Source organism: Tamandua tetradactyla, chromosome 5 (assembly GCF_023851605.1).
Source record: "Tamandua tetradactyla isolate mTamTet1 chromosome 5, mTamTet1.pri, whole genome shotgun sequence".
NCBI classification, from domain to species: Eukaryota; Metazoa; Chordata; class Mammalia; order Pilosa; family Myrmecophagidae; genus Tamandua; species Tamandua tetradactyla.
Window position 1 is genome coordinate 177,165,400 of NC_135331.1, and position 72,089 is coordinate 177,237,488.

The window sequence follows — 72,089 nt, forward strand, 5'->3', positions numbered from 1 at the left end:
TAAGTAGGAATTTTTTATGAGATTACTTCTGATAAGGTGTGGCTCAGGGTGGGTCTTAATCCTCTGGCTGGAGTCCTTTACAAGAGAATGTAATTCAGAAAAAGAGAAACTGAGCTATGAAAGCAAAAAGTACAAAGCAATGAAACCAAGAAGAGAAGAGAGAGACAAACAGACACTACCATTCTGCTTTGAAAAGTAGCAGAAGAACCAAGGATCATCAGCAGATGGTCTATAGAAATAAAAGCATTGCCTTGATGATGCCTTGATTTGGACATTCTAACAACCTCAAATTGTAAGCTAAAAAATTCCCTTTGTTTCATAGTGTGCCAGCTTGAACCTCTTGTATACCCCAGAAAAACCCATTTCTTTAATCTTCATTCAATATTGCTGACTGAGATCTATTTTATTGTTTCCATGGAGATGTGTTCCACCCAATTGAGGATGGTATCTTTTGATTAGATGGTTTCCATGGAGATGTCTCCAACCACTCAAGATGGGATTGCCAACTGGAGCCCTTGTAGAAGGAGCCATGTTGGAAAAAGCTTTGAAGCCCATATTGCCCAGAGAGCCCACACAGCCAGAGATCTTTGGAGATGAGAAGAGCACCTTGGGGATCCTTATGAAATGAGAAGTCGGGAGAGAAATCAGACATTGCCGTGTGCCTTTATGGCTGAACTGAGGTGTTCTGGACCAACTGGCCTTTCTTGAATCAATGTAGCTCTTCCTGGATGCCTAAGTTTAGATATTTTCATGGCCTTAGAACTATAAAATTGCAAGTTAATAAGTTCCCGCTTTTAAAAATGGTTCCATTTCTGGTATATTTTATTCTGACAGCTTAAACAAACTAAAACACATGGTATATGCATTAAGCAGCCTAGCAAACTAAAACAGGGATTATATTGGAACCCTGTATTTTCCGCACGATTTTACTGTAAAGGTACAATTTCTCTAACAACAAAATGAATTTGTTATCCATCCATTACAAGACATTGATGAATCAAAATTTAATATTTCTAAATGAACGTAGCTTCTCTGAATGTATTATACACATATATGTAGTTAAATAAATAGATGGAAGTTGAAGGAAACTAGTTTTCTCTCTGTTGCAGTTGGAGAATACAGGGGGCCTTAAAAAAAACACCTAATATAATGCACTTGTTTTTCAAATAAAGGGACTGAGTCATAGAGAATTTAATTAATTTGCTCAAGATTATACTGGCTCTTTTCTTGTTGAGTTGTATGATTTTTTGTATATACTGAAAATCAAACCTTTGTCCAATAAGTGATTTCCAAATATTTCCCTCCATTGAGTTGGCTGCCTCTTCACCTTTTTGCCAAAGTCTTTTGAGGTGAAGAAGCATTTGATTTTGAGGAGTTCCCATCTACCTATATTTTCTTTTGTTGCATGTGCTTTTTGTGTAAAGTTTGGGAAGCTACCTCCTATTACTAGGTCTTGAAGATGTTTCCCTACATTTTCTTCTAGAAGCCATGTGGTGCTAATTCTTATATTTAGGTGTTTGGTCCACTTTGAGTTAATTTTTGTGTAGGGTGTAAGATAGGGGTCTTCTTTCATTCTTTTGGCTATTGTTATCTAGTTCTTCCATGCCCAATTATTAAAAAGCCTATTTTGTCCCAGTTCAGAGGATTTGGGGGCCTTATCAAAAAACAGTTGACCATAGATTTGGTTGTCAATTTCTGCACTCTCAGGCCAATTACATTGGTCAATGCTTCTGTCTTTGTGCCAGTACCATGATGTTTTGAACCCTGTGGCTTTATAACAGCTTTCAAAGTCAAGGAGTATTAATTCTCCCAATTTGTTCTTCTTTTATGGGATGCTTGTAGCTATTCAGAATCTCTTTCCCTTCCAGATGAATTTTCCAAATCTTCAAAGTAGGTTGTTGGAATTTTGATTGGTACTATATTGAATCTGTAGATCAGTTTGGGGAGAGTTGACATCTTAACTATATTTAGCCTATCTATCCATGGGCAGTGAATATCTTTTCACATATTTAGATTTCCTTTGATTTCTTTTAGCAATGTTATGTAGTTTTCCATGTACAAGTCATTTACATCACTAGTTAAGTTCATTCCTAAGTACTTGACTCTTAGTTGCTTTTTTTAATAGAATTTTTTCCTTAACTGACTCCTGTGTCATTGGTCATTGCCTGTGTATAGAAATGTTACTGATTTTTGCTTATTAATTTTATATCCTGCTGAATTTGTTTATTAACTCAAGTAACTTTACTGTAGATTTCTCAAGATCTTCCAAGTATTGTATGTCATCAACAAATAATGAGCTATTTACTTCTAACTTTCCAATTTGGATGCCTTTTATTTCCTTTACCTGCCTGGTTGCTGTAGCTAAAACTTCTAGCATCATGTTGAATAATAGTGGTGACAGTGGGCATTCTTGTCTTGTTCCTGATCTTAGAGGGAATGCTTTCAGTGTTTCTCCATTGAGTACAATGCTGGATATCACTTTTTCATATATTCCCCTTATCATATTGAGGTAGTTACTTTTGATTCCTATCATTTCGAGTGCTTTATCAGAAAAGGATGCTGAATTTTGCTGAATGCTTTTTTAGCATCAATCGAGATGATCATGTGATTTTTTCCCTTTTGATTTGTTAATGTGCTGTATTACACAAATTGATTTTCTTGTTTTGAACAATTCTCATATTCCTGGTATAAACCCCATTTGGTCATGGTGTATAATTCTTTTAAGGTGCTGTAGGATACGATTTGCTAATATTGTATTGAGGGTTTTTGCATCTGTGTTCCTTAGGGATATTGGCCTTTATTTTTCCTTTCATATAGCATCTTTACCCAGTTTTGGAATTAAAATGAAATTAGCTTCATAAAACAAGTTAGGTAGAATTCATTTTTCTTCAATTTTTTAGAAATGTTTGAACAGGATTCTTTTAGTTCTTTTTGGAGTGTTTGATAAAATTCCCCAGTGAAGCCATCTGGCCCTGGGTTGTACTTTTTTTTGTTTTTGGTGCATGGTAGAGGAATCAAACATGGGTCTCCCACATGGAAGGCAAGCATTCTACCTGTGAGCCATCTGTGCAGTGCCCTGGGCTTTTCTTTGTAGGACGATTTTTGATGACTGATTGAATCTCATTACTTGTGATTGGTTTGTTGAGATCTTCTATTTCTTCTTGAGTCAGTGTAGCTTGTTTGTATTTCTCCAGAAATTTGTCCATTTCACCTAAGTTGTCTGGTTTGTTGGTGTATAGTTGTTCATAGTATTCTCTTATGATTTCTTCTGTTTCTTCAGTGTTTGTGGTAATGAACCCCTTCTCATTTCTGATTTTGTTTATTTGCATATTTTCTATTTTTTCCTTTGTCATTCTTGCTAGTTGTCCCATCAATTTTACTGGTTTTCTGAAAAAACCAACATTTAGTTTTATCAATTCTTTATATTGTTCTTTTGTTCCCCCATTCATTTATCTCTGCTTTAATCTTTGGTATTTCTCTTCTATTTGTTTGGGGGTACTTTGCTGTTCTTTCTCAAGTTCCTCCAGGTGTGTTGTTAAGTGCTCAATTTTTGCTTTTACTGGTTTTTTAATATAGGCATTTAGCACATTAAATTTCCTCTCAGCACAGATTTTGCCACTTTCCATAAATTCTGATAAGTTTCTCATTTTCAGATGAGAAATCAGATGGCACCTGATTTCTCTAGCAATTTCTTCTTTGCTCCACTTGTTGTTTAGGATTGTGTTATTTAATCTCCATATATTTGTGAATGTTCTCATTCTTTGGTGGCTATTGAGATCCAGCTTCATCCCGTTGTGATCAGTGAAAGTGTTTTGAATACTTTCAGTGTTTTTAAATTTGTGAAGACCTGTTTTGTGCCCCAGCATATCATCTATCCTAGATAATGTTCCATGAACACTAGAGAGGAAAGTATATGCTCGTGCTTCAGGGTGCAATGAATATATATATATCTGCTAGGTATGATTCATTTTTCAAGTTTTTTAACTTCTCTATTTCTTGTTGATTTTCTGTCCAATTGTTCTATCTGTAGAGATTAAACATTTATCACTCCCTTCAGTTTTGCCAATGCCTGTCTCATATACTCTGGAGCTCCTTGATTGGGAGCATAAACATTGATGATGATTGCTATATCTTCTTTGTGTTGACTCTTTAATTATTATATAGTGTCCTTCTTTATCTTTTATGATGTCTTTTCATGTAAAGTCTATTTTGTCTGCTATTGTATAGCTACTCCTGCTTTCTTTTGATTACAACTTGCATAGAAAATTTTTTTCCATCCTTTCAAATTCAGTCTATTTTTATCCTTGTGTTGAAAATGAGTCTCTTGTAAGCAGCATATGGCTGGATTATGTTTCCTAAATCATTCTGCCAATTTGTGTCTTTAATTGGTAAGTTTAGTTTGTTAACACTCAATGTTATTACTGAAAATGTGGTTCTTTAATCCATCATCTTATCTTTTTTTATTTTATTTGTCCAGATCTATCTATTCTTTTCCCTCTTATTCTTTGTATTCTTTAAATTACATTTAGTGGTACTCTTCAATTCTGTGCCCTCCTCAAGACCTCCCTCTCCTGTCTTATTTTTTTAGCCAGCACAATTCCTTTTAGTATTTCTTATAGGGCTGGCCTTTTGTTGACAAATGCTTTCAGGACTTGTTTTCTCTGAAAACTTTAATCTTTCCCTCAGTTTTGAAGGACAGTTTATCTGGGCACAGAATTCTTGGCTGGAAGTCTTTCTCTTTCAGGATCTTGAATATATCATACACTGCCTTCTTACCTCCAAGGTGCTAGTTTAGCATTCTGAAGTCAGTCTTACTTGGTTTCCCTTGAATGTAGGGTATTGTCTCTTGCTGCCTTCAGGATTTTCTGCTTCTCTTCAGCATTTGACAGACTGATTAGTGTGTTTCTTGGGAAAGGTCTATTTAGATTTATTCTGTTTGGAATTCATTGGGCTTCTTTGATTTGTATATTTATGTTTGTTATGAGGTTTGGGAAGTTTTCTCCCATTATATCCTCAACTGCACTTCCTAGTTTTTACTCCTCTCTTCTCCTTCTGAGACACCAACAATTTTTATATTTGTGTGCTTTGTTTTATCTCTCATTTGCCTTAGATCCGGTTCAAATTTTTTTTTGACATTGGCTGTTTTGAATCTTCAAAGTCAGTTTTCCTGTCCTCTATATCACTTATACTTTTCTGTCTCTCCAAATTTGATGTGTGTTTCTCTAGTATGTTTTTTATTTGGCCGACAGAGTCTTTAATATCTGTGATTTCTGCTATTTTTCTTTTTACTCTTTCAAATTCCTCTTTGTGCTCTTCTACTGTCTTCATGATCTCCTTTATGTCATCTGCTATCCTGTAGGAGATAGGATTAACATAAGACCTCTGGAACTACTTGGGAGTAGATGGCATTAGGGTGGTGACAGCAGTAAGCTACTTTATGTTATCTGATTTATGTAGGACAGTTTAGGAGGAAGAGAATGTTTGTTTACCCCAAATGGTTATTTTAAGTATGAAGGAAGAACACTGAAAGACAAGAACTCTGTTCCCTCAGGAAATGCATGCATGCCTATTGTCATCCTGTGGTATATAACCAGGATCTGGTTAAGAATAAAATTGTCTGAAGTCTGTCTGAAGTAAACTCAAGCTTCAGACCCCCTGAGCCCGTCTGTGTCTTTCTTTCTCTCCTTCCTTTCTTTCTTTCTCATCATTCCTTAATATCCTTCAAGCTCCATTCAAACAGGAAGCAACATCTGATGCCCAACGTGGGGCTCGAAGAAGAAGACTCCAAATCAATATTAAGGAACCAGGGAAAAGTCTCATTAGAGGCACGTGTGTCCAGCCGATAGAAGAGGACTCGAGTCATATTGGTAGAGTAAGCATTTTCCTTGGATCATCAGGGTAACGGGTAATCATAATAGGTGGCTGGAGAAGTATGGAGTATGTATGTATGTATGTTTGTATGTTTATGTGTTGAAAACATCATCAGGGTGTCATTACTAAAATAAGGTTTTAATAAAGTTTGAGTTATTTTGTATTTTAAAGGAAAAAAGACTTTGTGGATAAAGCAGAGAAGAGTCTAAAGCAGACTCCCCATAGTGAGATGGGAGGCATTGAGGGAAAAGGAGTGAAGAAAGTTCTGAATTGAAAACAGTTTTCCATGACAATACAGTGAGGCCACATGGGGCAATAACAGAAGGGAGTTTAGGAAAAATAAAGAAACTGTGTTCTTGTTGTTAGAAGAAAATAGTAAAGGGAAATAGTTAATAGCATAAAGATGACACAGCCAGGAAATAATAGCCAGGGACAAGGTAACTCTAGTTGGGAAAAAGAGGTTAAAAAAGCTTCTTCAAGAAAGAAGCTATTTCTTAAAAAAAAATTTAAAAAAATAAAAAATCTTAAAAATAGAAATACAGAAGTGTAAATCTGAGGCAAGGGAAAAGGACAGCAAATAAATAACTTAAGATGAGATGCATAATTATAAAAATTTTACATCAATATGAGCTGCCTTTATATAAAAATTCATATACAACTGAGTCAGAAAATATTCAATAGGAACAATGCCATGCCAAGCAAAAGTCAGTACTAATTAATGGTTCCTGTAGAATTATAATAGATCGGTCCTCTAAGGGGTATGCAATTCAGGATTGTAGTTCTGACTCAAAGTGTTCTCTTAAGTTACCTTGGCTTAATCTAAATAATTATTCTACTGAAATTATACTTGTGCTACAAATAATATCTGTGACAAAGAATGGGAATAGTAACCCCATCTCCTTTTGTTAACTTAGATTCTCAACAAGCAGCAATTTGGAAACTGGCCATGAGTTTAGCTCCTATTCATATTTTAAAAAGAAATATATTTTAAGAACTTCAAAACTAAAAATTCTTGTTAAAAACTATATATTGATAGTTAATGCATATTTGAAACATTAAAGTATTTTAAGTATTTAACATTCTAACAAATTTAATTTTGATGGTAATTATATGTGGTAAAATATTTGTTCAAAGTAATGATTTAAGTATGAAAAATATGAAAGATGTATTTTTATTAATAGGAAAACAGAATAGTTTTATCCTAAAATGAATAACTGTTACTAAATGACAAGCTTAAACTAATATAATAAGTGCTGAGGGTTTGTAAAAATAGAAATTATGGTTAAAATCAAGAAAGATTTAATGAGTCTAAAATGACAATGTTTTCTTGGACTCTTAGCCTGTTCTAATGAAAAGATATAAAAAAATTTTTTTTCTAAATAATTAGTTAAAAAGCAGAGTCTGTGTTTTATCAAAATAACTTATGTTAACTTTTATCCTGTTGTTATCTGTATAAAAAATACTGATTTTCTCCTGGGTATCATTGTACTGGCAAAAACTGCTTCTTTTCTTGCCCTAAACCAGGTGGCTTAATCTATTAATCGAAATACTATTACTATAAATGAATCTATTACTGGATAAATCATATTCAAATCATATAAATACCTATATTTCTTTAAGCCAAAATATCTTAAGGCTTTGTCCAGTCTTTATATAAACTACATATGTATAAACTAAATTTATCCTAAAATAACCATGGCTTATTTTGGGAACAGATCACATTTGAGGGCTGAATGCAAGGAAAAAATATACTTGTGGAGTCTTTTTTTCACCTGATGTTGCCATTACATGCAACTGATGTTGCTATCACATGACCTTGGTAAGGAATAATTAAAATGTACATTCTAGCTGGGAGTACTGGCTATCCCCCCAGAAGGAGGTGTACTTTAATAAAGATATCTAGGTCTCAGGAAGCTCCTCTTGGTCCCTAGCCAGTTCCCAGAGGACCCAACTGGGCCCAGTCATGTAAGCAAATCGAAATTTGGCCACTGTTGTGAGAAAATACCATAAAAACTGCATGCAATAAATTTAAAATTAGCAAAAACACACAACCAATTATAAAGAATCCACATTCCTGCATTCCTTTTAAATCAATCCAATGAATTCAATTTGAAAAATCTGGTCATTTACTATGGGTACACGTCACTATTGGTACTCTGCATTCATTTTTGCTACCTGCCACTTTAGGGATTCCTAATTATATATTACAAAACTTGTTTGATATTTTACAAGGAGATTCTGATTTAGTAAGCAAAAGGCAGTTAACAGCTGCAGCTGAATGAGAGTTACAATTAGTTGAACAATGCATTAAAAAAGGACAGCTTGTTCAAATAGATCTAAAAAAGCCTGTTGATTTTATTATTTTCTTTACCTTGCAATCTCCCACAGGCCTATTTTAGCAAGATGGTGTTTTTAAATGGATTTCTTTTACCAAACAATTTGCAAAAATGTTTAAATACATATTTGCAAAAGATTATTTCTTTAATAGCCAAAGGTCACCAAAGATATTATCAATTAAGAGGTCATGATCCTAATCGCATAGTGTGTGATCTCACAAAGGAAGAGGTTCAAAGTCTATATATTTTCAATACCTCTTGGCAAATAGCATTAAGTGACTTTAAAGGACAAATGAATAATCATTTGCTATGTCAAAACTTTTACAATTTTTAAAAATGAACGCAATGGATTTTGCCTAAAATAGTTCCAGCTTCCCTGCTAGCTATTACTGTCTTTACTGATGATGATATTAATGGGAAGGCTGCATATGTCACCCCAGTGGAAAACAAGTTGGAAAATGCCTTATACCTCAACCCAGTATACTGAATTAGCAGCTGTAATTCAAGTATTGCAAAGTTTTCCACAATCTCTTAATATTGTTTCTGATTTTGAATATGTTTGCCAAACAGTTACTCACATTGAGACAGCTTCTTTGTTTGAAAAAGATGAACTCTCCTGAATGTTTTTACATTTACAAACATTAGTCAGAAGTCAAAGTAATCCTCTTTTTATCGTGGATATAAAGAGCTCATACCAATCTTCCAGGTCCTCTGTCGTTACAAAATCAGCAAGCAGATAGTCTTGTTAATTTAATTCAAGATCCCACAACACTTCACAAATTGATATCGATAGCAAAGGGCTGGGAAAGAAAGTTCCATCTTTATCTAAACAGCAAGCTCAGGACATTGTTAGGACTTGTCCAACCTGTGGACCCTTGAATGCACTCCCATTTGCATCAGGGGTTAATCCTCCAGGTCAAAAAGCAAATGAATTATGGCAAATGGATGTTACTCACATTTCACATTTTGGTAAAATGCAATATGTACATGTTATCATAGACACTTGTTCTCATTTCATCTGGGCTACTGCACAATCTGGAGAGCATTTCTGCCATGTTAAATCACATTTACTTAATGCTTTTGCTGTTATAGAGTGCCCCCAATCTATTAAATGGACAATGGTCTTGCTTATACAGGAAAACAATTTCATAAATTTTGTACTACTTTTAATATTACTCATATAACAGGAATTCCACATAATCCCTCAAGGCAAGGAATTATTACGTGAGCAAACCAGACGCTAAAGTCTATGCTCTTGAAACAAAAAGGGGGAGATGATGATCAGGATGATGTTATGAAAATATGTACACCAAAAGATCAATTAATGAAACCACTGTTTACTTGAAATTTTTTAAACATTTATGATAATTCATCACAGACTCCTGCAGAACACTATTTGAGTAATTTGGGAAAGAAAAATGATACAACCCAAACAGAACTGCAGCTGTAGCCAATCTATTGGAAAGATGTTAAAGATGATTTATGGAAACCAGGAATGGTAAAGGTGTGGGGTAGGGGATTTTCTCTTGTCATTGCAGATGACGGAACCTTGGTTTGGATTCCCTCGAAGAGAATAAAACCCAGACATGTCAACCCGGACAAAAATAACTAAATGGGTAATGTATATCATAGGACATATAATTTTAATTGATGAAGGACAGGGACATATTTATACTTATTGGGTTTATCTGTGAGCCCTAACATGGGCCAATCCAACTTTACCAAAATAATCTGAATACAAGTTTAGGATTCCCAGGTCCAGTAAGAAGAAAACTGGTCTCAAATTTAATTCTTCCATTTTTAGAAAGACCTGTATGCATAACTCTATGGATACAAAGGATACTTGCCTGATAGATGGGAAAGAAAGTTGGAATGGATGGCAGTCATGTCATATGGATCGAGCAGTTATCATAATTAATGATTCCTATGGAATTGTAAGATTCCCCTGTGGAGTTGAAGATAACTGAGACTATATGGATAGGTAAGTTAAACCAGAGTTATTACATAGAGGATGATTTGTGCCAAAATTTGGGATGATAAATACATTAGTCAGAGAAATTTATGGGAAATTTTTCTTAGGACTGGGACCAATCTTTACAGCATATTCTAGTAACTATAACTTCTCTCTAAATAGCCACCATAAACACTATACACATTCAGGAAATCAAACTTTTAATTATAAGAATTATTCTCTATTCACTTGTCTCCAAGCATTTATATTGCAGAAAAATGAGATGATTTTAGCAGCAAGGAGAAGAAGAGGTATTTGGCTGCTGATGCAGATGTCAAGATCCTGGCAATCCTCTCCAGAAACACAAGTCCTGATCCATTTGGCAAAAGAATATCTAAAAAGGACTAAGAGACTAATTGGACTCATTATTGCAGCTGCCATTGGAATCATTGGAAGCATCACAGTGGCTGCAGTTGCTGGAACTGCATTGCAACAAACTATACAGATGCAGCATTGTTGGAAAAACACCAGTGAACTGTGGCATAGACAATCTCATTGATGAGCAAATTAATAATAGACTAAATGATATAGAAATGATATTGGTTCATATTGGAGATCAAGTGTATAATTTAAATTTTTTACAAAGTTTAAAGTGTAAAAGGAATGAGAGCAATTTTTGTATTACCCTCTTTTAACATATGGCCTGTCTGAAATTGAATGGGAAAAGGGAAAAGGCATCTTTTAAGGCTTTCAGATCTAAGTCCTGATATCTTAGAATTACAAAAAAGGGGTATTAGAATTATTTCAGAATAATTTACATGTAGCCTAGGGAGGTGATATTACACAATCACTTACCCAAGAGCTAAATAATCTTAGGTTTGGGGCTGTTTATACTTCGCTTCCTCCACAGCTATGTTTAACAACAGATAATCAAAGTCAGAGAGCTTGACTGGCAACCAATGATGGGTTAGACCCTTCAGAGCCTAAGGGCAACCTAGGACAGGCGCAGTCACCTCTGCTTATAACCACCCTAACAATGTGATTCTTGTGAAAACTCTTGGCTCCCTCCTGAATCAAAGTCAGAGAACTTGACTGGCAGCCAATGATGGGTAAGACCCTTAAGAGCCTAAGGGCAACCTAAGACAGGTGCGGTCACCTCGACTTATAAAAAAAAAAGGGGGAAATGTAGGAGATAGGATTAACATAAGACCTCTGGAACTACTTGGGAGTAGATGGCATTAGGGTGGTGGCGGCAGTAAGCTGCTTTATGTTATCTGATTTATGTAGGACAGTTTAGGAGAAAGAGAATGTTTGTTGACCCCAAATGGTTATTTTAAGTATGAAGGAAGAACACTGAAAGATAAGAACTTTGTTCCCTCAGGAAATACATGCATGCTTATTGTCATCCTGTGGTATATAACCAGGATCTGGTTAAGAATAAAATTGTCTGAAGTCTGAAGTAAACTCAAGCTTCAGACCCCCTGAGCCCATCTGCATCTTTCTTTCTCTCCTTCTTCCTTTCTTTCTCATCATTCCTTAATATCCTTCGAGCTCCGTTCAAACAGGAAGCAACACTATCCCACGTTATTTTATTAAGTAGAGTTGTATGAACATCTTTGATAAGTTGTTCCAAAGTCTGTGTCTTCTCTGGTGTTTTAATTTGGTCATTAGGCAGGGCTATAACTGTCTGCATTGTGATATGCTTAATGATCATCTGCTATGTTTGAGGCATGTAAACATTTTGTTTGATTTACTTTGGGAGTTGATTTATTTCTGTAATCTAAGGCCATGTGTTTGTGGGGTGGCTGTACAGTAGGGAGCAGGGTACAATGTAGGGCACTCAGTGCAGTAATTTGTTTCAGGGCAGGTATAGGCACAGGTTGGATGTTATGTTGATGCTTGTGAACATGGGTGCCCAGAGGCCAGGGAGGATGTAGCTGTACAAAGCAAGTGCTTGCAGCTATTAATAGGAATTTTTAAGCATGAGAATCAATTTAAATGGCTAAAGAATTTAAAAAGTCAATACTTAATCTTAGAAATATTTCATCAAACCCAATTTTAGATAGTTAAAAATATTGTATATAAAATAAGAAAAAAGCTAAAGAAAATATTGCATAATATTTTATTTCAAAATACTTTAAGACTCCAAAGAAGTTAGTAAAATAATACAGAAAATCCTGATGTATTCTTTATCACTTGAACCACTGCTGATATCTTATATAGCCATAGCACATAATCAAAAGGAAGAATTTGACATTGACACAGTCTTATTAACTCAAACTCAAATAGCCTTTTGGGTTTCACCAGTTTCTACACAGACTCTTTTTTAGGAGTGTGATGGAGTTGGCTATAATTCTATGAAACTTTATCACACGTAGATTCATGCAATCGTCAGCATTATTAGGATACATTCTGTCCCATTACTACAAAGAAACATACTCATGTAACCCATGAATAGTTATATCCCTCTACTCACTTCACACCTGAAAATCACCAATCTATTCTCTATCACTATAATTTTGTCACTTTGAGCATATCTTATAAATGAAATCATAAAGTACATAACCTTTGAGTTTCACTTTCTTTTTCACTCAGTTTCACACTATTAATATCTATCCAAGTTGTGCATCTTTCATTCTTCTTTACTACTGAGTAGAATTCCACTGCATAGGGTATCCTACAATTTGTTTATCCATTCATCTTTTGGAGGACATTTGGCATACTTCTAGTTTTGGGTCATTAAAAATATTGCTAGTAACATTCATTGCTGTTTTGAATATGAATATAAGTTTTATTTTCTAACATAAATATCTTAAAGTGGTATTGCTAGGTTACATGATAAGTGTATATTTAACTTTATGAGAAACTGTTAAACTGTCTTCAAAAGTGGTGGTAATATTTTGTATTTCACCAGCAATATTTGAGAGATCAAGTTGCTCAGCATCCTTGTCAGCACAATGTATTGTCAGTATTTTTTCTTAAGCTGGGATATTCTAATAAGTGTATAGTGACATCACATAGTACCTTCAACTTGTATTTTCATGATGGTTAATAATGGTACACTTATTATTATTTTCCAGCACATCTTCCTCTTTGATTAAATATTTGTTTAAGCCTTTTGTCCATTTTCCAGGTGGACAGTTTCTTTTCTTACTGTTGAGATTAAAGTGTTCATTATATCCTGGATACAGTCCTTTACGGAAGATGTGATGTACACATATTTGACCAAGGCTGTGGATTTTCCTTTTATCCTCTTAATGAGATCTTTTGCACTCCCAATGTTTTTTTTTAGTTTGATGAAGTCCAATTTATATTTCTCTTTTCTAGATCAGGCTTTCAGTATTATGACTAAGAACTTGCTGCCTGTACCAAGTTCATGAAGATTTTCTCCTATTTCTTCTGTAACTTTTACAGATTTACACTTTATATTTTTATCTCCAATGCACTTTGAGTGAATTTTACAAGGTGTGAGATTTAGGTCAAATTTCAATATTTTTTTCTAAAATGTCACGTGCAACATTTGTTCAAAAATTCATGCCTTTTCCATGGAATTGTTTTTACATATTTGACCAAATTCAGCTTTCTGTACTTGTGTGGCTCTCCATACAGGATCTCTCTTCTATTCTATTGACCTAGTTATCATTCGACTGTTTTCAATTTGTTTGTTGTTATGAATGGTGTTCTCCTGTTGTGTTTATGAATATGACTTTACTAAACTTTTCTTTTTACTTTCTTCCATTGCTTTTATGCTTCAAAAATGTTTCCCCATTCTAAAATTATAAACAGATTTACCCATATTTTTCTCATTTTTAATGATTTTATCTTAAATATGCAACTATTATTTACATTTTTAATTGGTCCACTTACCATCAAATTTTGTTTTGTTTTGTTTAGGTCCATGGGCCAGAAATTGAACCTGGGTCTCCTCCATGGAAAGTGAGCATTCTATCATGGAACCACCTGTGCACCATCAAATTTTGACATTCACTTAGTTAGGAACCACACAAGCAAATTTTAACTAATGAATACAAGGATTTTTACTGTTTAAGTGATCATAATTCAATAGTAGATATTGAAAAAATCCACACGACAGAAAACTCTTTCAAGACATTTACAATTCATCCCTGACAATTTTTGCACACCAGAGGGTGACTTCAGCAGAGGAAGGTTTTAATAATCAAGTGGATAAGATGACCCGTTCTGTAACTACCACTCAGCCTCTTTCCCCAGCAACTCCTGTCATTGCCCAATGGGCTCATGAACAAAGTGGTCATGGTGGTAGGGATGGAGGTTATACATGGGCTCAGCAACATGGACTTCCACTCACCAAGGCTGACCTGGTTATGACCACTGCTGAGTGCCCAATCTGCTAGTAGCAGAGACCCACACTCAGCCCCCGATATGGCACCATTCCCCGAGGTGACCAGCCAGCTACATGGTGGCAGTGATTACATTGGACCACTCCCTTCATGGAAGGGGCAGCGATTTATTCTAACTGGAATAGACACATATTCTGGATATGGATTTGCTTTCCCTGCACGCAATGCTTCTGCCAAAACTACTATCCGTGGGCTTACAGAATGCCTTATCCATCATCATGGTATTCCACATAGTATTGCTTTGGATCAAGGAACACACTTCACAGCAAATAGAGTGCAGGAATGGGCACATGCTCACGGAACTCTCTGGTCTTACCATGTTCCCCATCATCCAGAAGCAGCTGGATTGATAGAACGGTGGAAAGGCCTTCTGAAAACTCAATTACGGTGCCAACTAGGTAGCAAAAACTTGAAAGGCTGGGGTAATGTTCTCCAGGAAGCTGTGTATGCTCTTAATCAGTGTCCACATATGGTGCTATTTCTCCCATAGCCAGGATCCATGGGTACAGGAACCAAGGGGTGGAAATGGGTGTGGTACCCCTCACTATTACCCCTAGTGATCCACTAGGAAAATATTTGCTTCCTGTCCCTGTGACCCTGAGCTCTGCTGGTCTACAGGTTTTAGTTCCAAAATGGGGTGTGATTTCTCCAGGAGAAGCAACAATTATTCCACTGAACTGGAAGTTAAGACTGCCACTTCATCACTTTGGGTTATTTACCCCCCTGATCAACAAGCCAAGAAGGGGATTACATTATTGTCTGGTGTGACTGACCCTGACTATCAGAAGGAAGTAGGACTGCAACTACATAATGGAGGTAAAGAAGACTTTTCGTGGAATATAGGAGATCCCTTAGGGAGTCTTTTAGTACTTCCATGCCCTGTGATTAAAATCAATGGAAAACTGCAACAATGCAATCCAGGCAGGACTACTAATAGCTCTGAAACTTCAGGAATGAAGGTTTAGGTCACCCCACCAGGCAAAGAACCATGGCCAGCTGAAGTGCTTGCTGACGGTAAAGGGAACATGGAATGGGTAGTGGAAGAAGGTAGTGATAAATATGAACTTTGACCACGTGATCAGTTATAGAAACAAAGACTGTAATGTTGTTTTGTTCATGCTATACTATTTAAGTTGTAAGATAACAAGTTTAAGAATGAATGTTGCCCAAGAATTTGCACCCCATTCTGGAGAGATTTTATGTGTTTCCAGTATATGCAGGACAATTGAGTATTGTCAGGTAAAAGGCAAAAATCTGTGCTCTATTGTTTTCATTTGGAAATTAAGTATGGTTTAACATGATAGATATATATATAACTGCCAAGTTGACAAGGGCTGGACTGTCATGGACAGGGACATGTGTAAACTTGGGCAAGTTGTGGTACCTGTTTATCTGGTTGGGCAAGTGCTGGCCTGTCTGATGCAATGAGGACATTTGATGGAATTAGATCATAATCACATCAGCTGCATCCACAGCTGATCCCATTTGTAATCAGCCAAAGGGGAGTGTCTTCTACAAAGAGTGATGCTTAATTTACTCATGGGAAGCCTTTTAAGGAGGCCTCAGAGGAGACAGGTTTCATTCCTGCTTCTGCTGGTGAGCCTCTCCTATGGAGTTCATCCAGACGATCCATCAGAGTTATCGGCTTCACAGCCTGCCCTGTGAATTTTGGACTCTGCGTTCCTGCGGTCACGTGAGACACTTTTATAAATTTTATATTTGCAACTGTTTCTTGTTGATTCTGTTTCTCTAGAAAATCCTAACTAATACAGGTGAGAAAGGGGGAAGACTCAACTTCCCAAGTTGAGTCTTGATATTCTCACAAGCAGTGTGGACAACCAAAGCTATAGGCTGAATCCCCAGTCTTGGGGTTTGTTCATATGAACCCCACAATGAATAGGTCAAGCAAGCCTACTTCAAATTAGGCCTAAGAGTCACCCCCAAGAGAATCTCTTTTGTTGCTCAGATGTGACCTCTCTCTCCAGCCAACACAGCAAGCAAACTCACCACCCTCCCCCTGTCTGTGTGGAACATGACTCCCAGGGGTGTGGATCTTCCTGGCAATGTAGGACAGAAATCCCAGAATGAGCTGAGATTCAGCATCAAGGGATTGAGAAAACCTTCTCGACCAAAAAGGGAAGAGTGAAATGAGACAAAGTGTCAATGGCTGAGAGACCCCAGAGTCGAGAGGTTATCCTGGAGATTATTCTTATGCATTAAGTAGATGTCACCTTGTTATTCAAGATGTAATGGAGAGGCTTGAAGAAACTGCCTGAAAATGCAGAGCTGTGTTCCAGTAGCCATGTTTCTTGATGATGATTGTTAGCGATATAGCTTTCACAAGGTGACTGTGTGATTGTGAAAACCTGGTGTCTGATGCTCCTTTTATCTACCTTGTTGAAAAATGAGTAGAACATATGGAATAAAAATAAATAATAGGGAGAACCAATGTTAAAATAAATTTAGTTTGAAATGCTAGTGATCAATGAAAAGGAGGGGTAAGAAGTATGATATGTAAATTATTTTTTTTCTGTTTTCGTTTTATTTTTCTGTTGTGTTTTTATTTCTTTTTCTGAATTGATGCAGACATTCTAGGAAATGATGGTGATGATGAATATGCAACTATGTGATGATGTGAATTGCTGAGTGTATGTGTAGAGCAGAATGAGCATGTGTTGGGAATGTTTGTGGTTTTTTTCTTGTAATTTTTTTTAATTAATAAAAATTTAAAAAAAAGAAGCAACAGACCTAAGAACTTGCAGAAATAAGACTTTTCTAAGTCTCTAAAACTGTCCACTTAGGATGGTTCTTTAGCATATATGCCATTCCCTGATGCTATCACCTATCACTGCCCATAATCTGAGCATATCCCACAAAATAATAAACTCTTCCTGCAAGATATTTCCCACCCTATTACTTCAGTCTCCAAAGTCTATTCCATCAAAGAATCAGATATGTAAAATTTCTTCCCTGAAAACTTCAGCTAATTATGCCATATGAGGAAAAAGATCATAGCAGGAGAAAAATTACATTTCTCACTATATTGCAAATGTTGTAAGAAGTGATCATGGTGATGAATACACACCCGTGATGATCTTGTGAGCCACAGATTATGCACTTTGTATGGAATGTATGTGTGAGAAGATCTGTTAATAAAAATATTGTTTAAAAATTCTCACTATATTTCATTTTCTACAATGATGTGGCAGTAAATAGGATCTCATTTATATTTAGATAAATAAAATTATTTAAAAATTTTTGCATTTAAACTAAAACACATGCAGTAAATTCAGTAAAATATTTGATTAAAGAATTACTATAAAGTGAACCCCCACGACTCTGACGTGCATATAAGAAATTGAACAGTGCCAGTATTCCAGAACACCCCAAACACATGTCCTTTTCTAATCATAAAACTTTCTCCCCCAAAAGATAAACACTATCTTTAAATTTTGTGATAATTAATCTCATGCTTTTGACTTTAGTTTCTCCAGCTTGCTACTAAGCTCTCAAAAGCATAATTTAGCTCTGTATTAATACATTACCTAAATGGAAAACCAAATATTTATTTTTGCTTCTAGATTTTTGTATCAATAAAATGACTAAGAGTTTCATTAGTGTTTCCACATATATCGGTAATTTTTTATGTCTTACTGCTGTATAGTATTCTAATGTATGAATATACTAACTTAATTTACCAATTCCATCACAATTGAGAAATTGGAATGCTTCAAGTTTTAGACCATTATATACAATTCTAGTGTAATCATTCTTGTACACATCCCCTGCTGCATGTGTGCTTGCATTTTATAGGTATATCTACACATGAATTACTGTATATTAGGATGGGTGTATCTTAAAATTGAATAGATAAAAGCAGTACTTTCAGAATTTCATCATTGAAATTAAATGGCAGCATTCTACTACATTTAAGGTAAATCTACAAACAAAAGAGAAAATCAGCAGTTTACCTTCCCCTCAACTATTATTGCTGGACACATGGAACAAGACAGCATGAATAGTTTCTGCTTGGTCCTATGGTCCTGGGGATATTTTTACCTCCAAGTCAGTGAGAAATGTGCCCAATCTTCTGAGATATGTTTTATATGCTTGAATTTTTCTGGTGGAGTAACCATGGGAGAACCAGGCATACTACAGTATCAGGCATAATTACCAAAACATATTGAAGTAAAGCAGCAGACAAGGGAAGTGTGTGTGGGGGGGCATGCTCTGAGAGCAAGTTATGCTCCCCTTTCACCCACATATAAATGCTGCACTCAGAATTCTGTTAGTATGTAAACATTAACTGAAGACCTTTCAAGGCAACCAGCTCATCCTGCTGGTACACCTGTTCCTGGTGGGGAGGGAGCAGCATCCTTCCACAAGAACAAGGGGTGCATAAATGATCTATCTCCCTGGATTGAAATGCACTGACCAAGGAGGACCAACACCTACCAGTGAAGCCAAACTTGTCTTCCTCTTCTTGTGTGAGTAATGTTTCACTCTACAGTGCCTGTGGGGATTAGGCTTTGTCTGCTGACCACAGCACCTGCAAACCAGGGAGTAGGCTGGGGAACTGGGACTGCTGTTCTTCTTGAAAGTCTTTGTTAAGCTCTTTGCCAACCTCCATTCAGTGAGATCCCCTTCCTTGCAGGTGGTAAAGGTGTCTCTCCTTCTGATAGACAGTTTGTACAGTGAGCAGGGGGCTAAACATTTGGCGGGAAGATCTCAAATTTTTCTAAAACATTGATGCATGCTTGTTTAATTCAGAAATCTGGCATCCTTAGAAAGAGCTTTAAAAACTTGAGTTGACCCCACAGGGTCAAGCTTCTTTGCAGAGGTAAAAAATACTCTTTCTATTTTATAGTAAGAAAAAGACTTTGAATGGCTAAAGAAAACCCTAGATTAAAATACTTAAACTATGGCTATTTGACGAAAGGTAAAATCAAAGTAATATTGAAGATGGAAAATATGGAACAGATAATAAGTATTCACACTTTGTATAGTTTACTCTGTGATGTCAATGTCCAAATTTTCAGTAAATTCTGTTGTTCATTAATGCTTTTGTGTAAGCACAAAAATTATTATGAAGGAATTTATAAAAATAGGGAGAGAATGGACTTTCATTTTGAAAAGAATTCTTCAGGTTGAAGAATGTGGACTAAATGGACTGAGGTGAGATTAGAGACACGTAGATTGATTAGGCAGGTGCTGTAGAAATTTATCAAGAAATAACAGTGACCTGGCCTAGGGAAGGAGAAATATGGATTGAGATAATTTCTGTTTTCCACAAAGGTAGGAATGACTCATTGATTTGGTGACTGAATGAAGCTGTTAAGGAGAAGGAGTCATCAAAGATGAAATCTGGTTTCTGATTTGACCACTTAAATACTAGGCAATCATAGGAAGAGAAGCAGCCTCTTCAGGGAAGGGGATTTGTTTGAAGTCCCAATATTAGATAACAGATTAGGTATGCAGAGGGCAATGATATGCATGTGTCAAGGATCTGGGCTGATGATGTAGATTTGGGATATGCCAAATTATTCCCCAACTCACTCTAATTGGATTTACTACGTGTCACACTACTTCATGTCACTAAATTCAAGGGACATTTTAAACTCTCGTTCTTACTGAATTTCTTGGCAGCCTTAGAAATACTGTCCATTCCCTTTTTTTGTCACTGTTTTGACTTTCATGTCACCATAATACTCATTTGTTTCTACTTCTCTGATTGTGTTCCTTTTTCTGTTTCCAAGGTGGATTCACCTCTCAATCCTAATCTGACATGTGAAAATCTCTGAACAGTTTATTGCAGTTCTTCATTATTTCTCACCCTTTGCACCAACACCTCCTCTATCTTATCCATATTCATGATTTCTATTATATACTATACAGTGATGATGCCCAAATTAATATCTTTATTCCAGACCTCTTTACTTTAAACCTGTAATTTCTACTTATTCCATCCGTTTATATGCTTCTACATCACATTAAATCCACATGTCAGAACCAACCTTGGAATTTTCTCTATCTAAACTTAACCTTCCTCAATGTTCCCTAAAGACTTCATGTACAGCAGCATCTACACAGATAAATCAATAAAAAATCTGGTAAGTCTCCTGGTTGCTTTCTCTTTCTTTAGTTCCTAAAAGTGATCCCTTTCCTTTTTACCTCCTAATTGCATCTTAAAACTTGCATTCTCTCAGATTCCCATAATACCACTCTAATCCAATGCATGATTGGTTTTCATTGGATTTACACTGCTCTCTATTTGGTCTGCCCATATTCACTATCATCACATTTCCACCCACTAACAGAAATGATATTCAAAAATATTAATTCTCTTATAGTGTTACCCTACTATAACTCCTGAAGGGCACCTCACTGCTTTTAGGATTAAAAAAAATCATTATCATTGACATAACCTCTAGACTTTGTATGATCTGGCTCCTACACACCTCTTCATCTACATCTTTCACCATTGTGACGTACTGCTTTCTGACCCATAAAGGAGGAAAATTCCTGCTCAAAGGAATTTCCATACGGCTTTCTTGGTTTGGAAGCTGTTCTAGCTCTCCTGCCTTTGTTAACTCATATAAATCTAGCTTCATAGTTCCCATGTTACTTCTTTTGCAAAATGTCTTCAATTACACTTGACTTATATCCAGTCTTCTTGTTGCATATAATGACATCATACCTGCACTTTTCTTCATAACATTAATAATAGTTTTGAAATAAACAATATGTCTGGTAAACATTTCTCTTCCCTCTTAGATTATTAACTGTATGAATAAAGAAGCTAATTTTCTTTTTCTTATGATTCAGTACCTGCCATGGATTAGGCATTCAATATTTTTAAATAAAGGATTGAAAAAATAAGGTATGAATGAATCAACACATCAGTCAGATCACAGGAGAGTGACCTTCAAATGTGTTTCATTTTGTTTTACACAACATTTTAAGATACATTTGATCTGCTTACAATATTTATAAATTAAGTGATTTCACTTAATGGAATCTGTATTTCCTGGTTCTCTTAAGGACAGGAAGAGCTTGCATAACAGGGCACAAATTCTCCTCTAGCAATAAGGAGCCATGTGTTAGTAGTGGCTTCTCACCCCAGTGCTCCACAGTGCCCTCCTCTTTATTTATATATCTGACTGCTCTGGATATCTGGGTTTGCCTCTATTGCTGCAAGAGGATCCAAGAGAAACAAATCATAAAAGAAGTTTGCACATTGTGAGAGGAGGCCTGGAGGAGAGCCCTGAGGAGGTGGGCAAGAAATTAGGAGACCAGAAAGAATCCTGAGTAGGAGTGTTTACATGTGAAGGAGACCAAGACAGGAGAATGTGGTTCCCACTAAACAAGAGAAGAAAGAATTTTAAGGAAATGATTATTTTCTTCAACATAACCTTCTCATCTTACCTTCTTCGTATCTTCATACTTCATAAACAGAATATTGAAGTCGTGTTTGTGGTCATACCATCCTCTGATCAAACCAATGGTTTCCTAGCACTGTGGGAAAAATTAACATGCAATGAGATAAAGATGTTGCAGTTTTTGCACAATAACTTTTCTTTTTCGGAATACTCAGAAAGGAAAATAAAGCCCCTAATACTGGTCATCCATTCCTTTTTGATGGTTAGTCCCTGGAAACAATTTCCTGATTTTTTATAGGAATACGCCCATAAAACTTACTGTATATGAAGGAAAGCAGCAATACAGAGATTAGAAACCATAGACCAAATTTTGAAGACTTCTTTAAGGTAAGATCTTTCCTATTTTCCTATTTCTTCCATCTGAAAACAAGTCTCCATTTCTCCTCCTATTCTCTATTCTAAAATCTCTGGATAGCAGCACTACCTGTCAACAAAAGGACAGAAACTAAATATAATCTTCCAAATGGGTGAGATCAATCCTCTTACACCAACCCACCCTCCTTGGTGGTGAGAGTTCCACCGCCACCTTATAAGGTCTACCACAGGCCCATAGCAGGGCACACTAACTACACCCACTATGAACATTAGCTGTTCTGGAACATTTAGAGATACGATCTAGATCGTCTGAATGTTTATGATTCTGTGGTAAAAATATTTCTGAAAAAATATGTCTTTACAAGTGTGACAACCCCTAAAGTGGTCCTCCCAAGAATAGAAAGATCTTCGGGTGGCAGAATAAATTTATGGACAGTAACCATCACTCATCTGCATCCCACCCACTATCTCCCTTCTCCATCTCCTCCAAATGTGTTCTGTACACTTGAGAATTTGGCTAAATGGCAACATTATCTCATAAACATATTGTGTGTTAAATAAATTCATAGTTACCTTTTCCATCTAGAAACCGTTTCATGAATTGTTCTAAATTCTGTGGAGCTTGTAATGTAGCCACCACGTTTGGAAAATGATAATATGAGATCAAAATGTCCTTAGGGTTTCTGTAGGTGTAAACAATCTGTAGGGAGAATAAAGTAGTAGTTTTAACAATTTTTGGTTATCCTCCAGATTTTTAACACCTGAATAATATTTCATTATATGAATGAAACTTATCTACTATCCATGGTAATTTAGGTTTTTATCAAGATTTTGCAGTTACAAAGAGCATTGCAGTAACAACTTTATTCGCCTGACATTTCATGTTTGATAACATATTGGGTAAATTCCTAGAAGTTAAATTATTCATTTGTAAAGTTGTTAAATATCGCAAATTACCTTCCACAGAAGCTGTGTCAATTTACCCTCATGAGAATTATGTGATATTCAATTTATAGTCAAGATGGCATTGGATATCAGTGAGAAAAGGGGAAACTATTTACTATACAATGTTTGGGCAAATGGACATATATAAGGAAAACAATGAAACTGAAACCTCTATTGCACATCATATTTAAAGATTAAGGGTTGATAAACGACAGCAAGACTTTGCTGTATGAAAATATATTCTATAATATATTTCTCTTCTTGGATCAGGGAAGGAAGAAGAAAAAATATTTAAAACAAAACTGGATGAATTTGACTATATTAAAATTAAGGATGCGATCCATCAAAATATAACATAAAGAAAGTTACAAAAAGCAACAAAATGTGAGAGAAGAAACACACGTAATAAATTATATGTATATAAAACATATCAACAATAAAAAGAAAACAGAAAATTAAGAAAAGTCACAGATTGTTCACTGAAGGAGAAATAGTTATGGTCAATAAACTTATGGAAAAGTACTTAATCTCATTACTAATTAGGAAAATGCAAATTGAGACCAGTTGAACTATTATTTTATAACTACCAGATTGGCAAAAATGAAGAAATCTAACAGGCAAAAGTACTGTAGGATGAGGAAAAATAAGCAGCAATATGTTACTGGTTACATAAACTGGTATGACTGTCTTCTTAAAAAAAATCATCTTAGAAAGTTTAGTGTTATTTTTTCTATGGTTAAATTATATTCTTGGGTGTATATTGTAGGCAAGCTCATGAAGTGTGGGTGTGTACTAGGTACATGTTCAAGAATGTTCAAGCAGAATATGTCATAATAGCAAAATAGTCATTGAAGGAAAAGCATACAAGTGACAAAATTATGGAGCTTGTAAAAGTATACAGCAGTGAAAATAGTATTGAAATCAGACAAAATCCTAGAAAAATGAGAATAAGTGAAAATATAAATATGAAGTTAAGTAAAATAAGGTCAAATGATTCAATATGAGAAGTAATAATTTTTTGCGACGTCCAACAGAACAGGAATCTTTGTAAACTGAGTGGCATAAAAGAGTCACTTTGACGGCACAATCTGATGAGTCTAAAGATTTTGACGTAGTAATAATCATAGTAGACTTATACACACCTAACTTCAGATAAAAGGATAAAAGGAAATGAGTAACTCAGAGAACAAAATTCATTCCATATATCTCTGCATTGTTACCCCATGAAAATAATATAAGTAATTTATAATTAAGTCATGGAACATCTTGAGAAATTCACCATGTTTTTGGCCATAAAACTTCGGTAAATTCCCCAAATTAGAACTCTTACAATACTGTTATCTAATGATAGTGCCATAATACTAAAATCAGCATTGAGAAAGTAAAAATAAAACTATATAAGCATTTGAAAACAAAAATGTTCAAAATAACTTGAAGAAATTAGAAGATGAAAGCTGAGATTACTTATTATTTAGATATTAACAAATTATATCTAAAGCTAGATTCAAAAGGCTATCCACAGTTTAAAATGTTAACATTTTCAATATAAATATTGGGAACAGATATATTATTCAATTAGAGGTGATAGGAAAATAAATGCAATAAAAGTATAAGGCAATAATTAAATAAAAGAAAATATATATTAATGAAGTAGAAAACCCTATTTTTTTTAAAGTAGTTCTTTGGAGGAAAAGATAATAAAACAGAAAAATTCTGATGATTTTTTTTTAATGTGAAAAAAAGAGACAATAAAACATACATCATTAAAAATGAATGAAAAAGAACTCAGAGCAGAGAATGCTGCAGCACCACGAAGCAGAGTGTCCACCAGCCAGCGACCTTTGGAGATGAAGAAGGAAAATGCCTCCCGGGGAGCTTCATGAAACAGGAAGCCAGGAGACAAAGCTAGCAGATGACACCGTATTCGCCATGTGCCCTTCCAGCCGAGAGAGAAGCCCTGACTGTGTTCACCATGTGCCGTCTCACTTGAGAGAGAAACCCTGAACTTCATCAGCGTTCTTGAGCCAAGGTATCTTTCCCTGGATGCCTTTGATTGGACATTTCTATAGACTTGTTTTAATTGGGACATTTTCTCGGCCTTAGAACTGTAAACTTGCAACTCATTAAATTCTCCCTTTTAAAAGCCATTCCATTTCTGGTATATTGCATTCCAGCAGCTAGCAAACTAGAACAGTTGGGAAATAGAAAGAACCCATTTCCTTGTCAGTCCTTGTAGATATGAATCTATCTTCAGCTGCCTCTTACCAGGCTGTTTGTGCCTGGATCAGAAGTGAATTGCTTGCTCATAAGAAGCAAATGACTGATAGTAAGTCATAAGGACATCTCTGCAAATACCTACCAATAAATATGGCCAGCAGATAAGGCTGCCCTTTCCTTTTCTCACAAAGAAATTTAATCATCTATTCCTAAGGAATAAAAGTGTATCTTGGGCAATCAATCCTGGCAATTATGCTTTCCCTTGTGTAATCAAGCCTTTTTTTAAAAATTTCTGTCTGAAATACATGTATAAATTTAGTAGATTTTCACTAGCAATTAAATTGTTCTTTCTTGAAAAAAAAAGAATGAAAAAGAGATAATATAGAGTTAGCATCAATTCATTAAATGATGAAAGAACATGTCTTAATTTTTTTGGTTTTCTAGATGAAAGAGAAAAAATTAGCTTTAAAAATAAAATTAAAACAAATGCTTAGAGGAAGCAGCCAGCAGATAAACTGACCAGATGTATTTATAATGGAATTCAATCAAATAAACAAATCCAGTTAATTTATATTATTAAACTACTCTAGAATTTAGAAAAATTTAAAAAGCCTTCAAGGCTGTCATACCAGATGAGAATTACATTGACAATGACAGCAAATAAAGATGGAATAATCACAAAAATTAGAGATCAATTTTTTAATAGTTACAGATTTAAAAAATTCTGTGTGAAAATTAACAAAACATTTATGGCAGTATGTAAAGTTTTTCTACTATCTATAAGAAAGTAGGATTTTTTCTGGAAATAGAACGTTATTAAATTAATTAATGGAATTCATTTCATTATAGAATATCGGGGAAAAAATACATGACATCTTCAGAGTTGACAAAAAGTCATTTGATATGTTAATACCTATTCTAAGATAAAGCATAAACAGAAGTAAATCCCCAATTAAATTAAGAATGGAAAAATAATTCTCAGTAGTATTTACATAAGAATCCAATAGCAAAACAAAACAACAAACAAAAATACTTTACTGAAAATTCTCAAGAATCAAGGATGAGAGAATATTATTAAGAATCATTTCTACTAATCAATTTTTCACAGATTTTAGGTAAGAAATAGAAAAATTAAGTATACATATTAAAATGTAAAAAGAAATCAAATTTATTATTATTTTAGTATGATGAAATAAATTTGAGAGAATAAAACAAAAATTAATAAAACTAATAAAAGGGTTTAGGAGGACTAGTTATAGTAGCATAACAAAACCAATGCCTTTTTCTTTATAAAAGCAATAAATAAATAGAAAAGAAAATAGTGAAAAAACTCTAATTCATAATTGCAATTTAAAAATAAACCAAAACCTACGAGTTAACTAAGTTAACATGTGAGGAAGCAGTATATGAAGAACAATGAAAAACCTATTTGGAGGACACAAAAGTAGACCTGATTAAAAATAGATCCATGAATGACGCTGAATGTTAGAGTATTGCAAGGCTAATAATTGTCTCAGAAGTAACCTTATACTTAATCAATTCAAATCAACATCTAAAAGTCATTAGGGAAATTAACATATTAGAAAATGAAGTCGATGGAGGAGGTGACTTATAAGATAGGAAAATGTTTAAATGATGGTGTGTTTAAAATACTGAAGAATTGGTCCAGTTTAGTCCTGTCAAAATTTTTTTTTGGAATAAAAAATGCAGAATCAGAAAGGAAAGATGGGGAAACTTACTATATCAAAATGTAGTCTTCAAAATAATAGAGAAAGAGTGGAATGCTTCAATAAATTATGTTAGGTAAGCTGGCTAACCTTTTGGGCAAATATAGTGCAATATTCATACTTCACATCACATATACTATCAGATATAATTTATAATTAATAAAATTATATATATAATATAATTAGGGCCACAGTGGCTCAGCAGGCAGAGTTCTTGCCTGCCATGCTGGATACCCTGGTTCGATTCCCGGTGCCTGCCCATGCAAAATAAATAAATAAATCAAGTAAAAGATAGAAGCATAGACTTAATTAGAAAAAACCTTGAAAGTATCTGCATGATCTTTGTAGTGGTGAAGTCTTTTCTTAGCAAAACAGCAGAGCCAGAAGCCAAAAAGCAAGATTAACAGATCGGTTACATAATATTAAAAGCTTTCAAAATTTTTAAAGTTAAGCCATTAATTGGAAAAATATCTGTCCCATGTAAATGCTTTTTTCTAAAACATTAAATAAGAGACAAACTAAAGAAAGCTAAGTAAAGAATATAGAAGATATTTATAGGTCTAAAAATACACCAAAAATACTCAATTTTATTAAAATAAAAAATACTCAACTTTATTAAAATCAAAAGAGATGCAAATTATTCAAGAATAAGATTTATTTAACTTGCACATTCACAGAGATTGATAATTCCACTTATTGGTGAGCCCGTGAGGAAAGAAACATTCCTACATGCTGTTTAATGAAATATGTTAACATATATAACAATATCAAAGGCAAATAGGTAACATCTACCAATATATAAAATATTTGGACACTTTCTCCTGAAAATTCCATTTTTAGAGAAACATTTAACCAGAATTACAAAGTGCAAATACTTATAGGAATGTTTATTACAACATAATATATACATTTGCTGAAACCTATCTTTGCATTAATACATGTTAAATACTGGACAACTATACAATAACATTCTGTTTTAGAAAAATGAAGTTTCCTGTGCTGACATGACAGGTTTTTTTTTTTTTTGGCTATAGGTTACATAATTAGATTGCAAAATAATGTATATGGTGGCCGAACATAGGTATAAACTTATAATTTCAAACATAATTAACATAAACATACTTAACACATTAAAAATACATATATAAGCGAGTGTCAGGGTGGTTCAGTGGTAGAATTTTCACCTGCCAGGCAGGAGACTGGGTTTAATTTCTGATCCATGCACTTTCCAAAAAACAGGCAAACAAAAAACAAACATTCAACAAATGGTGCTGCAATAACAGGATACTCACATGGAAAAATAATGAAATGTGACTCTGCTATACAGTCTACAAAATATATATATATAACTGTGAATGACCCTTTCAGAGCAATATCAAACCACAACATTTGGAAGACTTTAGATCAGTGGAGCCAAGAACAAGACATGGAGATGAGACAAAAAATTATTTCTATGACATACTTTAGCTTTTCTGTTCTTGAGACCTCTTGGTGCTAAATAATATGGGAGGTGGGAACTGAAGATGCGAGGTGATGGTCTCTTGCTAAAGTCCACTTTACGTGAATTGTATTCCAGGAAGGGGGCTCTGTCAAGGGTATCCACATTTTCGATTTTGTTACGATGTCCCTCATAATAAATCAAGCTTAATATATGCTGAGTCCAGATGGTACCTGTCAAGATAAATAACCTTGTTTTCAACTCTGAATTAATTTCTAAAATTTAATTTCAACAATAATGCCATCCATCTTAAATCATTAGGAGATATTTTTTTCTTTATAAGTTTTCTAAGCATGCCTGGTAACTTGTCCAGATTTTTTTTCCTGTTTGTTTCTGTTTCACATAAAACTGAATGAAGAGTAAATCAAGTACTTTTTCACTTTGAAGAGTTATGACTGTTCTGACTCCATGGTAGAGGTGATTCACGTTAATTCTTTGGCTCCTTCTCTGTGTTCCTTATATTCCATGTAAGATCCCTTTCCATCATCTTCTGTGACTACCCCTGCTTAGTCTCTATTCTCAGAAAAGTACCTTTTAAAAATATACCTCAAGGCCCAGATGTGTCTTTGAAACAATATGAAAGTGTGTTCAATTTCTCTCCCTTCTCTGCTACTCAACATTTTCAGGTTTCTACATATGAATTTTTTTTTTAATACAAAATGCCCAGAGATAGCATTTGACTTCCCATTACACATTAGGGGAAGGGGGGAAAATGGCAGCGTTCTTATTAATTCTTGGTTTCTTAACCAATCAACCCTGGTCATTAGCTATGAAGGGATTTGGGAAACTCATGTCAATGTTTTGAATAATGCCATTTCGACTTAAATGAACCTAGATGTGATGAAATGTAACTGTACTAAGGTTTGGCTTTATTTAAATGAACTGGTCATGCCAGGCTACTATTTTCTTTCTATATTACTTTGTTCAGTTGATGAAATAAATATACCTAGAAACGAAATGATTTTTTAAAAAGGGATTTAAAATAAGTTGCAAGTTTATATTTCTAAGCCTATAAAAATGCCCAAACATAAGGCATCCAGGAAAAGATACTTTAATTCAAGAAACAATGACTTGGGAAGGCCTGGGCTGGTGTCTCCTGGTCCTTGTTCCTGGTTCCATTGCTACAGTTTCTGATGCCATTGGTTTCCTCTCTAGTTGTCTGTAGACCTTCACATAGCTGCTCTGAGACAAAACTCTGGGTTGCATCTCTTAACTTAGCATCTGCCAGGGCTGGAGATTTGTTCTCTTCAGTTTCTGGCTATTCTGTGAGTCCTTGCTTAGCACTCAAGCTGTTTCTGTCTCATTCCCCAATGTCACATCAGGTCTACTCTGACAGCTCCGCTCTCTCCAAAGTCTTTCCTCTTTTAAAAGAGTCCAGTAACTAGTAAAGACCCACCTGGAATGAATGGGTGGAGTCACATCTTTCTCTAATCAGAAGGTCACACCTGCAAATGGGTATTTTATCTCTGTGGGATAATCTAATCAACAGTCTTCTGTCTGATAGTATTGAATCAGGATAAAAAGAAACAACTGCACCCACAAAATAGGATTAAAAATGACTTTTGTAGGGTATGTAATAGATTCAAATAGTACATCACCAGAAATCACAATATATACATTGAAACTGGTCTTATAATCTAGAGATTTGAATTTCATGTAATTGTTCAAATCCTAAGTAGTTGTTTAAATATAAGCTAAGCTGTTGTTGATATGTAAAAATATTATATAAATATATATATATGTGTTAAAAATCCAGAATGGAGACTGACAACAGGTGGCTTCATTTCTCAAACTTACCAGATTTTGGATATGTGATTATGAAGACGTCATCATCTCTAATTTCAAAATCATCTAGATTTTCCAGTAGCTCAATATCAACTATAGAACGATCAAAATAACAACCTTTAAAGCTAATTAAATATGTATCAATGTCCATAATTGTTCACCTACAAAAAAATAGATGGAATTCTTTTCAATATTTATTAGGTTCTAATAATGACTAACAATTATTGAGTACTTCATATAGGCTGGACATCATTTAAATTTCTTATATGAATCAACTCATTTGCCACAGTGAATACCTTATGTGTATGTATATGTATATATGTATATTAATTATTTAATCTTCACAGCAACACAACAAAGTAGGTATTGTTTTTATCACTTTTAAAGATGGAGGAACTGACACAGTAAGAGGTTAAACAGCTTTCCCGGAAACACCATGAGAGACATGTTATCATGTTTCTGAACATAAAGAGGAAGAAACTAAGGCACAGAAAGATTAAACAAATTACTCCAACTAGCACAGCATAGAAACAAGATTCTTTTAATTACTTTACCATGGGGAGTCTCGGTAATTTACAATGTAAACAATAAAAAGAAATAATTCTTTCATCAATATGCTTTTATTGGGGGCATGTTGCCCAGTACACTATTCAAAGCCAGGTCTCCCACATGGAAGGCAAGTATTCTACCACTGAACCACCTCTATTCCCTATAAATAGACTTTTCATTTCTGATTTTCCCCTAGAAAATAAATATTCTGTATTTCAAGGAAGTGTCTGAGGCTTTAGAATATGTTATGCTATTTCAAATGAGTGTAGAAAATTTTCTACCTGGGTAGTTACAGTTTGTTTTATTTTGTAAATGTTACCTTTATAGTTTTAAGGTATTATATGGTAATTGTTATAACAATTTCCAATAGAAGATTTTATAAACAAAAATCTAACATAAATCTAAATGAGAAAGGTACAAAAATAGGAAACTAATAACTAAAGACATGTCTGCCCAAAATCAGACCTACAAAACATTACTTTATTAGTTCTGCCTGAGATGTGTATTCTTAAATGTTAAATGTCAGAACCTAGGAGTTCTGATAACATTGTTAGATTTATGAACAACTGCCCTGGAATTCAGTTACTTATTTTTTTTAAATTTTTGTGCACACCAAAAAAAAGAACTGTCAAAAACCTTGGAATATGGGTTTGTCTAAACTGTATCTAAGAAACACATTTAATTCAAACTCTAATGCAATCAATCAATAGAAGGAAGTCACAGATTTCTGCTTTGCATAGTAAGAGTAGGAAATTGCTTGTATTGAAATAATCTGGGTTTCTCATGGTTCTGGGCCCTAAAATAGATAAGCAGAATCAGAATTTCTGGAGAGTGGGACCAGGAAATCTTCAGTTTAACAACAGAGGAAACTCTGCTATTCACACCAAAAAACTGAGAACCAAAATCAGTAATAAATTGTCCTGTTTTCAATAAAAATTTTATTTCAACCTCCAGAAGAGAATTTGTCCTTTGTGGAGTGTTACATGACCCCCACTTAAGAGACAAATGTTATAAGAGTAGAATTTTCTTCACTACAAGTTGGGTCAAGGTAACATGAACTATGGAGAATTCAGGGTAGAATATCCTGGCTGACAAATCACAAAATGGTTTAAAAAAGAGTACGGAGAGCCATTTGACATTGGGATCTCAAATTTTCCAGGAAGCACCTTGGAGAATTCAATTTTGGAGGATGGTGAGGGAGAATTTGCACTACCTGCATGGGAAAATGGAGGAGAAGTTCATAAGTAGGAGATAGAGTTAATGAGAAAGACAAAGACTAAAATGCGACTTACTTATTGGCATACCTCCTAACACTCTATAATACTGCTACCTACACATACCACAAAAGAGGGCACGGATTCCAGAAATTCATAATATTCAGAAAAGGGAACAAACACTACCCTGTCAAATGTTCTGAAAACCATTCCTTTTTTGCTATTTATTAGGTTCAACTAAACCTACCAATCGTTCATAGACTCAGAAGAAAAATAATTATATTAACTCTCGTGCTTCAGATACAACATTGATAATGTGAGGTGAGTTCATGCAGGATCTCAGCATTGGCAAGACGTATATACCTTGTGTCTCCTTGAGGAACACAAGAGAAACAGATTGCATAGAGAAAAAAGATGTCTTGTAACTCCCTTTTATGTTTTCATTGAAGTCCAAAAGAAAAGGGAGAGGAACAGGAAATTAAGGAGAAAAAACTAAGTATATTTGTTACACTGAAGGCAGACTGACTGACAGAGGATCTTGACCCACCCTGGGAGAACTCACTGTTGAAGATTAGCTGATGAAGCAGAATCATCCCCTGACACAATTGTAATGTTCCAGGGGGATGTGTTGCTGAGGAATAAATATTTTCTACCAAGTTAGTTTTGGCCAATGAGATGTGTTGTGGGGAATCAATGATTACCTCTGTTTGTTTGACATCTGAGGGCAATTTAAGCTCTTGTGGGCTTGTTGACATTAGGAAAAGAATGTCACGTTGCTCCAGGGAAGTCAGAGTCCATAAAAATGTTGAATTAAAATATAAACGAACTGTGAGTACACAGTAGTCACATTTACCTAACTTTCGCAAATATGAAAGCAATAACAAGGTATATTTTAAAGGTACAATAATATCTCTTGGGGCAGTCCTGGTTGGACATGAGGAAGGGTTAATAATAACTTTTAGCCTTACCTTTGCCAGCTGGTGCTCATGCCTAGTCTGCTATCACAGTCTTGGTGTACATTGTCCTATCTCATTCTACTCTAAATATCACCCAGCTCACTTCTTTATATTAGTGAGGGAGATATTGGCTGTAGGAGTTTCCAGAGGCCTTCCAAATCCACTAAGTATTTAAATTTCTTTTCCAAAGCCCAGGGTTGTCTTTTTTAAATGATGCCTTCCTACTGTTGATGTTTTCTTAGATGCAGACATTATGGATGAGATTTCATCAGATCTTTTTCATATCTACAATAATTGCCATTTGTCTATAGCCTGTTCTAACACTCCTTACCCGTTTTTAATCATTTCCTGTCTACATAAGGTGCCCTTTCCTAATGATTCTCAGGTTTCCAGTAAACATCAAATTATATCCCAGGGGAGATTTTTAATCCTCTCAATATACACACCTTTACTTGTAAGGAAATAGGTTTTATTTTGAGAATAATTGAATCTTTTAAATGTTCAACCTGTATTTTGTTTCTTACAGTAATTGAAAATGAAGACAATAATCCATTTGGTGAGGGTTGTATATCTAGAGAGTAGAAAACAGTGTTGGAAGATTATTTAGAAAAAAATAATAGCTCAACTAACAATTTCTGATTTCATAACATGAAGTTTATTTAAGCCAAATGATTTTAGAAGCCTTTTGAAATGCTTGAGAGTTTTTCCTTGATTTCTCTCTCTCCCTTTCTTTCTTCCCTCCCACCTTCACTCTGTTTGCCAATCTACCTCCCTTTTCTTCTCTCTTTCTTTCAGCTTGTAATTATCAATCATGAACACTTGGACCTGTTGTCATTGACATCGGCATCAAGAAGACAGTACCACAATTGTGGCCTTTAAGCAAATAGATGAAGTAACCAGAACAATGCATTTATTTGCTGTGTATGCACACCAATAGTAACATAGTGTTAGTTGCAGATGAGACATTACTAGTCTTCTTGTTTCTATGACTTTTCCAATGCTTATTGAAAGCTTTGCATTTTAAGATTTGAGAATGCAAATTCTATTATTGAAATTCTATTTCAATAATGATCGGCCCAAAATATCAACTAAAAGTGCAAACTAGAGGAGAGATTTGGAAAGGCCAATATTATTGTGATACCATGAATTCTTCTTTTCTTCCACTCCACAGAATCAATTCCAGTCTTTTACATCTTATAAATGCTCAAACAGTAAGGATACTGAGAGAAATCACATCACATCATTTCATATTTCCTAATTTCTGATGAAAGAGCATAAAAGCAATGACAAAGCAGAAGTATCGATTGAGACTGAAGCCCAGGTTTTGGCTTCTAGATGCCATTCTCCATTTGGGGAACCAAGACAGATGGCTGATTGCAGAGCTGGGCAGGGAGAGTATGATTGACCCTGGGCCGTCTAGTTGTACCAGAATGTTAAAAAGTGCTCAGAGACTCCTGGAGACATTTCAAAAGGACATGAAACCAGTTTGGAAAGACTGCAACTGACCAATATTGAGACGACTTAATATTAAAATGCATAATAACAAAATGAGTTATAACCCTTGAATAACGTAAGGAAAAATGAGTCTATAACAAGAGCAGGCAAACACTTTTGGTCAAGGGCCAGAAAGTTCATGCTTCAGGTTTTCAGGTGAGCAGGTCAAGGGCTAATCAAAGATCCATGTAGGTACTTGTATAACAAGAAATTGGACAAATTTCCATAAATTTTTATTTTAAAATTCAAAATGTGTTAATTATAAATTATTTTTGTAATACATGTCTATGAATGAGAGAAATAGGCTTACTCTGGATGACCTAATACCATTAGACAAGTTTGTTTTCACTACAAACATTGTTACATGGCTTTTATAAAACCAAATTTAACTCACTCACATTTGGTAAATGACTTAATTTGTTTGGCCATCAAAGAAGCCACTCTGAAAATTATATGCTGCAAACTCGTTTGTATTTTATGCTTTAATGAAGAATTTCTGCAATAATGAGATATTCTGCTAAAAATTTTCTAAATTTCTGGCCATTTCTTTCCCTTGAGTTAGGGATATTTTGGGCAAGACTTAATCTGGTAATGTTAATGTATACTGTATTTTTTAAACACATCTGAATGTCATTACACAAACAGTGTTTTGTGATTGTGTTCAATAATAAAATAATCCACACTACACTGTCCCATAAAGATGTGACATTCAAATACCATTTTCTCTGCTTCTCTTGGTTTTATATGAAGTGTTTACACAAGTATTAGAAAGTAAATTGGGGTAAGGCAGTATGCATGGCACCCAAACACTGTTGAATTAGTTATAAGGACATCATCATGATTTGTAATGGGACAAACAGCAGTGCACATTAATGAAAGGGTAGAATGCTACATATAATCTATGTCCTCTCTTGTTGCAACTACTCAACTTTGCCATGATAGTACAGAAGCAGCCACAGGAAACACGTAAATGAATGAAGATACATGCATTCCAATCAAATTTCATTTGTTAACACTATAATTTGTATTTCATATAAATATACTAAATGCTTTCAGATTACATTATACCAGAAATGAAGCAGCTGTTAAAAAGAAACCTATTAAGTTCCAATTCTAAGGCTATAGAAATGTTCTAACAAAAGCATACAGAGGAATATACCTTGATTTATAAAAGTATTCTCTGTCACATGGGGAAGACACATGGCAACATTGCTGGACACTGCAATTCCAGACATCCATGACTAAGCATCTGCTCTTTCTGTCAGCACTTCAAGCATCTGTAAAATTGGGAATCTCTGTTGGCTCTGAAGCAACTCCAAAATATCTCCCTACTTAAAGGACTCCAGTAAACTATCCAAGACCCAAACTTGAATGGACAGAGTCATATCTCAATCTAATATAAAGGTTACACCCACAGTTCGGTGTACATCTCCATGGAAATAATCTAATCAATGGTTCTACCCTAAACAACAGATCTAGCGCCAAAAGAATGGAGCAGGATTGAAAGAAAATGGCTTTTCTGGGGTACACAATAGTTTCAAAATGGTACATCTCACAAAATACTTTTCTTTTAATTATCTTTCAAGTAATTATAATTAAAAAATCTTTGAGCATGACTCATAGAAAATAGGCAATGAGCAGGATTTGGCTCAGAGCATCATTTGCTGATACCCACTCTATTCAGATTTAAATAAATGAGAAGGGAAATTTCTTCCTTGAACTTAAATATGAAGTAATAAAAAGAGATGATATGGGGGAGTGAAAGCCACCAATGGATGCTAATAATAATGTGCAGAAGTGTCATTAGTAAAGAGGCTATATCCTCACAAAATATTTCAAAATAAATGTTGCTGTTTGCTGAAGCTGCCAGAATGTAAAATACGATAAATGGATTGGTTTTTCTAAAGGGGATTTAATATGTTACAAATTACTATTTAAGGCAATGAAAATGTCCAGATTAAGGCACAAACAAGAAGACATCTTATCTCGGAGGAGAGGCAGCTGGCATTCTAGTTCCTCAATCACACGGAGGGCACAAGGTGATATTTGCTGTCTTCTCATGGCTTCTGGTTTCAAGCGGGCCTCTCAACTCTTATGTGTCCTTCTGGATTCTCCTTGCTCGTTTTACCTTCTGCGTTTCCAAATGTCAGTGCTCTCTCTGAAATGTCCCCCTCTTAAAGGACACCAGTAATTGATTAAGACCCATCTTGAATGGGTAAAGACACATCTCCATGGAAACAACCTATTCAAAAGTTTCCATCCACAACTGGGTGGGTCACATCCCCATGGAAACAGCCTAATCATAAGGTCCCACCCAAAAACAGGTCTTCTCTCACATTTTATTGCTCTTTGTAACTTTATGGTATATTTTGATCAATTTTTTTAATTTCAGATAATTTTTTCATGCCTAAGAAACCCTTCCCTGACCCAAGATCAGAAATGCATTCTACTATATATGTTTATGTGTCAAAGTCTTGCTGTCATATTTCAGTTCATAATCCTTAAATATGATGTGTGATAGAGGTCCATTTCCATTTTTTCCATATAAATATAAATATAAAACCATTTGCGCAAATTAACACTGCTTCTAAGGAAGGTAATCTGCAACTTTTATCAAACTTACAAGTAGTAATTTCACTTCTAGGAATTTATCCAATATGCTATCAAACATGTGAAATGTTATGTGAACAAGGTCATGATTGTAATGTTCTTTGAAATAGCAAAATATTGATAAATATTAATAAATTTCCATGGAGAATATATAGGATAAATGAATTTCATTTATATAACATAATATTATTGGGTGCTAAATAGTCTGAGAGGATAACCAAAAGTTATTAAATCTACTTATTTATTCTGCCTGCATATTGTTTACATATACAGAAACCTTAAGGATATTTTGATCTCATATTTTCATTTTTCAAATTTGGTGATTACATTACAAGATCCAGAGAATTTAGAACAATGCATGAAACAGTTTCTAGAGGAAAAGGTAACTATGAATTTATTTACAAAACCACATGTTTTTTTGTTTGTTTGTTTGTTTGTTTTATCGTTTCTTAGTACATTTGCATCGGTTTAGAAGAACTAGCGACACACCAGACAAAGATATAGAATGTTAATATAGAGAAAAGAAATAAAAGTAGTAATAATAGTAAAAAAAAAATGAACAAACAAACAAAAACAAACAAACAAACAAACTAAACCTATAGCTCAGATGCAGCTTCATTCCATGTTTTAACATGATTACTTTACAATTAGGTATTATTGTGCTGTCCATTTTTGAGTTTTTGTGTCTAGTCCTGTTGCACAGTCTGTATCTCTTCAGCTCCAATTACCCATTATCTTACCCTGTTTCTAACTCCTGCTGGACTCTGTTACCAATGACATATTCCAAGTTTATTCTCGAATGTCCGTTCACATCAGTGGGACCATACAGTATTTGTCCTTTAGTTTTTGGCTAGACTCACTCAGCATAATGTTCTCTAGGTCCATCCATGTTATTACATGCTTCATAAGTTTATCCTGTCTTAAAGCCGCATAATATTCCATCGTATGTATATACCACAGTTTGTTTAGCCATTCTTCTGTTGATGGACATTTTGGCTGTTTCCATCTCTTTGCAATTCTAAATAACGCTGCTATAAACATTGGTGTGCAAGTGTCTGTTTGTGTCTTTGCCCTTAAGTCCTTTGAGTAGATACCCAGCAATGGTATTGCTGGGCCGTATGGCAATTCTATACTCAGCTTTTTGAGGAACCGCCAAACTGCCTTCCACAGTGGTTGCACCATTTGACATTCCCACCAACAGTGGATGAGTGTGCCTCTTTCTCCGCATCCTCTCCAGCACTTGTCATTTTCTGTTTTGTTGATAATGGCCATTCTGGTGGGTGTGAGATGATATCTCATTGTGGTTTTGATTTGCATTTCTCTAATGGCCAGGGACATTGACCATCTCTTCATGTGCCTTTTGGCCATTTGTATTTCCTCTTCTGATAGGTGTCTGTTCAAGTCTTTTTCCCATTTTGTAATTGGGTTGGCTGTCTTTTTGTTGTTGAGTTGAACAATCTCTTTATAAATTCTGGATACTAGACCTTTATCTGATATGTCATTTCCAAATATTTTCTCCCATTGTGTAGGCTATCTTTCTACTTTCTTGATGAAGTTCTTTGATGCACAAAAGTGTTTAATTTTGAGGAGCTCCCATTTATTTATTTCCTTCTTCAGTGCTCTTGCTTTAGGTGTAAGGTCCATAAAACCGCCTCCAATTGTAAGTTTCGTAAGATATCTCCCTACATTTTCCTCTAACTGTTTTATGGTCTTAGACCTAATGTTTAGATCTTGATCCATTTTGAATTAACTTTTGTATAGGGTGTGAGATATGGATCTTCTTTCATTCTTTTGCATATGGATATCCAGTTCTCTAGGCACCATTTATTGAAGAGACTGTTCTGTCCCAGGTGAATTAGCTTGACTGCCTTATCAAAGATCAAATGTCCGTAGATGAGAGGGTCTATATCTGAGCACTCTATTTGATTCTATTGGTCGATATATCTATCTTTATGCCAATACCATGCTGTTTTGACCACTGTGGCTTCATAATAGGCCTCAAAGTCTGGCAGTGCGAGACCTCCAGCTTCGTTTTTTTTCCTCAAGATGTTTTTTGCAATTCGGGGCACCCTGCCCTTCCAGATAAATTTGCTTGTTGGTTTTTCTATTTCTGAAAAAGAAGTTGTTGTGATTTTGATTGGTATTGCATTGGATCTGTAAATCAATTTAGGTAGGATTGACATCTTAACTATATTTAGTCTTCCAATCCATGAACACGGTATGCCCTTCCATCTATTTATGTCTTCTGTGATTTCTTTTAGCAGTTTTTTGTAGTTTTCTTTATATAGGTTTTTTGTCTCTTTAGTTAAATTTATTCATAGGTATTTTATTCTTTTAGTTGCAATTGTAAATGGGATTCGTTTCTTGATTTCCCCCTCGGCTTGTTCATTACTAGTGTATAGAAAAGCTATAGATTTTTGAATGTTGATCTTATAACCTCCTACTTTGCTGTACTCATTTATTAGCTCTAGTAGTTTTGCTGTGGATTTTTTCGGGTTTTTGACGTATAATATCATATCGTCTGCAAACAGTGATAGTTTTACTTCTTCCTTTCCAATTTTGATGCCTTATATTTCTTTTTCTTGTCTAATTGCTCTGGCTAGAACCTCCAACACAATGTTGAATAATAGTCGTGATGGTGGACATCCTTGTCTTCTTCCTGATCTTAGGAGGAAAGTTTCAATTTTTCCCCATTGAGGATGATATTAGCTGTGGGTTTTTCATATATTCCCTCTATCATTTTAAGGAAGTTCCCTTGTATTCCTATCTTTTGAAGTGCTTTCAACAGGAAAGTATGTTGAATCTTGTCAAATGCCTTCTCTGCATCAATTGAGATGATCATGTGATTTTTCTGCTTTGATTTGTTGATATAGTGTATTACATTAATTGATTTTCTTATGTTGAACCATCCTTGCATACCTGGGATGAATCCTACTTGGTCATGATGTATAATTCTTTTAATGTGTTGTTGGATATGATTTGCTAGAATTTTATTGAGGATTTTTGCATCTATATTCATTAGAGAGATTGGTCTGTAGTTTTCTTTTTTTGTAATATCTTTGCCTGGTTTTGGTATGAGGGTGATGTTGGCTTCATAAAATGAATTAGGTAGTTTTCCCTCCACTTCAATTATGTTGAAGAGTTTGAGGAGAGTTGGTACTAATTCTTTCTGAAATGTTTGATAGAATTCACATGTGAAGCCGTCTGGTCCTGGACTTTTCTTTTTAGGAAGGTTTTGAATGACTAATTCAATTTCTTTACTTGTGATTGGTTTGTTGAGGTCATCTATTTCTTCTTGAGTAAAAGTTGGTTGTTCATGTCTTTCCAGGAACCCGTCCATTTCATCTAAATTGTTGTATTTATTAGTGTAAAGTTGTTCATAGTATCCTGTTATTACCTCCTTTATTTCTGTGAGGTCAGTAGTTATGTCTCCTCTTCCATTTCTGATCTTATTTATTTGCATCCTCTCTCTTCTTCTTTTTGTCAATCTTGCTAAGGGCCCATCAATCTTATTGATTTTCTCATAGAACCAACTTCTGGTCTTATTGATTTTCTCTATTGTTTTCATGTTTTCAATTTCATTTATTTCTGCTCTAATCTTTGTTATGTCTTTCCTTTTGCTTGCTTTGGGATTAGTTTGCTGTTCTTTCTCCAGTTCTTCCAAGTACAGTTAATTCCTGCATTTTTGCCTTTTCTTCTTTTCTGATAAAGGCATTTAGGGCAATAAATTTCCCTCTTAGCACTGCCTTTGCTGCGTCCCATAAGTTTTGATATGTTGTGTTTTCATTTTCATTCGCCTCGAGGTATTTGCTAATTTCTCTTGCAATTTCTTCTTTGACCCACTGGTTGTTTAAGAGTGTGTTGTTGAGCCTCCATGTATTTGTGAATTTTCTGGCACTCCACCTATTATTGATTTCCAACTTCACTCCTTTATGATCCGAGAAAGTGTTGTGTATGATTTCAATCTTTTTAAATTTGTTAAGACTTGCTTTGTGACCCAGCATATGGTCTATCTTTGAGAATGATCCATGAGCTCTTGAAAAAAAGGTATATCCTGCTGTTGTGGGATGTAATGTCCTATAAATGTCTGTTAACTCTAGCTCATTTATAGTAATATTCAGATTCTCTATTTCTTTATTGATCCTCTGTCTAGATGTTCTGTCCATTGATGAGAGTGGGGAATTGAAGTCTCCAACTATTATGGTATATGTGTCTATTTCCCTTTTCAGTGTTTACAGTGTATTCCTCATGTATTTTGGGGCATTCTGGTTCACTGCATAAATATTTATGATTGTTATGTCTTCTTGTTTAATTGTTCCTTTTATTAGTATATAGTGTCCTTCTTTGTCTCTTTTAACTGTTTTACATTTGAAGTCTAATTTGTTGGATATTAGTATAGCCACTCCTGCTCTTTTCTGGTTGTTATTTGCATGAAATATCTTTTCCCAACCTTTCACTTTCAACCTATATTTATCTTTGGGTCTAAGATGTGTTTCCTGTAGACAGCGTATAGAAGGATCCTGTTTTTTAATCCATTCTGCCAGTCTATGTCTTTTGATTGGGGAATTCAGTCCATTAACATTTAGAGTTGTTACTGTTTGGATAATATTTTCTCTACCATTTTGCCTTTTGTATTATATATATCATATCTGACTTTCCTTCTTTCTACACTCTTTTCCATACCTCTCTCTTCTGTCTTTTCGTATCTGACTCTAATGCTCCCTTTAGTATTTCTTGCAGTGCTGGTCTCTTGGTCACAAATTCTCTCAGCAACTTTTTGTCTGAGAATGTTTTAATTTCTCCCTCATTTTTGAAGGACAATTTTCCTGGATATAGGAGTCTTGGTTGGCAGTTTTTCTCTTTTAGTAACTTAAATATATCATCCCACTGTCTTCTAGCTTCCATGGTTTCTGCTGAGAAATCTACAGATAGTCTTATTGGGTTTCCCTTGTATGTGATGGATTGCTTCTCTCTCGCTGCTTTCAAGATCCTCTCTTTCTCTTTGACCTCTGACATTCTAACTAGTAAGTGTCTTGGGGAACGCCTATTTGGGTCTAATCTCTTTGGGGTGCACTCCACTTTTTGGATCTGTAATTTTAGGTCTTTCATAAGAGTTGGGAAATTTTCAGTGATAATTTCTTCCATTAGTTTTTCTCCTCCTTTTCCCTTCTCTTCTCCCTCTGGGACACCCACAACACATATATTTGTGCGGTTCATATTGTCCTTGATTTCCTTGATACCCTGTTCAAATTTTTCCATTCTTTTCCCGAAAGTTTCTGTTTGTTTTTGGAATTCAGATGTTCCATCATCCAAATCACTAATTCTATCTTCTGTCTCTTTAAATCTATCATTGTAGGTATCCATTGTTTTCTCCATCTTTTCTACTTTATCCTTCACTTCCACAAGCTCTGTGATTTGTTTTTTCAGTTTTTCTATTTCTTCTTTTGTTCAGCCTATGTCTTCTTCATGTCCTCCCTCAATTTATTGATTTTGTTTTTGAAGAGGTTTTCCATTTCTGTTCATATGTTCAGCATTAGTTGTTTCAGCTCCTGTATCTCATTTGAACTATTGGTTTGTTCCTTTGACTGGGCCATATTTTCAATTTTCTGAGCGTGATCCGTTATCTTCTGCTGGTGTCTGGGCATTTAGTCAGATTTCCCTGGGCGTTGGACCCCACAGGTTGAAAGATTTTTCTGTGAAATCTCTGGGTTCTGTTTTTCTTATCTTGTCCAGTAGGTGGCGCTCGTGGCACACGTTTGTCTATGGGTTCCACCAGTAAATTTGCTGTGGGTCCTTTAACTTTGGAAAACTTTCACCGTGGGAGAGGTTCGGCAGCCAAAGCAGCTTGGAAGAGTGCCAGCCGGCCCGGGGTTCCGAATGCGGGGAGGGTCGCCCACTGCCGCCTCCCGGGAAAGCGCCCCACCAAATTTCCTAGTCGGCCGGGGGCGCCATGCGTGGTGGGAGGGCGCCAGCTGCCGCAGCCCAGGAGAGTGCACTGTTCCCAGCCGGACCGGGGAGTCACATGTTTGGTAGGGACCCCCCAGTCACCGTTCTCCATGGTCTGGGGATTTCCTACCCAACTCTCTCAGTTGGTCCGGGGGGCCTCGTGTGGTGGGGGCGCCAGCCGCCGCGGCCCGAGGTGACCGCCTGCCCAATTCTGCCAGTTGGCCTGGGAAGAAGGAAGGGAGATACTCCGGCCGCTTGCTGTCCCGCCCGGGAAAGCCTGCGCCCCTCGGCGATCTCTCTGGAGCTGGTTCTCCCAGACAGTCAGCCATTCCAGGATGGGGTATGCCGTCCCTTTGATCTCTGTCGTGGCTCCGGGAGGTGCTCTGTACCATCTCCACTCCCCCAGTAGCTGTTCTGGAGGAGGAAAGTTGAGGGTGGCAAGGCTGTCGAGGCCGGTGGTGGAGGAGCCGGTGAAGGCAGAAGAGGGCACGGTGGTGGTTGGAGAGCCGCCGGAGCAGGAGGAGAAAGGGAAGGATAAGATGGCAGATGGAGCGCCGCCGGAGCAGAAGGGGGAAGAGGGAGAGGAGGGCGGGCTGGCTGGCGGGGCGTGAGCAACACGCCGGGCCAGCGGACAAAGAGGGAGAGGATGGCGGGCTGGCTGGTGTGGCGTGAGCGCCGCACCAGGCCGGCGGACAAAGAAGGAGAGGAGCCCACATGTTTTTGAGAAAATGTTGCCATTTACCCAAGTTCTCCACTTCGGGAGCATATTTTGAGGAGATGGAGAAGGGAGATAATTGTTGGAGGAATGCATACCATCTTTCTGTCCTTACCAGGGCCACTTTGAGAGGTTGTCAAGGTTGCAAAGGCATATTTTTTATGAACTATTTTTACCAGACTATATAAGAATCATAAGCATACTAGCTATTAAAATGATCTAGATCCATATCTCTATATTTTCCAGAACAGCTAATGTTCATGGTGGGTGTAGTTAGTGTGCCCTGCTATGGGCCTGTGGTAGACCTCATAAGATGGCTGTGGAACTTCTCATTTCACTACCGAGGAGAGTGGTTGGTACCACAGGGTTGTGAAGTGTGCACCCAGAGCTTTTACTCATTTAGTAGACTATACTTAGTTTTTGTCATTTGTTGATAACTATTATTGTTAGAATGAAGAATAATGTTTTAGAATAGAGAGTAGGAGGAGAACTAGAGGACTGTTTTCGCATGGAGGAAATAGGAGAAGGAAAGATCTTACCCAAAGAAATCTTCAAAATTTGATCAATGGTTTCCTTATCTCTGTATTGCTGTTTTCTTATATACACAGAGCGACTTTCAAGGACATATTCTATTGTAAATCAGGAAATTGTTTTTCAGGGTACTCGCAATTTGTTTTAATTTGCTAAGCTGCTGCAATGATCCTGAGGTGGATTGGCTTTTATAAAGGGGATTTATTTACGTATATATTATATATATGCCGTTCTTCTGAGGAAAGGCAGGAGGCTTTATCTGAGTTCTGTCACATGGGAAGGCACACAGTGACCTCTGCTGGGCTTTCTTCCTTGTGTCTTGGTTCAGTTTTTCCTAGGGTGGTTCCTTTCTTCATCTCCAAATGTCTGGGTCTGAGCTGCTGAGCTCTCTTCTGACCTCTCTCTTTTAAGCCTCCAACTAATTAAATTAAACATCACTCTTTGTGGAAAACACTTCCTTAGTCGACAGCATATGTTATCAGCCATAGATGAATTTCACATACTGATGATTTCAGTCCACAGTAACAGAACAACTGGGCACCATCACCTGGCTAGTTGACACCTGAAACCTACTGCTATAACATTGAAAGAAATATGGATATCCAGAATTGGAGGCTATGTTTTTCCTTTCTGAGGCTTCTAAATTAGAAAAGAAAGACAATAATTTATTGTGTATTGAGTACAACATCTTCATCTCATTGCATATTAATTTTTCTCACAGTGTTCTGAAGCCTTCAGTTGTGGTATCAGCACAAACATGACTTCAATATTCTGTTCATGAAGTATGAAGATATGAAGAAGGTAACATGAGTTTATTTTTAAAAATCATTATTTCCTCAAAATCCTTTCTTGTCTTGGTTAGTGAGAATCATATTCTCCTGTCTTGGTCAAGTTCACATGTAAGTACTCCTACTCAGGCTTCTTTCTGGCCTTCTAATTTTTTGCCCACCTCTGAATTGCTATATTCTTGGGGCTCTCCTCCAGGCCTCCTCTCATGATGCACAGCCTTCACTTATGATTTTTTTCTCTTATATCTTCCTGCACAATAGAGGGAATCCCAGACATCCAGAGCAGCCAGATGTAAATAAAGAGGAGGACATTATCTAGTACTGGGGTGAGATGCCACTATTAAGGCATGGCTCCTTATTGCCAGATGAGAATTTGTGCCCCAGGATGCAAGCTCTTCCTATCTTTAAGAGATCCTTGAAATGTAGATTTCATGCAAAATCACTGAATTAAATATTGGTAATCGAAGAAATGCTATCTGAAAACGTTGTGTAAACCACACAAAACACTTGAAACTCATTATTCTGACCCTCTTGAGTTTTAAGTTGATTCATTTATACGTTATTCATTCATTTATTTAAAGATATTGAATGACTACTATGTGGTGGGCACTGAATCATTAGAAAAAGTGAATTAGTCCCTTTTTCATACAGTTCATCTTCTAACAGGGAAGACAGGGATTTATCTAGTTAAGTATACAATTCAAAACTGCTCGTAAGTGTTTTGAAGAAAAGTGCAGGTATGATGTCACTATATGTAACAAGATGATTGGACAGAGTCAAGGGTGATGAGAGTGGTTTTCCGGAAGAAGTAGCATGGGAACTGCAAAGCTAGATAAATATATTATTATTATTGACACAAATCAAAATTTTGTTTTATACCTTGTCTGATGGGTCTCACAGAGAGAAGATCAATGAGAGCATTGCTGGAATGAGGTTTTTATTCAATAATAATCTAAAGAATCCTCTTAGCAGGATTTCTCTGGTTAACTAGATTTGTTATTTGGTATAAATGAGCATTTATGGACTTATGTGATGCAATTGCACTAAAGGATGGAAGTTCCTTATGTAACTAGCCCTTTTGGTTAGTCAGATTTAAAAGTTGAGGACTCTCCAACATAGCTTCTCCTACATATAATTACTATTAATCTGATACCAAATGACATTATGGCATAAAAAAGAGGATGTAGGAAATGGAATATGATGATGTGGAGCCTCCCACATATTTACATATTTTGGTTTCTGCTATTGCTTCTATCTTATGTCTTAAGCTAAACACCAACAATGTTCAATTTTTTAAAGTAAGGTTTTTATATCATGAGAATCTGATCATGTTTGTCTTTTTTTTTCAGTTTTTCAGTTACTTGGTCATATATTTGGTCACTATCATTTCAGGGGCATTTAAATTTAAATTTAAGATTTTTAAAGTTTTCTGTTTTGTGTGTCTTTAATCAATATGAAAATGCCTTTATATTTAAGTATTTTGTGCTTAAATTTTATTCATGTAATATCTGCAGGGGTGTACCAGCTTACTTTTTTTTGTCTTTCCTTAAAATATAATTTTATTGAGATACATTCATACAGCATATAATCCAACTGAAGTATTCAATAAATTGTTCACAGTATCGTCACATAGTTGTGCATTCATCCTCATGATCCATTTTAGAGCATTTGCATTGTTCAAGAAACAGAAATAAAAAGAAAAATGAAAGTCCATAACATCCCATATCCTTTATACACCTCCTCTTATCGGCCTCTAGAATTGCCCTCTACTCTATTTTAACACTTACAATAGAGATAGGTTAACTTCAACAGTGTAGTATTGTTATATATATATATGTCAGTGGAATATTATAAAACCACCAGAAGTAGATTCATGCAAAAAAGGGAAATTGACCTTTTTTTTGTATAAAGTTAAACCATCATTATCAAAGAGCAGGGCTACTGGATTATCATTCAACAACTTCAGGTATATCCTCAGGGTATTCTAAAGTACTAGACACTAAAAAGAAATATCAATATAATGCTGTTTTCTCAGTTGTACTCTTCCATCTCAATTAATCATTCTGTCCATTTTCAGAGATATCTGGGCACTGATATTGTTGGGTGAAAAATTTTGATTAGGTTGTGTATTAGTTAGGGTTCTCTAGAGAAACAGAATCAAGAGTAAATATTTGTAAATATAAAATTTATAAAAGTGTCTCATGTAACCATGGAATCATAGAGTCCAAAATCTGTAGGATAGGCTGTGAAGCTGATGATTCCAAAGAAGGGTAGGGATGGACTCCACAGGAGAGGCTTATCAGCTGAAGCAGGAAGAGAACCTGTCTCTTCTGAATCCTCCTTAAAAGGCTTCCAGTGATTAGATTAAGCATCATTCATTAAAGAAAACACTCCCCTTGGCTGTTTACAAATGGAATCAATCAGCTGTGGATGTAGTCAATGTGATCATGATTTAATTCTGTGAAATGTTCTCATAGCAGAAGACAAGCCAGCACTTGACCAACCAGACAAACATGTACTGCCACCTGGCCAAGTTGATACATGAACCTGACTGACCATGACAGGTTGTTTCTATGGTGATGTGACCTGACCTATTCAAGAGGTCTTAATCAGCCTACTGGAATCCTTTAAGAGGGAAATATTTGGGGGGAAATTCAAAGACTTTTGGAGATGCTATGCTAAGAGATGAAATCCAGAGTTTGCCCCAGAGAAGCTAAGTGAGGAAAGCTACTGGAATCAGAAGGTGAAAGCAATGAACCAGGAGTGAGAAGTAGCAGATGCCAGCCATGTGCCCTTCCAACTGACAGAGATGTTCCAGATACTGGCAGTCTTTCTTCAAAGTCAAGATATTTTTCTCTAGATGGCTTAATTTGGACATTTTCATGGCCTAATTACTTAATTTTTGGCCTAAGTACTTTAAATTTGTAATCTAACAAATCCCCTTTATAAAAACCTATCCATTTCTGGTACAATGCATTCTAGCAGCATTAGCAAACTGAAATAGTCTCAGGTGTCACACAGATGTCTGAAGTTCCAGGGAACTACCAGGTTATACATGAATGTATAGCATCTCAGAATTTAGAAATAACAGTTGAAACTCAGAAATCGATCTGACTGCTGTAAGAACTTAAACTCTAGGAATTTTACTATGAGCCTTATTTGAATGTTCTGCACACCTTAATCATTGATTGCTCAATCTCTGCCAAATTTCTATCCCCTGATGACCTATGCTCTAAAATTCAATCCTCAGAGTTTGATCATTATAGTTAATTTATATTAATAAGACCATACATTATTTGTCCTTTCATTTAGGCTTATTTCAGTCAACACAATGTCCTCAAGGTTCATTCATCTAGTTGCGTGCCACATAACTTCAGTTTTTCCTGCTGCCATGCAATATTCTGTCATATGTGAACACCGCATTTCATCTTTCCATTCATCTGATAATGTACACTTAGGCCACCTCCATCCATTGAAAATCGTGAAAAATGCCCATAGACACCAGCGTGCAAATGCTTTCAGTTCTTCCAAGTCTGTCTAATAAGTGGGTTGCAGGATCATGTGGCAACCCTACAGTTAGTACCTTGTGGATCCATCTCTGCTTCGTTGTCATTTATCTCCCTTTGGCTTTCTTTTCAATTAGTCATTGGAAAACTTTATTCTATATACTCTCTATTTATTGGTTTGCAATATCTTATTAGTCTTTAGTGCTTAGAGATTACAACAGACTTATTTCACTTAGGACAACATACTTTATCTTAGAACTTTTGTCCCTATTTAAACAATGCAATGTCCTTATAATACTTTAATTCTACTTACCCTCTTCCTATCTTTTCTGCTATTATTGTCACAGTGTTTTAATTCTTTATATATTCCTAATCCAGAAGCAAAATAATCATTACTTCTTTCTACAATTAATGTTCTTTTAGATTTATCTACATATTAATTTTTCTGTTGTTCCTGAATTAGTGTGCCTTCATCAGGGATCTAGTTATTTCTCCTTTGAGTATTTCCATAATTCTCTTAGTGCATATTTGTATTTATACTTAAGGCTTACAATTACTTGTTTGATTTTTTTAATGTGTATGTCTGCCTGTATGTCTCTCTTATTATCATTTATAACTTAATATTTTTCTACACATTTCATAATGGATATTTTCTTTTCTCCTCTGCTCTTTTTTATTTGTTAGTTGTGGAGAGCCGCCTCCCGGGTCGGGCCTAGTGGACACGCCGCAGCCTGCCCTAGAGTTCCCCCCGCCCATCGAGTGAGCCAGGATGGCGCCCGCATCCTGTTTCCGCCTTATACGTATACCCGACGTTCGGGCCAAGATGGCACCCGATCGTCACTTCCGCCCATGATGTACACGCCCACCTCTCCTATCCACCTATCCCAGCCTTGTACGTGTAGCTCAGCCATTGGTAATCACCACACTATATCTAGGACCCCGGGCGGGAAGTCGGGGAGACAGCCCGCAGAGAGCCGTGCTTGACGGCCGCATAGAGGTTGTCCCCCGCAGGGAGTCTCCCCCCTGCGTGAGAAATGTAACAAGGTGTGTAAGCTTAGCTCCAGTAAAACTTGGCACTTACGACAAACCTGGAGGAGTGTGTCCGAGTCTTTTCTTCAGCGTCTTCCCCCGCCGGCTGGGGACCAGAGACCAAGAGAAGAAGCTCCGGACAAGTGGTGGCCCGTACGGGGAATCCTTGCGCCTCTCCTGATTCCTCTCAACCTTCGCGCCTGATCACCGCGAAGAGGTAAGTGTCTTTGCTTTACTTGAGGGTTAAGGCCCGTGGGTACTCAGGCCACCCCGGGGGAGAGCTCGGTAGACGTCACCGAGCACGCTTGAAGCTAGTGCCGACTGCAAGCATGGGGCAGTCTGAAAGTTCCCGGTCTGCCTCGTTTACGGACGGTTCTTGCAGAGGCAGGCCGTCGGAGCCAGGCGCCTCATCAGACAGCTCGGACTCAGCATCAGAGGACGGTGAGGGCGTGGGGACAAATGAAAACCCGTTAATTGAGCTAGAAACCTGCCCACGACCTTCCGCCCCGCCCGCACCCGCGAGCGTGACACGGGGGCCTTTGGGTGGAGGCCCTGGTGTTTCCGCCTTAGACCCCCGATACGGGCTCCCCCTAGTGGCCGACTCGGGTAACTGTCATGAGTCTTTTTCACCCCCTCCAGAAGGTAACCCTGAATTTCCGGAGCGCTGGCAGGAGGAGGGACCACTTTGCCTACCTCCGCCGCCCGCGTATACAGCCCCACAGGGCCGCTCGTTAGCTCTTGGTAGGGGGAGATTCTTTTGGAGATGGAACCCTTTTAATGCGATAAGTGCTAATCAGCCAACAGGCATGTTTCCAGTCCTTATTAATCCTCCCGGTAATAACCAGTATGAGGCCTATGACTATAAAGTGTTAAAAGAATTAAGACAAGCTGTTCATCAGTATGGCCCGAATGCACCATTCACTCTAAATATGGTTGAGAACCTCTCGGCACTAAACCACACGCCCGCAGACATTTATCAGCTCGCTCGTGCTTGCTTGCCTCCAGGTCGGTACATCGACTGGAAAGCGTGGTTTGAGGAATTAGCGGAAGAACAAGCGGCAAAGAATGCCGCAGGGAGGCGGGGTGGGTGGAATGCCGACATGCTACTAGGAAAAGGCACCCACGCCCACAATCAGACGGGGTATCCACAAGAAGTCTATGCTCAAGTCTTCCGCTGCTTTGTGGGAGCATGGAAAAAGCTGACCGGGGAAGGGGAAGCTCAGGCCTCGCTTACCAGCATTCACCAAGGACCCACCGAACCATTTGTAGACTTTGTGGCAAAAATGCAGACCGCAGCAGAAAGAATCTTTTCTGACCCAGGGGTAGCAGAAACAGTTATCAAACAGATGATATTCGAACAGTGCAATAAAGAATGTAAAGTTATTCTTGCACAAAATCGAGGGAAGTCCCTGACAGATTGGGTTCGCCTCTGTAGAGATGCTGGTAGCCCTTTAACTAATGCAGGTCTTGCTGCCATGCTAGCTAGCTCTCTACATGTGGACACAGGAGACTCGGGGGGTCCTGTGGTAAGGCCTAAAACCTGTTTTGGATGTGGCAAACCAGGTCACTTTAAGAGGGAATGTCCCGGTAGGGCCCCTAATCAGCGGCAAAATGAACCCCGAGTCCAAAGCAAACTCTGTGGCCGCTGTAGAAAGGGACCCCATCGTGCGGAAGATTGTAGATCAGCCTTCAGCGCAGAAGGGGAGCGTCTCTCTGGAAGACCAGAACAGCCCTCAAAAAACGGGCGGAGGGGGCCCCCCAATACGGAGGGCCCCCGCCCTGCTCCTCTCCGCTCCGTGCGTCCCCCGGGTCCGCAGGATTGGACCTCTGTGCCACCTCCCGACTCGTATTAACCCCCTCCATGGGTGTTCAGCTAGTGAAAACTTCCTTTAAAGGGCCCTTACCCCAAGGGGCTGTTGGGTTAATATTAGGGAGAGCGTCCACGGCCCTAAAAGGACTAACAGTTATACCAGGCGTGGTAGACTCAGACTTCACCGGCTCCCCCCAAATCATGGTTCAGTCACAGCAAGGCACTTTAGTCATTGCAGAGGGCGATAAATTGGCACAACTCCTGCTCCTGCCTAGTTTACATGCTGCCTTTCCAAGCAGACCCGACCTAAGGGGAGACAGAGGATTTGGATCGTCTGGGGAAATCTTTGAAGGTTTACATATGTCCCTAGAGAACCGACCCATGTTGACACTCAAGGTGCAAGGCAGGCCCTTCCTGGGCCTGCTGGACACCGGAGCTGACCGATCTATTATACGGCAGCAAGACTGGCCCGCCTCTTGGTCGCTATGCAAAGCGGAAGAAATCCTCACAGGGATCGGGCAGTGCTCTGCTCCCATGATAAGTGCCTCCGCCCTTCACTGGGCAGATGACGAAGGACATCACGGCTCTTTTCAGCCTTTCGTGCTGGCTTTACCCGTTTCCCTATGGGGAAGAGACGTACTGACACAAATGGATCTTACCCTAACAACTAATTATTCCAAAACAGCCAAGGACCTTCTAAAAGGTATGGGATACGTCCCCGGAAAAGGATTGGGGGCCTCCCTGCAAGGACGCCCAGCGCCTGTACAGACCATACCCAATCCAGGCAGGCAGGGCCTGGGTTTTTCGCGGGGGCCACTGAGGGAAGATTCCCACCCACCCCAATAAAAATAACTTGGAAAACATTGACCCCTATTTGGGTGCCTCAGTGGCCCTTGCCGCAGGAAAAGCTCAATGCGCTACACGCGCTTATATCAGAACAGCTAAAAGAAGGTCATATCATTCCGTCCTCATCCCCTTGGAATACACCTGTATTTGTCATAAAGAAAAAATCAGGGAAATGGAGACTATTACATGATTTAAGAGCCATTAATAACTGTATGGAACCCCTAGGACCTGTTCAAACGGGGTTACCCTTGCTCTCCACCTTACCGGAGCATTGGCCTGTCTTTATACTAGACCTTAAAGACTGTTTTTTCTCAATCCCACTTCACCCTGAAGACACCCCAAAGTTCGCCTTTACCATACCTTCCCTTAACCAGGAAGGGCCTAGTCAACGATTTGAATGGACAGTCCTGCCCCAGGGCATGACCAATAGCCCTACTATGTGTCAACTGTACGTTGCCGCACGGTTAACTGATACCCGGCGACGTTTCCCTCGAGTGAAAATCGTTCACTACATGGACGATCTTTTACTAACTTCTGCAGACTTACCCCTCCTTCAGGCAGCGCTGTCACATCTAGTGCTGACGCTCAGAAATACCAATCTCATGATTGCTCCTGAAAAAATTCAAATGGCTGATAATGCCACCTTCCTGGGAGCGAAGCTTTCGCCCACTCAAGTCTCCCCCCAAAAGGTGTCTCTTAGAATAGACACTCTTAAGACCCTAAATGACCTGCAAAAACTAATGGGGGATATCAATTGGGTTCGCCCATACTTAAAACTACCCAATGCCACACTGGCACCTTTATATGATTTGTTGAAAGGAGACCCAGATATAACCTCTCCCCGGCTTCTCACTCCCGAAGCACGGCGAGCACTAGCTAAAGTAGAGGAGGCACTCAGCACCGCTGTCATAAAAAGAATAAACCCCCATGAACCTTTTGAAGCCTGCCTGCTGCCCACAGAACTGCAGCCTACGGCAGTGCTGTGGCAACAAGGACCACTACTCTGGGTCCACCCCGGAATCTCCCCCAGAAAAAGTTTAGAACATTATCCCACAGCGGTTGCAGAATTGGCCTCAGAAGCCCTAAAAAGAGCAGTGCAACACTTTGGCCAACACCCTAAAAACCTCAGAGTGCCATACTCTTCCCGGCAACTCGAAACGCTTACTGGGTGCATAGACCAATGGGCTATTCTCAGGTGTATTTTTGCAGGAAATATTGACAACCAATACCCGAAAGACCCCCTCTTGCAATTTATTACCCAACATCCAATAATTTTTCCTAAAATAACTTCACCTAAGCCACTAGTGAATGCCCTCACCGTATACACGGATGGTTCCAGCTCCGGTTCAGGAGCATACTGTGTAGAAGGGAGTACCCCCAAGACAGTATTTTTTCAACCACAAAGACCTCAGTGGGTAGAATTACAAGTCATTATCACTGTCCTGAAAGAAATCACCGATCCTCTAAATATTGTATCAGACTCCCTTTACGTAGTGAATTCTGTAAATATTTTAGAAACGGTGGGCGTTATAAAGCATTCTTCCTCAGTAAGACCATTCTTCCTCAAACTTCAGGAAACCATATATTCCCGGCAATGCCCCTTCTTCATAACCCATATAAGAGCTCACTCAGGCCTGACAGGTCCCATGGCGCAGGGAAATCGCCTAGTAGATAAGGCCACTCGGCAACCACATATTTTCCCAGTGCTAACACCATATCAGCAAGCACAGGGATTCCATACTAAATTTCATGTCAATGCAAGCACCTTGGCCAGACGGTTTCAAATACCGCGCGCAGCTGCCCGAGATATAGTTAGAGCCTGCAATAATTGTTCCGAGCAAAAGGCAGCCCCTTCACTGGGCATCAACCCCAAAGGTCTCATCCCAGGTGACATTTGGCAAATGGATGTCACTCACCATGCGGAATTTGGCAAAGTGAGATATTTACATGTATCTATAGATACATACTCCCAAATACTATTCGCCACGGCTGAGACCGGAGAAAAAGTTCACCAGGTTATTTCGCACTGCCTTGCCGCTTGGGCAGCATGGGGCAAGCCAAAATTGTTAAAAACAGACAATGGACCAGCTTACACCAGTCAAACCTTTCAAAGGTTCTGTGATACTATGGAGGTGCAATTAAAGCATGGCATCCCTTATAATCCTCAAGGACAGGGAATCATCGAAAGAGCACATAGGTCTCTTAAAGACCTGCTCAAAAAACAAAAAGGGGGAATAAGCCATGGCCTATCCCCGAAGGCTCAACTGTCAGTGGCTTTATTCACATATAATTTTCTAAATGAAAACCCACTAGGGGTGACACCTGCCCTTCAACACACCACCTCAAGCCCACCGCATAGAGGTCTAGTCCGGTGGAAAGATATTCTGTCAGGACAATGGAAAGGCCCTGACCCGGTACTTAGTTGGGCCAGAGGCTCTGTTTGTGTTTTTCCCCAGGAACCAGGACGTCAACCTGTGTGGGTTCCGGAAAGACTGGTGAGAACCGTGACGTCGCCCGAGGACGCCAAGGAACTGTTGCCCAGAAAATTGATAAGCCTCCAACCAGAGCCACCGGATCCGGTCTCCAACTCTGCTGATGATGGCGACGACCGAAAAGATGACAACAACAGTGCAAGTGACCCTCCGACCGAGTAGAAGAGAGACTAACTTTAACCCCACTTTTCCCACTACGAGCTACTGTGGGACCAAGTCACCTCATGGTTCTCTTGGCCCAGGTTGACCACTTGGATTCTTTTAGCAGTGGGACTCTTAGTAACTCTGCTCATTGTTAAATGTTTGTTAGAACGCTTGTTCCAGACGCAGCAACAGCTACGCGTCACCACTATGTTGGCTATGTCACTCGCCCCTGATGCTCTTGGCAACGACCGTCCCGCTACCCAGTCCTTCCCCTCACTGTATGACCCGTCCCGGCCACTCAGGGCGGGGCGCTCGAAAACAGGATCTGCTGCAAAGCCCATGGCCGTGTCCCGGGTGTAAAAGGCGGCACCAGAAGTCATAATTTTTGTCTAAAGGATGATCTCTACGGCGGAGTCACGGTCCTGGCCAGACTAGACTCCGGCCATTGCACAGAGACACCTAATGACGCTCTCGGCTCTGGTTGCCGCTCTCCTGCCCCCCTACATAACCCAGTTGCGAGGCGAAGCACTGCAGGGAGAGTCACGTGGTTTCCAGCTCACGGGCTCTCCGGTCTCTATATGAGGTGAGCATTCTGGTCGGTGCCAGAGGTTCAGCCGCAAGATGGCTGGAGCCTAGTCCAGACTCCCCAAAGCACCAAATCATGTAGTGGGCCTCTCAGGCTCATGGGAGCACACTCATCAATGGAGACACTGGGTCAAAATGAATAAAAAAGGGGGAGATGTGGAGAGCCGCCTCCCGGGTCGGGCCTAGTGGACACGCCGCAGCCTGCCCTAGAGTTCCCCCCGCCCATCGAGTGAGCCAGGATGGCGCCCGCATCCTGTTTCCGCCTTATACGTATACCCGACGTTCGGGCCAAGATGGCACCCGATCGTCACTTCCGCCCATGATGTACACGCCCACCTCTCCTATCCACCTATCCCAGCCTTGTACGTGTAGCTCAGCCATTGGTAATCACCACACTATATCTAGGACCCCGGGCGGGAAGTCGGGGAGACAGCCCGCAGAGAGCCGTGCTTGACGGCCGCATAGAGGTTGTCCCCCGCAGGGAGTCTCCCCCCTGCGTGAGAAATGTAACAAGGTGTGTAAGCTTAGCTCCAGTAAAACTTGGCACTTACGACAAACCTGGAGGAGTGTGTCCGAGTCTTTTCTTCAGCGTCTTCCCCCGCCGGCCGGGGACCAGAGACCAAGAGAAGAAGCTCCGGACAGTTAGTGAAGCCATCTAATAAATTTTAATTTCTGATACTGTATTTTTAGTTCTACAATTTCCAGTTAATTTCTTTTTTATAGCTTCTAGTTCTGTATTGGAATACTTTATCTTTTTCTTTAATGTCTTGAATACATTCATCACAATTATTTAATAATCCCTGACTTAAAATTCCAAAATCTGGATTACTGTTCCTAACATATGCTTTTTCCCTTCTTTCATGGTCATTTACTCTCTTTTCTGGGCACCCCAACTAACTTTTTATGATTAAATGCTAAACAGTTTATATAAAAAATAATGTAGATCCTCTGAATGCTATCTTCCTCTGGAGAGGAAGACTGATGACTCATTTGCATCAACTTGATCGAGTTGAGTCTAGCCTTAAAGCCTTATTAGGGCAAGATCTTTACTGTTACTCTTACTCCTGTGATATAACTCTTCTGGAATCTCCCCTAAAGCCTGAGATGTTTACCAGGAATCTCAATATTTGTGGTTGCCAGAATCTTGGCTTTCTTCTCAGAACAAAAAGTCTGTGGAAATCTTTGTTCAGTTCCTTGACTTCTTGCCTACTGCTTTCTTCTAGGTTACTTAGTCTCCTATCCTGTCCATGAACCAGTTAAGCTTGGTAAATGCCTTGGGGAAAAGTTTCATGAAGAATTCGGTCTCTCTTTTTGGTGTTACCTTCCTACCTGGGTTTAAGGAACCTCCAGTTCTGGTCCTCTTTTCTTGCACATATCAACTCTCCTAGGGATCTTAACTTTTCCTAGAAGTACCCCTTTTGACATTTGTTTTGATGTGTATCCTTACCTCATCATATAGAGTCCATTTTGTCTTTTTAAAAAGATATCTTCATTTCAATTTTAAAACAATGTGATTTATTTTAGAATAATTTCAAATGTGTAGAAATATTAAGAATATGGTAGAGATTTCACATATGCCCCATACCACATTTACCCTATGTAAATATTTTACATTATGATGGAATATTTCATAAAATGTACTAACCTATATTGATACATTATTATTAACTAAAATCCATCCTTTTTAATATTTTCTTAGTTTTCAGCTAATATGACTTTCTCTTCCAGGACACCAATAGGAATATCATAAAACACCTACTCATCATGTTTCCTTAGGTTCTTCTTGGTTGTGACAGTTTCTCAGCCTTTCCTTGTTTTTTTCACAGCCTTCACAGTTTTGAAGAGTATTGTTTAGTTGTTGTGTGTAATATTCCTCCATGAGGATTTTTCTGAAGTTTTGTTGAGGAAGTATCTCAGAGTAAATTGTGTCTTTTTCCTCACATTATCACAAAAGTATAAACTATCATTATAAATTATCTTTACTGGTGCTAATCTTGATCACATGGCTGAGATAACATTCCTCGGATACCTCCAATTAAGGTTAGTAATTCTCTAGTATTCCATGTTGGACTCCTTAGTATGAAATGACTTTGTGCAGCTCACACTAGAGACATAGGAGTTGAGCTCTTCCTATTTGAGTGTGGAATGTTTACATCAATTGCTTGGGATTCTTCTATATGGGAGACTTGTCTATTCCATCATCTTTATTTGTTCAATCATTTATTTATATCAGTACTGACCCACAGATATTTACTTTATACTTTACATTAAACCTAGGTCCTAGTCCAATTTTATTAATTTTATTGGTTAAATTGTTTTCACTTTGGGCAAGGGAGCTCTCTCATTTGGTCTTTTTCCTTTGATATGCTCCAATCAAAGTACTTCTTACTCTCTGTCACTGGAAAATACCCCAGGACTATATTCACTGCTCTGGTTCTAGAATTAGCCATTCATTTTTCCAAGGAGTTCTGATTCCTTAAATTGAAGAATGGTATTAGATAGCCAGATTTAGGTGTGTTTGTTGCTGCTGTCTCCAACTATAGCCTATTATCACAGGGAGCATTCTAACCCTGTTTATCTTTAATCTCCAAATGCAACAGTGAGAAAATTGTCTTCCTTCATCTTCTATCACTTGTTCATTTCCATTATACACATACAGTGCCTTCAGAGAAGATATGTTCACTAAGGAATATTGATTTCAGGTTCATCCATGTCTTGTCATGGGTTGGTAATGTTCATTTTGTTATTATAGAAATTACAGCTCACAGTGAAATCATGCAGAAAATCCCATACAAGCCTTGATTATTTTCCTGTCCTGTTTAAAGGAAATACCACAAAAAAAGAAATTTATTAGTGTGAGAACGTCCAAATCAAGTCATTTTGAAGCAATGCTTTCTTTCTGAAGCCAGCTGCTGCTGATCCTTGTTTTCTCTGCCACATGGAAAACAATATGGCAGCATCTGCTTGTCTCTCTCCTCTTTTAAGCGTTTCATTACTTTCAGCTTTTTGCCTTGCTGACTTGCTTTCTCTTTCTGTGAGTTGCATTTTCTCATAAAGGACTCCAGTAAGATGATTAAGACCCACCTTGGGCCACACTTTAAATGAAGTAACTTCAACAAAATTCCTACTTGCAATAGTTTATACCCCCAGAAATGGGTTAGCTTGTATAACCTGATTTTCTGGCATGCATACACTTCCAAAACTCACTCAGATTTCCCTATTATTAATACTTTCAATTAGTGTAATATCTTTATTACAATTGATGAAATAGTGTTGTTAAAATTATACTATTATATCTGATCCATACCGAACATTGAGGGTTTGCAGTTTGTATTATACAGTCTTATGATTTTATCAATTTTTTATGCAGGAAATACATATACAATTTAAAATTTCTACTTTTAAACACATTCAAATATATAATACCGTGTTGTTAATCATGTTCATATTGGTGTGTTACCATCTCCACCATCCAATACCAAAATTTCCTCATAACCTCAAATAAAAATTTTAACTCCCTATTCCCTATTCCCATCTGGGCCCCTGGTAAACTGCATTCTAGTTTCTAACTCTATGAATTTATTTTTTCTAATTACTTCAAGTCACTGAGACACGCAATAATTCCCCTTTTGTATTTGGCTTATGTCACCCAACATTAAAAGTGTAGAATAGGATCTATCAAAGTCACACAAATCATAGTCCAGAAAAACAATTATTTTACTGGGTCTTATAATTAGCAGAAGCTGGATTCTCCCAGGATCCAAAGCAAAGTAGCTGTGGTCATAATAATGTCTAATTTCCCAGAATCCAGCCTGACTTAATGCCTGCTTCTGCCAATTCCTATGAAGACAGTCTTGAAAAACCCTCAATGTCCATTTAGGCTTGTTTCCCACTTTACCACCCAGTAATGCCTAACAGAATTTAATCTCTTAGAGTCATGACATAAAATCTCCTTGGGTTATAATAAAGTATTTGTTTCATCTTTCTATACTGAAAAATTATTCTCTTGCAAGACAAAATAAGCGGAGAATGTGAAGTTTCAAGACCAAAAACTATATCTACTTTAAATGATTTGACAATTCCATCTAAACCACAATCCTGTTTAAGAAAACTCAATCCATAAAACCTCTAGGTCCTTCAGAAGAAAAGGGTCAGAAACTGCTTCTCACACACAGTGATTTCTTCCCAACTCTTCTTTTTGCTTCTCATGATCTGGAGTAGTGTAGCAATTTCAGTGAAATTTTCTAGCTGAATGTTGCTCCTGAAGTTCTTGTGAGGACAATAAAAATGGCAGACAAGGCAGGGAAATGGATCATCTGGATCCATCCAGGACTTATTGATGCTAGAGTGACATAAACTGTATCCACAGTTGATGGCCCCTGGGTCTTTTAAGTAGTCCAGATATATGGAGGTTGTTGTGACCAGGCCTGTCACAAACTCCATAGAGCCATGATCAAAGACAGTGAGTAAGGCAATCTTTCTCCAGCAGAGCATTCTTCTCTAGAGTTAAGACACAGTAAGGTATGGATATCCTCCCAAGATCTCTCAGACTGACAAGATTAAGTGTTTTTCTTAGTTAGCCCTTAGTTCCACAGGTATCTGCCGAGAAGGAACCACAGCTTTCAGTCCTTTTACTGATTAGCCCATCTGAAGCCATTTGACTTTTTTCCTGAAGGAGTTAGTCATGGGTCCAAACAAATCATTCCTTTACAGTGTAAAGATCTGCAGAAAACCACCTTAACTAGTAATGGGACAAACTGATGACCCAGAGCAGCTGGCTCATGCCCTTAACCTTGCAAATCATCAGGTTCCTCAAGATCATATGGGACATGGAACCAGACCCCAGATCACCCAAGAGTGTGGATTACAATGAGGATGTGGGCCAGAGTTCTGTGTGCAGTACCAATGGTGATCAATGAGCTTTGGTGGAGGAAGAGAGCAAGAACAGCCCAAGTTAGTAGGAGATGACTCACTCAAGGGTGGAGATGTTGTGATCCTCAACTGATCATTTAATTACCAGGGGTAACTTTTCCAGATTCTCATGATTATTATTTCTATGAAGACAGTGGACATCAAAGTAAAGCTAAACCATACTCATTGCAGTTGTTTTAAATAGTTTCACCACCATATCATCTTCCTCTGAGCAGGTAAAGAGGTAGTTAACTCTGCAATAGAGCTACTTTACCAAGTCTGGGGTCACAGGGTGGGGTCAATGAGGGCTCTTTGATCTATTTTAAGTTAAGTTTTGCATATTTGCAAGGTATGGGTCCACTTTCATTATTTTGAATAAGGTTTTCCAGTTGTCCCAGCTCCATTTGTTGAAGAGACTATTCTTTCTCCATTGAGTAGACCTGATGGAATTGTTAAAATTTAATTGACCATACATTTGAGAATTTATTTCTGAACTCTTAATTCAATTTCACTGGTTTATCATATCTGTTCTTCTGCCAGGACCATTCGGTATATCTTAATGTAGCTTTGTAATGAAATCTAAGAACCATGAGTCCTCCAACTTCATTCTTCTTTTTCAAGATTGTTTTACCTATTCAGGCCCCTTAATCTTCTGTCTAAATTTGATAACTGGCTTTTACATTTGTGCAAAGAAGGCTGTAGAAATTTTGATTGAGATTGCATTGAATCTGTAAATCTCTTTGGGTAGAATGGATATTTTAATGATAATTAGTCTTCCAATCAATGGTTAACAAATACACATCCATTTGTTTAGGTCTTCTTCAATTTGTTTAGCAATATTTTGTAGTTTTCCATATATAAGTCCTTTACATCCTTACTGAAATCTGTTCCTAGAAATTTTATCTTTTATTTCCTATTGTAAATGATTCTGTTTTCTGACTATCCTCTTCTGATTGTTTATTACTAGTATGTAGAAGCACCATTCAGTTTGCATGTTAATTTAATAATGCACCACGTTGCTGAATTCATATATTAGCTCTAGTAGCTTTGTTGTAGGTTTCCAGGGTTTTCTGTGCGCAGGAACCTGTCTTCTGAAAATAGACAGAATTTTATTTTTTCTGTCCCTATTTGGGTTCCTTTTATTTCTTTTCCTCTCCCAATTACTATGAGTTAAACATCAGAGAACAATGTTAGTAGAAGGTGACTCTCCTACTATGCTAAGTAAGAGTGGCAACAGGGTATCCTAGTCTTCTTCCTGATCTAACATGGAAAGATTTAAATTCTTCACCATTGAGTATCATACTAGCTGTGTGTTTTTCATATGTCTTTTTTCGTGGTGAAGAAGCTTCCTTCTATTTCTAGTTTGCTATGTGCCTTTTCAAAGAGTACTGACTTTTGTCAAATGCCTTTTCTGCACCAATTGATCATGCATTTGTTCACTTTGTTCTATTAAATGGTGTGTTATAGTAACTGATTTCCATATATTCAGTTACTTTAAACTCTACTGAGAATTTCTGTCAATGTATGCTACAATAAAAGATGGTAATCTGTAAAGAAAATGAAGGCATTGAGTCTAGCAGACAATGTATTCAAACCAAGAATAATGAAGAGAAGCCCCTGAGAGGCCAGTGCTGATGATTCAGTGATCCAGATATCTGGGGAAGGAAGAAATTCCACAAATAAAAGCCTTCACATAATTTGGATATGTTAACATTGAAATAAAGCCTGAGAAGGTAAAGAAAGAAAATAAATTTAAATAGTAATCCTTGCAAGTATTAAAAATTCTATGTTAGAAAAGAACTGTCATATTTGCTATTAAACTCTGTGGTTAAAAAATTCATTTTCTTAATCTGTAAACATTATGTTCCATATTTAGTCTCAATATTTAGACAAAGATATTATTGATACAAAATTATGTGGATTGTCATCAGTCTTCACAATCTAAAATAACATATAGATGATAGAACTTAGGAGCAGAATCGTAAGTGAAAAAGTAATAATGAAGGTAAAGCATCTGACATTTAAAAAAAAGGCTTTGAGAGAGTATTCATAAATAACCTAAAAGAATTTAGAGCTCTCAAAATGTAAGTAAAGAACTAAAAATTTGTAGAGACCGGCTTTGTTTCTGGTCTGGCATGTGAATACCTTGGAAGTCATAACTACCATATTTGAGCAAAAAATTCTGGACACATTGAAAATCAACAACTCTTCTCAGGTGTATCAGAGAATGAGGTCACGGGGCAAGCCACTGCCAGCAGAAAATCTAAAGTGGAAATAGGTTAAAATATACAAATGTACCCCCTTTGCATGATAAAACTAAAAGTAGAAAAGAGAGACAAATAAGAATGTCACTTCTCATCGTTGCAGGTGGCCCCTGCTTATTAAAGCCACTTCCTGTTGCAGCAGGCAGGCCCCTCTTTACTCAGGCCATTTCCACTTTGAAAACTCTCCCAGGCCCTGAGGGTGATCAAACCTGCATGTAGGCAGGATAAAAGAAGTTCCTGTGAGGTCCCCTCCCCTGTAACCACCTGTCCACTTCTGTAAACACAGCTTTGTGGTCCTTCTGGGTCTGATCACTGGCATGCAGCCTGTCATCTCCCTTGAGCATCATCAGTTACCATATTGGGAAAAACCCTGTACCAAATGAGCCATTTTGTCTATAAAATCTGTGTCAGCCCCTGTTTGGGGCTCAGGCTTCCAGAGGCTACTCAGCTGAGCCCTATGGCCATAAATGAATAAAACCTATTTTCTGAAACCTTGGAGTCTTGACCCAGATTTGTTCTGTTTCTGTGTAACATTCCTGGAGGCTTGCAGCCTCGTTCCTGGTTTCATTGCATAGCTTTTGTACAATTTGATTTTCAATGTTTTAAAATGATTTTTATATGCATAATATTATGCATATTACTTTAAAAATTATATTTCCAAAGAGATAAGCTACTGTCATGCAGGAAATTCCTTTGGGGTGAAAATTCCTTTTCATGAAATGCACTGTATATTAAAGAGGCACAGATAGCACAGGCAGAAAATTTGTTATAAATTTTATAAAATGTTTCTACATTGTAGTTTAGCCTTTTTGTCCTTCAGGCCTCTTGACAACAAATAATATTATGAGTGCATTCAAAAAGTCCAAGGATATGATGTCTGTGCAAAAGCAATGTGGCAAAATTGTAAAAAAAACAGTGACTTTTAATATTGTTTTCCACATTTTCAGTTTTGTTGGCCTGTCCATCACATCAAATCAAATATAATATCTTCTGAGCCTAGATAGATTCTATTGAAAACCAAATCTTATTTTTAACTCTCCGACTTCACCACCCTTCAATGGTTATGAAAATCTGGTTAATTCAGTTTAGAACTTTATGGGCAGGCTTTGTTTCTGGTCTGGCATGTGATGACCTTGGAAGTCATAACTACCATATTTGAGCAAGAAAATGCTGGACACATTGAAAATCAACCCCTGTTCTCAGGTGTATCAGAGAATTGAGGTCACAGGGCAAGCCACTGCCCTGAAAATGGAAAGACAAACAGAGAAATAGTATCACAGTTTATGGTAAGCATGGAGTGCCACTAGGGCCAGCAATAGGTAGGAATACTTATAGGTTAATTCTCTAATTGCTGGAGACTGAGTGGTCTAGCTTAAGAGTTATTACATCTGCAATCAACAAAGGAGATTGCCTACAGCAAGGAGGGCACTGGAGGCCTTACCAATTTTCCTGGGGATCTCAACACCATCTTCATTGAATTTCCAAAACATGGCTTGCCCTATGGAATTGGCACTTGCCAGTCAACACAGTAGGGTGACCAATTCCTATAATAAAACTATTAATTCTCCAAGGAGACATGAAAATTTAGAATGTGTGTGCACCTTGTCATGCTTAGGGTCATGTGTCAACTTGGCCAAGTGGTGGTACCTGTTTGTCTTGTTGGGCAAGTGCTGGCCTGTCTGTTGCAACTATGACATTTCATAGAATTAAATCATGATCATGTCAGCTACATCCACGGCTGATTACATTTCTTATGAGCCAAAGGGAAGTGTCTTCTGCAATGAGTAATGCTCAATCGGATCACTGGAAGCCTCTTAAGGGGGATTCAGAAGAGATGGGCTCTTCCTGTTTCAGCTGGTGAGCCTCTGCTGTGGAGTTCATCCACACCCTCCATCAGAATCATCAGCTTCACAGCCTGCCCTGCCGATTTTGGACTCTGCATTTCCATGGTCATGTGAGACACTTCAGAAATTTTATATTGATTCTGTTTCTCTAGAGAATCCTAACTAATATATCTTAGTACCAAGAGTGGTTCTTAAGAAACAGAATCTGAAAAATGGGTTTTTATGAATGGTTTTCTACTCTGACTGGACTCAAAGGCACTAAGGACTCTGATTCCCATGAACAGAATGACACTCCCAATCCATGGAGTGAGTTGGCAAAAGAGATAGTCAAAATATCACCATTCGATTCTCCTAATGCTTCACCTGTACAAAGCCAGGCTCTGGAGGACAATGGTTTCGACACCTTTACAGAGTTTTGTGGAAATAAGAGATATAGAGATGTTGGCTGGTTGTTGTTAGATACACTGGCTACATTAAGGAGTGAAAAGGATGGGCTTAAGGCTTCAAATGAGAAGCTTAAGCATCATCTGACAGATGTAGATGTTTCTATGAGTATATTGAAGAAAAATCTTATTTCCTATAGCTATAGACTTGAGATCTCTGAAAATCAGATTCAGAATCTTATTGTTAGAGTAGAACTTTACAACATAAACTGAACACTCAATTGCATGGTGTTTGCCATTAAAGTGAGGGTATTGATTGGAAAGGAGTGGGACCCTGAAAAAGGGAATGGTGACATATGGATTGATAATGATGTTGGGGGTGAGGTTGAAACCCTAGATCATGCTGAGTCTTCTCTAGATAACCCTGTAATGGACATAACTGCCCCACCTCCAGCCTGCCTTGAGGAGTTGGCCACCCAACCTCTTCCTGAAGGGATTAGCCCTAGAGTGATTAGTCCTGTTTCACCAGATGAAACTGCAAATGAATGCCCTGAAGCAAATGACTTGGAAGATATTTCTAATTCTTTTCATGACTTACCCCCACCACTCTTCATTTCTTCTAGACCTATAACTAGACTAAAGTTCCAACAGGTCCTTAAAGGTGAGGTACATAGTATCAGACTTGAGGTGGTACATTATACTCCAAAAGAACTGTGGGGGTTTTCCAATTTATATAGACAGAAATCAGGGGAATATGTGTGGCAATGGATTTTAAGGGGGTGGGACAATGGTGGGAGGAATATAAGGCTGGATCAGGCTGAATTTATTGATATGGGCCAACTAAGCAGAGATTCTGCATTTTATGTTATAGCTCGAAGGGTTAGAAAATGTATTAACAGTTTGTTTGGATGGTTGGTTGAAACATGGATCAAAAGGTGGCCAACATTACCTGAGGTTGAAATGCCAGAACTGCCCTGGTCTAATGTAGATGATGGGCTCCAGAGGTTTAGAGTGACTGGACTGTTAGAGTGGATTTATCATGCAAAGCCTGCTTTTACACCCCAGGAATGTCTGGATGATGCACCTTTGAACAGAACAGTGAGAAATAAATTGTGAGACTAGCACCATCATCCCTGAAGAGCTCTGTGGTTGCATTTCTCTGTAGGTCAGATATTACTATAGGAACTGCTGTCACTGAGCTGGAATCCTTAAACACAATGGGGGTGATGAGACCCTGAGTTGGCAAAAGACAGGTGGTAGCACTTAATCGCCAAAGACAGGGTAGACGTGGCTATTATAATAGAGAGCAAATACAAAGCAGGAGTCAAAATTAGATGACTCGCAGAGATTTGTGACTTTGGCTAGTAAATCATGGGGTACCTAGAAATACAATAGAAGGGCAGTCTGCTAAATTCTTCTTTGAGCTGTATAAATGAAAGAGTTCTAGGTCAAGTGAACAGAAGTATAACCTGAATTATAAAAACATAGAGTCATGGCTGCTTAATCAATTTCCAGAGTTGAAACAGTTTACAGACCCAGAGCCCTTTGAATGAAAGGGAGGCCAGGTCCCTTTGGGAGAGGACTCTGTTACACTGCAACAAATTTATACTGTTAATCTTCCTCCAAGCCTTCCCCAAGGAGACCAATGGCCTTTTACAAGGGTAACTGTGCATTTGGGAAAGGGAAATGATCAGATATTTGGGGGATTATTAGACACTGGTTCAGAAGTGACATTAATTCCAGAGGACCCAAAATGTCACTCTGGTCCACGAGTCACAGTGGGGGCTTATAGAGGCCAGGTGATCAATGGAGTTTTAGCTCAGGTCCATCTCACAGTGGGCCCAGTGGGCCCCTGGACCCATTTTGTAGTTATTTCCCTAGTTCCAGAATGTATAATTGGTGTAAACATACTGAGCAACTGGCAGAATCCCCACACTGGTTCTCTAGCTCGTGCAGTGAGGGCTATTATGGTGGGTAAGGCCAAGTGGAAGCCACTAGAACTGCTCTACTGAGCAAAATAGTAAATCAGAAGCAATACTGGATTCCTGGAGGGATTGCAGAGATTACTGCCACTCTTAAGGACTTGAAGGATGCAGGGGTGGTGATTCCCACCACATCCCCATTCAACTCTCCTATTTGGCCTGTGCATAAAACAGATGGGTCTTGGAGGATGACAGTGGAATATCCTAAGCTCAACCAGGTGATAACTCCAATTGCAGCTGCTGTTCCAGATGTGGTATCATTGCTTGAGCAAATCAATACATCCCCTGGTACCTGGTATGCAGCTATTGATCTGGCAAATGCTTTTTTCTTAACAGCTGTTAGTAAGGACCACCAGAAACAGTTTTCTTTCACCTGGCAAGGTCAGCAATATACTTTCACTGTCCTACCTCAGGAGTATTTCAAGTCTCCAGCCTTATGTCATAATCTTGTACACAGGGAACTTGATCGTTTCTGCCTCCCACAAGACATCACACTGGTCCATTATATTGATGATATCATGTTGATTGGACCTAGTGAGCAAGAAGTAGTAACTACTCTAGACTTACTGGTAAGGCATTTGCATGTCAGAGGATGGGAGATAAATCCAACAAAAATACAGGGGCCTTCCACCTCAGTGAAATTTCTAGGCTTACAGTGATGTGGGACATATCGAGATATCCTTTCTAAGGTGAAAGATAAGTTACTGCATCTGTCTCCTCCTTTGACTAAAAAAGAGGCACAACACCTGGTTGGTCTCTTTGGATTTTGGCGACAACCTATTCCTCATTTGGGTGTGCTACTCCAGCCCATTTATTGAGTGACCAGAGAAGCTGCTAATTTTCAGTGGGTACCTCAACAAGAGTAGGCTCTGTGACAGGTCCAGGCTGCTGTACAAGCTGCTCTGCCACTTGGGCCATATGATTCAGCAGATCCAATGGTGCTGGAAGTGTCAGTGACAAGTAGAGATGCTGTCTGGAGCCTTTGGTAGGCCCGTATAGGAGATTCACAACACAGACCCTTAGGATTTTGGACCAAAGCCTTACCATCTGCTGCAGATAACTACTCTACTTTTGAGAAACAGCTTTTTGCCTGTTATTGGGTCTTAGTAGAGACTGAGCACTTAACCATGGGCCACCAAGTTACCATGAGACCCAAGTTGCCTATCATGAGCTGGGTGTTGTCTCACCCACTAAGCCATAAAGTTGGGTGTGTGCAGCAGCACTGTATTGTAAAATGGGAATGGTATATATGAGATAGGGCTAGAGCAGGTACTGAAGGTACAAGTAAGTTAAACAAAGAAGTGGCCCAAATGCCCATGGTCTCCACTCCTGCCACATCACCTTCTCTTTCCCAGACCAGAGTTATTGCCTCTTGGGGAATTTCTTAGAGTGAATTAACTGAGGAAGAAAAAACTCGGGTCTGGTTTACAGATGGTTCAGCACGATATGTAGGTACCACCCAAAAGTGGAGAGCTGCAGCACTACAACCCCTTTCAGGGGTGTCCTTGAAGGACAGTGGTGAGGGGAAATCCTCCCAGTGGGCAGAACTTCAAGCAGTGCACCAGTTATTCATTTTGCTTGGAAGGAAAACTGGCCAGGGGTGTGTTTGTATATTGACTCATGGGCTGTTGCTAATGGTTTGGCTGGATGGTCAGGGGCTTGGGAAGACCATAATTGGAAAATTAGTGACAAAGATGTCTGGGGAAGAAGTATGTGGATAAACCTTTCTGAGTGGGCTAAAAACATGAACATATTTTGTGCCATGTGAATGCACATCAGAGGGTGACTTCAGCAGAGGAAGGTTTTAATAATCAAGTGGATAAGATGACTCATTCTGTGGATATTAGTCAGCCTCTTTCCCCAGCAACTCCTGCCATTGCCCAATGGGCTCATGAATGAAGTGGTCATGGTGGTAGGGATAGAGGTTATGCATGGACTCAGCAACATGGACTTCCACTCACCAACGCTGACTTGGCTACAGTCACTGCTGAGTGCCCAATATGCCAACAACAGAGACCCACACCTAGCCCCTGATATGGCACCATTCCCCAAGGTGACCAGCCAACTACATGGTGGCAGGTTGATTGCATTAGATCATTCCCTTTATGGAAGGGTCAGTGATTTGTTTCAACTGGAATAGACACATACTCTGTATATGGGTTTGGTTTCCCTGCATGCAATGCTTCTGCAAAACTACCATCCATGGGCTTACAGAATGCCTTACCCATTGTCATGGTATTCCACATAGCATTGCTTCTGATCAAGGAACACACTTCAAAGCCAATGAAGTGTGGGAATGGGCATGTGCTCATGGAATTCTCTGGTCTTACCATGTTCCCCATCATCCAGAATAGCTGGATTGATAGAATGGTGGAATAGCCTTTTGAAAACTCAATTACAGTGCCAACTAGGTTGCAATACCTTGAAAGTCTGGGGTAATGTTCTCAGGAAGCTGTATATGCTCTATATCAGCATCTGCTGCATGCTGTTGTTTCTCCCATAGCCAGGATCCATGGGTCCAGGAACCAAGGGGTGGAAATGGGAGCACTACCCCTCACTATTACCCCTAGTGATCCACTAGAAAAATTTTTGCTTCCTGTCCCTCTGACCCTGAGCTCTGCTGGTCTACAGGTTTTAGTTCCAAAATAGGGAGTGCTTCATCAAGGAGAAACAACATAGTGAGTGCTCCATCGAGGAGAAACAACAATGATTCCATTGAACTGGAAGTTAAGACTGCCACATCATCACTTTGGGCTACTTATGCCACTGGATCAACAAGCCAAGAAAGGGCTTGTTGTCTGTGGTGATTGACTCTGACTATCAGGGGAAGGTAGGACTGTAACTACATAATGGGGGTGAAGAAGAGTTTTCTTGGAATATAGGAGATCCCCTAGGGCTTCTTTTATGACTACCATGCCCTGTTATTAAAATCAGTGGAAAACTGCAACAAACCAATCCAGGCAACTCTACCAGTGGCTCTGAAACTTCAGGAATGAAGGCTTGGGTCACCCCACCAGGCAAAGAACCATGGCCAGCTGAACTCCTTGCTGAGGAGTTCCGTAGGGGAACATGCAATGAGTAGTGGGAGAAGGAAGTGATAAATATGAGCTTTGACCACGTGATCAGTTACAGAAACAAGGACTGTAATGCTGTTCTGTTCATGTTATACTATTTAAGTTGTAAGATACCAAGTTTAAGAATGAATATTACCCAAGGACTTGCACCCTATCCTGCAGAGAGTTAATGTGTTTCCAGTTATACTCAGAACAGTTGAGTATTGTTAAGTGAAAGTAAAATATGTGCATTTTATTGTTTTTTTATTTAGAAATTAGGTATGGTTTAAGCTGGTATGTATAGCTGCCAAGTTGACAAGGGGTGGATTGTCATGGTCAGGTTCATGTGTCAACTTAGCCAAGTGGTGGTACCTGTTTGTCTGCTTGGGCAAGTGCTGGCCTGTCTGTTCTGATGAGGACATTTCATAGAATTAAATCATGATCATGTCAACTACATTCACAGCTGATTACATTTGTTATCAGCCAAAGCAGAGTGTCTCCTGCAATGAGTAAAGCTTAATCTGATCACTGGAAGCCTTTTAAGGAGGATTCAGAAGAGACAGGCTCTTCCTATTTTGGCTGGTGCACTGCTCCTCTTGAGTTCGTCCAGACCCTCCATCGGAACTCCCGGCTTCACAACCTGCCCTGTGGATTTTGGACTCTGCATTCCTGTGGTCATGTGAGACACTGTTATAAATTTTATATTTGCGAGTGTTCCCTGTTGATTCTGTTTCTCTAGAGAACCCTAACTAATACATACTTTAACAACAGAGCATCAAAATAAGTGAGGCCACAAATGGTAGAACTGCAAATGGAAATAAACCACAACCATTGAAAACCTCAGTAGCTCTATATCAGTTATTGAAAGGCTGGAAGTTTTTAAAATAGAGCTGAACTGAACAGTGCCATCAATAATTAGATCAAATTGACGTTTATGGAATACGTCATCCAATAGCAACAATGTACACATTCTTCTCAAACTCACATGTTATGACCAAGATAGTTGATTTGATTTATTGATTAATTTATTTACTTACATTGGAGAAATTTAAAGTGTACAGAAAAACATGCATCTAATAAAGAATTCCCATGAACCATTCTATTATTAATGCCTTCCATTAGCATGACACATTTGTTACAATTGATCAAAGTTGTTTAACTTAAGGCTCTGTTTGTGTTCTGCAATTCCATAGAATATTAAAACATTTTTGGCCTATTTTAAATATATGATCTAAAATTTCACCTCTTTTAGTCATAGGATATGACTATAGATAATATATATAATCATATATATTATATGATCATAGTATATGAATATATAATTGTGCTGTTAATTATGTCCACCATGTTGTGTTACCACCATTACCAACCATACCAAAACTTCTCCATTATCTGAAATAGAAACTCTTTATACTTAATCAAAAATTCCATATTTCCTACCCTTACCCTGAACTTGGTAATTTATATTCAACTTATATTCTACATTATGACCCCATAATAGGTTTTCTTATTCTAATTATTTCATACCAGCAAGATAGTACAATATTTGCCCTTTCATATCTGGCTTATTGGACTCAACATGATGTCTTCAAGTTTCATCCATGTTGTCACATGATTCAGAACTTCACTTATTTTTACAGCTGTATAATAGTCCATAGTGTGTGTATATACCACATTTTTCTTATCCATCTTTCAGTTGTTGGGCACTTGAATTTTTTCCAGCTTTTAGCAATTTTGAATAATGCCACTTTGAGCATTGGTGTGAAAATGTTTGAGCATTGATGTGAAAATATTGTGAAAATGTCCCTGTTTTCAATGCTTTGCTGTATATTCTTAGAGGGGAATTTTCAGGTTTTATGGTAATTCTATCCTTAACTTTCTGAAGAAGTGCAAATGGTCTTGCAAAGTGATTGCACCATTTCACATTCTTAACAGCAATGAATAAGTTTCCTATTTCTCCAAGTCCTCCCCAAA

At 37.8% G+C, this 72,089-nt stretch overlaps 1 pseudogene across 1 annotated transcript; it reads right to left on the reverse strand.

Annotated features, from left to right (window-relative positions):
- Positions 1-13,486: 13,486 nt before the first annotated feature.
- On the reverse strand, positions 13,487-30,614 carry LOC143683400 (amine sulfotransferase-like; annotated as a pseudogene). Its single transcript, XR_013175428.1, has 5 exons — positions 30,476-30,614; positions 28,643-28,851; positions 22,865-22,991; positions 21,963-22,052; positions 13,487-13,603 (listed from the first exon to the last, which is right to left on the reverse strand). The product of XR_013175428.1 is annotated as an amine sulfotransferase-like (transcript).
- Positions 30,615-72,089: the final 41,475 nt, after the last annotated feature.